Genomic DNA, 72089 nt, shown 5'->3' on the forward strand with positions numbered 1-72089 from the left:
AATAGGGGTGTCGAGGTCTCTCTGGCTACTTCCTGATGAAGGGGCATTGGGCCTCCCCCTCTTGCTAGTCTCAAGACTCAGTAAAAGATTTTTTAATGTGCCCCAGTTTTTAAAGTCCTCATTGAATCTGTTACAGCATTGCCCCTGTTTTATGTCTTGGTTTTCTGGCTGTGAGGTCTGTGGGATCCCAGCTCTCCAACCAGGAGCTGAACTCCCACTTCCTGTGCTGGAAGGTGGAGCCTTAACCACGGACTGCCGAGGACGTCCCTGGAGAGAGCTTTCAAGTTACTTGAACTTCATGTGAAACGTATTGAATCTAACACCAGAGGAGTCCCAGCACCTCTCCTCGGCTGGTCCCCTGGAGCAATCTGAGACAGCTCATGGATAGTTATACTCGGGCAGAAACTTGGGACTTCAGGCTTGGTTTCCTGAGACAAGCTGTTGCCTCTTGTCTCTGCCTCTCCTTTCAAAAGTGAATGTCATACGCTGTGTGTCCTTCTCTGTCTGATATCACTCATATACGGAATCTAGAAAAATGATACAAATGAACTTATTTACGAAACAGAAGTAGACTGACGGATATGGAAAACAACCTTCTGGTTATCAAAGTGGAAACTGAAAGTCGCTCAGTCGTGTCCGACTCTGCGACGCCATGGATGTAGCCCTCCAGGCTCCTCTGTCCATGGGATTCTCCAGACAAGACTACTGGAGCAAGTTGCCATGCCCTTCTCCAGGGATCTTCCCAACCTGGGGATGGAACCCATGTCTCCTGCACTGCAGGTGGATTCTTTACTGTTTGAGCCACCAGAGAAGCTCACAAAGTGGAAAGTTTGGGGTTCAGTTAGGAACTTGGGATTAACAGATACACGCAACTGTATGGAAAACAGGTCAACAGCCTGGAAAAGAATAGACATACATATATATGCATGACTGAATCACTTTGCTGTACACCTGAAACACTGTAAATCAACTATAGTTCAATTTTTAAAAAAGAACGTCCCCTGTAAATGCCCACTGACAGACGAATGGGTAAAGAAGAAGTAGCGAAGGTGTGGCACGCACATACAATGGAACATTGGTGGCGGTGGTTAACCACCAAGTCGTGACCGGCCTTGTGGCAGCATGGCTGTAGCCCGCCAGGCTCCTCTGTCCATGGGATTTCTCAGACAAGGATACTGGAGGGGGTTCCCATTTCTCTCTTCAGGGGAATCTTCCAGACCCAGGGGTCAAACCTGTGTCTCCTGCATCGGCAGGTGGATTCTTTACCACCAAGCCACCTCGGACGCTGGGGAAGCGGGTGAGACCCAGCAGGGAAAACTCCAGACCCCTTTTGCAGGCCCACACAGAGGACTCTGGCTGCATGAAAGCGCCTGCCTCCTTCTGAAAAAGGATTAGGTGCGACAAAGTGCTTGAGCCCTCAGCTCTTTTGAAAAGAAACTCAGTCTTAAGTGTTAAGCTCGGATTCCGGGAAACCAGGCCCATGTCTTCCGCAGCTGCTCGCGGCTCCCGCGGGTGGATTTGCACCGGCTCTTGGGGTGGGGGTGGGGGCAGACCAGATGTTTTAAGGGGATTAGTGCCTGAAAGAAAAGTCCAGTCTTCCTGTGTGTCACCCACTGCTCAGGGGCAATTTTTCCATCTAGTGCCACCAGAATTGGAGGGAATGGAAAGCAAGAGTTTGCAACTCCTGATTGCATCCAACACCCCAAGCATCAAGTGTCCTATCTGATTGTCCTCACGATGACCACATTACCTCTGTTAACAGCTGAACTGTGTCCCCCCCCAAATTCCTGGGTTGAAGTCCTAACCCCCAGGACCTCAGAATGTGACTGTATTTGGACATAGGGCCTTCAATGGGTCCCTAATCCAGTGTGGCTGGTGTCCTTGTAGGAAAGGGAATCCGGTGGACAAGGATGTATGCAAAGGTAAGACGACAGGACACAAGGAAAAGGCAGGCGGCTATAAGCCAAGGTGTGAGGCCTCGGAAGAAGCCAGCCCTGCTGACACCTTCATCTTGGACTTCTAGCTTTCATGACTGTGAGGCAATGAATTTCTGTGGTTTAAGTCATTCAGTTCACAGTTTTCATAACGTAGCCTTAGAAAACTAATACAACTCCCATTTTACAGATGGGCAAAGCAAGGCTTAGCCAGGTTAAATAACTGGCCCAAAGATAGATTGCTCCTAAGTAACCCATCTTGGGTCTAGGTTTGGTTTCCAAACTTATTTGCAAATTAAAATTGTGGGAGCCGTTTTGAAAAAACAAAAATCAAGAACCACTTTTTTGGGCCTAACTAAGAGCTACTTGGGGTGGGCACCTGAAATCTGCATTTCGGACAGATGATTCTAATGCAGAGTCTAATTTGAGAATCAGTTCAGCAGAGAAAGTGCTCACAGGGCATAGCTCCTGATGGAGAACGATTTTCATATGTGAAACATCATTTTTGTGAAGTCACTTGACAGCCCTCTCCCTCCTCCACGACTGGTGTGGTCTGGAGTCTGTGAAGGGACCTCAGGAACTCAAGAGGGCCTCTGCTGGCCTTCAGAGCCTCCTGCCAGAGTCAAGTTCATCTCTTCACAGGGGAGGAGCCACCACAGGCCTGAGAATGGGCTCCCGGTGAGCGGGAACCCGCAGCTGGCTTGCGTGCTTGCGGGTGGCATTGCAGATGACATTCCGTTGCCTGCCAGCCCCTTCTCGCCCTGCCTCTGGCCACCCACCTCCACCTGCATGGGTTCACATCCCTGCCGGAGTCAACCCTAGCTTCTAGCCGGATCTGTGCTGCCCACCTTCCAGGCAGCATATACATCTTCCTCGAAAACCACTGTCCTCCCTTGGAGAACCTCAGTGTAAGTGCTGCCTACCCTGGTCACGACCCTCCCAACGTGCGTCTGAATCATTAACAAGATTACCAGGCGGTAGGCCAAGCTCCGCAGATGGGCCTGGGCACAGCTTCTTCGGCTCAGAGCTTGCAGCTGGCTACTTACTTAGGATTTAGAAAATTACCTGTTGCTCGGGGCCCTGACTGACTAAACCTCACCGCTTCATGGTAAAGGGGTTCTGCTCTGCTGAAGTCCTTTAGATCGGAAAGGACCCTTTTCGTTCTAATTTCAACCCTGAGGGGTATTTTCTCAACAGTAAATGCTGTCCTACATGTCTTATGGCATTGTGAGTAACTATTAGTGACCCACGCCTTTGTAACAAAACACCCTAAAACTTAGCTGCTTCACACAATGACAAACGCTTCTCACCTCGAAGTGCCCCTGGGCCAGGAATTCCGGAGCAGCTTAGCAGGGTGGGTCTGGCTCAGAGTTTCTCACCTGATTGCAGCAAGATGTCAGCTGGGGCTGCAGAGTCATCTGAAGACTAGACTGGGGCTCGAGGACCTGCTTCCAAGGGCACACCTCACATGCCTGGCAAATGATGCTGGGGGTTGGTGGGACATCTCAGTTCCTCCCTTTTGGGCTGCCCACAAGCTACCTGAATGTCCTCGGAGTGTGGCAGCTGGCTCCGGCCAGAGATGGTGAAGGGAGAAGCCTCAAGAACTTTTATGACCCGGGCTCAGATATCACACTGAACTATTCTGGATACACATTGGGGCTTCCCCAAAGGCTCAGAGGTAAAGAACCCACTTGCCAATGCAGGAGACACAGGTTCGATCCCTGGATCAGGAAGATCCCCGGGAGAAGGAAATGGCACCTGGTCCAGGAGTCCTGCCTGGAAAATCCTATGGACAGAGAAGCCTGGTGGGCTACAGTCCATGGGGTCACAAAGAGTTGTACATGACTGAGCATACAGGCACGCACGTCAACCTGATTCATATGGGAGGCCAACACAAGAGTGTGAACACTAGGAGGTGAGAGGCCCTGGCAGCAACCACACCACTGAGATGGGCGGGTGAGAGAATTTGCCATCAGGCAGTATAGTCAAGTGATGACGGTGCGGCTGCCAAAGGCTGTGCTGGGTGGTGAATGCTTCTGGCCCAGCGGTGAAGAGCCTTACTTCCTCCAGTTTGCAATCAGCATTGGTGACTGTCTGCGTCTGGTGAGAATCCAGGAGAGCAGTGGGTCTCTGACAGGAACAGCCAGACAGTGCAGAGAAGGCACAGTGTGTCCATCTTGTATCCAGCTACCAGAAAAGAAATCTGTAACCATGTACCTGGCTCTAGCCCCAACTGGGTCAAATTGCCTAGGTGTGTGCCATTCCTGCAACATTTATGCCCATTTGCTCACCAAACAAACCTGCCTCTATCTTTCGCAGAGGGATGGGGAGCAAGGGATATTTTCTGTTAATTTCTACTTCTTCTTGAATGTTTATGGAAACAGGCCAATGTCTCGCATGCATCCTCACCCCCAGTTCAGTTCAATCACTCAGTCGTGTCTGACTCTATGTGACCCCATGGACTGCAGCACGCCAGGCCTCCCTGTCCATCACCAACTCCTGGAGTTTACCCAAACTCATGTCCATTGAGTCTGTGATGCCATACAATCATCTCATCCTCTGTCATCCCCTTCTCCTCCTGCCTCCAATCCCTCCCAGCATCAGGGTCTTTTCAAATGAGTCAGCTCTTCACATCAGGTGGCCAAGGTATTGGAGTTTCAGCTTCAACATCAGTCCTTCCAATGAAAACCGAGGGCTGATCTCCTTTAGGATGGATTGATTGGATCTCCTTGCAGTCCAAGGGACTCTCAAGAGTCTTCTCCAACACTACAGTTCAAAAGCATCAATTCTTCAGCACTCAGCTTTCTTTATAGTCCAACTCTCACATCCATACATGACCACTGGGAAAACCATAGCCTTGACTAGATGGACCTTTGTTGGCAAAGTAATATCTCTGCTTTTCAATATGCTGTCTAGGTTGGTCATAACTTTCCTTCCAAGGAGTAAGCGTCTTTTAATTTCATGGCTGCAATCACCATCTGCAGTGATTTTGGAGTAAAAAAAAATAAAGTCAGCCACTGTTTTCACTGTTTCCCCATCTATTTGCCATGAAATGGGACCGGATGCCGTGATCTTAGTCTTCTGAATGTTGAGCTTTAAGCCAACTTTTTCACTCTCCACTTTCACTTTCACCAAGAAGCTCTTTAGTTTTTCACTTTCTGCCATAAGGGTGGTGTCATCTGCATATCTGAGGTGACTGATATTTCTCCCGGCAATCTTGATTCCAGCTTGTGCTTCTTCCAGCCCAGTATTTCTCATGATGTACTCTGCATATAAGTTAGATAAGCAGGGTGACAATATACAGCCTTGACACACTCCTTTTCCTATTTGGAACCAGTCTGTTGTTCCATGTCCAGTTCTAACTGTTGCTTCCTGACCTGCATATAGGTTTCTCAGAGGCAGGTCAGGTGGTCTGATATTCCCATCTCTTTCAGAATTTTCCACAGTTTGTTGTGATCCACACAGTCAAAGGCTTTGGCATAGTCAATAAAGCAGAAATAGATGTTTTTCTGGAACTCTCTTGCTTTTTCCATGATCCAGCGGATGTTGGCAGTTTGATCTCTGGTTCCTCTACCTTTTCTAAAACCAGCTTGAACATCTTGAAGTTCACGGTTCACGTATTGCTGAAGCCTGGCTTGGAGAATTTTGAGCATTACTTTATTAGTGTGTGAGATGAGTGCAATTGTGTGGTAGTTTGAACATTCTTTGGCATTGCCTTTCTTTGAGATTGGAATGAAAACTGACCTTTTCCAGTCCTGTGGCCACTGCTGAGTTTTCCAAATTTACTGGCATATTGAGTGCAGCACTTTCACAGCATCATCTTTTAGGACTTGAAATAGCTCAGCTATTCCATCACCTCCACTAGCTTTGTTCATAGTGATGCTTCCTAAGGCCCACTTGACTTCACCTTCCAGAATGTCTGGCTCTAGGTGAGTGATCATACCATTGTGATTGTCTGGGTCATGAAGATCTTTTTTGTACAGTTCTTCTATGTATTCTTGCCACCTCTTCTTAATATCTTCTGCTTCTGTTAGGTCCATACCATTTCTGTCCTTTATCGAGCCCATCTTTGTGTGAAATGTTCCCTTGGTATCTCTAATTTTCTTGAAGAGATCTCTAGTCTTTCCCATTCCATTGTTTTCCTCTATTTCTTTGCATTGATCGCTGAGGAAGGCTTTCTTATCTCTCCTTGCTATTCTTTGGAACTCTGCATTCAAATGGGAATATCTTTCCTTTCTCCTTTGCTTTTGGCTTCTCTTCTTTTCACAGCTATTTGTAAGGCCTCCTTGGCCTTACAAAGGCCTTTCCTTTTTTGCATTTCTTTTCCATGGGGATGGTCTTGATCCCTGTCTCCTGTACAATGTCACAAACCTCCGTCTATAGTTCATCAGGCACTCTGTCTATCAGATCTAGTTCCTTAAATCTATTTCTCACTTCCACTGTATAATAAGGGATTTGATTTAGGTCATACCTGAATGGTCTAGTGGTTTTCCCCACTTTCTTCAATATGTCTGAATTTGGCAATAAGGAGTTCATGATCTGAGCCACGGTCAGCTCCTGGTCTTTAATTATCCCCAGACATGCCAAATACTGCAAGGTTGCAGGCATAATATGTTAGATTTGGAGATAAGCCCCAATACTTCCTGCTCGCAGTGAATTTTATGTCCCACTCAAAAAGACCTGTTGAATTCCTAACTCTCAGTATCTCAGAAAGTGACCTTATTTGGAACTAGAGTCATTGCAGATGGAATTAGTTGAGCTGAGGTCATCCTAGAGTAGGGTGGAATCTTAATCTAACTGGTGTCCTTATAAGAAGACAATCAAAAAGAAAAAAAAGAATAAAGCAACAGTGAAAAAAAGAAGACACAAAGACTGACACGGGGAAGGGAGACTGCGTGAAGACGGAGACAGAGCTTGGAGTGATGCAGCACAGGCCAGGGAGTGTCTGCGTCTACCGGAAAAGGCAAGGAAGAGTCCTCCAGTAGAGGCTTTTGAGGGACTACGACCCTGCATGCGTGCTCAGTCACAGCCGGCTCTTTGTGACCCCATGGACTGTAGCCTGCCAGATTTCTCTGCTCGTGGGGATTCTCCAGGCAAGAATACTGGATTGGGTTGCCATTCCCCTCTCCAGAGGATCTTCCCCACTCAGGGATTGAACCCAAGTCTCCCGCATTGCAGGCAAACTCTTTACCATCTGAGCCACCAGGGAAGCCTCTACTATGACCCTGCCAATACCTTAATTCCAGATTTCTAGCCTCCAGAACTTTCAGATAATAGATTTTTTTTATTGTTTTAACTCACTCATTTTGTCGCACTCTGTTACAAGATCTCTAGGAGACCAATACTCCATCATTACAGTAAAATTGCTCCCTCCATTTTTAATAAAAAGAACTTGAGTTTCCTGATTATGATGGTTAGCTTTTCTGCTATTGCTGCTCCTGTGATTACTATCATTACTGCTATGATAAAACACTGATCAGACGAGATTGGGCGTGTTCAGAGTGATATGGGTGTAGACGATAAGTTACTTATCAATCAGGGAAATGAAACAATTATTGCAGCCCCCAGAGTGGGTTTTCACACTAATAATATAATGTAACTGCTTAGGAGAAAGCATGCAAGATCTGTACAGATAGAAAACAACTATGGGAACTTCCCTGGTGGTCCAGTGGCTAAGACTCTGTGTTCCCTAGGCAGCAGGCTCAGGTTCGATCCTTGGTCGTAGGATTAGATACCACATGCAGCAGCAAAGAGTTAGCCTGCAGAAACTGAGAAAAGAGATCCCGAATGCTGCAACGAAGACCCAAGTAAATAAATAAATATAAAGAAAGCTGAGCGCCGAAGAATTGATGCTTTTGAACTGCGGTGTTGGAGAAGACTCCTCAGAGTCCCCTGGACTGCAAGGAGATCCAACCTGTCCATCCTAAAGGAGACCAGTCCTGGGTGTTCATTGGAAGGACTGATGTTGAAGCTGAAACTCCAATACTTTGGCCATGTGATGTGAAGAACTGACTCAATGGAAGAGACTCTGATGCTGGGAAAGATTGAGGGTGGGAGGAGAAGGGGACAACAGAGGATGAGATGGCTGGATGGCATCACTGACGTGATGGACATGAGTTTGGGGTAAACTCCGGGAGTTGGTGATGGACAGGGAGGCCTGGCGTGCTGCAGTCCATTCGGTCGAAAAGAGTCTGAGCGACTGAACTGAACTGAAAAAAAAAAAACCAATTATGTGACATTTTGAGGAACTAGAACAACTGTGGAAACAGCCTCTTCCAAGGATGTGTGGCTATTAGCTAGGGAGCTGGCGGTTGCATCTGGCAGTCAAGAATTACAGACAGAGCCTGGGAGGAGAGCCAGGAGGCACCTTCACGGGAGGGAGGCCTGGTTCCTGGCCCAGCAGTGGCCCCGAGCCTGGCTAAGTTGCTCAGCCTTTGGTGTCTGCATCTCCTAAGCCACAAAATAGTGATAATGATTTATCCCTCGTGAGGCTGTTGTAAGGCTGACGTGAGACAGGGCCTTAGCTCCTTGCCACGTACAGAGTAAGCTCTCAAGTTATGTTGGCTGCTGCCGCCACTCACTAAAACCACTAGCTATTAGTCACAGCAATCTTCAGTGGTCGCCCAGGGTCGCAGCGCAAGACGACAAGACGCACGGCTGCCAGCCAAGCTCAGGGGCGTGAAGGGTGAAGGGTCACGTACTTAGCATTGAGTTGTGGAAACGGACACCATCACTAACTAGTTCCTCCCTTCGGTGACTCTGATCAGGACATTCAGTCCCTCTAAAGTCAAAATATGGAGAAAACAATCAAGGAGGGTAATGTCTAGCCTGTAGGACTATTTTGAGAATTTAATAAGAAACTATATGAAAAAGTGCATCCTTGCTCCGTTGTGTCCTACTTTTTGTGACCCCATGGACTGTAGCCTGCCAGGATCCATGGGATTATTCTGCAAGAATACTGGAGTGGGTTGCTATTTCCTACTCTGGAATAAAATAAAGACCCTGGAAATAATTTTTGAGTATAAACAATAAACTTGTGGCATTAAATATATGTGTAATATGTCAGTAAAATATATATTATGATGTATGTATACACACACATATATGTATATTTATAATACATCTTTATATTCATACATACATATTTATATAAACTGTATATATTTATACAAATATAATACATCTGTTATATTTATACATATGTATTTAATATATGTATATTGAATATGAATATATGTATATACACATGTGTTTGACACATGTCATAGAGGCTTATATTGTAACAATAGATTGGAAAATTGTGTTCTGTTAATTTGACCAATGGTATCATAATAAGTTAGAATATGATTAATTAAAAATGCAAAAATAGATTAAGTATGGCAGCCAAAATAAAAGAACTTTATGATCGATGACTTCATTTTCATGGAGTGAAAGATACTTTTTTTTTTTTTTTAATGTAAGGAGCACTGTGTTATCAACGGGGAGATTTTTACCCCTAATGTACATTTGACAATACCTGAGAACACCTTTGATTGTCACAGCTTGGGGAGAAAATGCTACTGGCATCTAGAGGGCAGAGGCCAGGGGTGCTACAAAATGTTGCCACACGAGGACACCCTCACCCAAGGGTGAGCTGCCGTGAGCATTCTCATCAGGTCTGACTCTGCAACCACATGGACTGTAGCACGCAGGTTCCTCTGTCTATGGAACTTTCCTGCAAGAATCCTGGAGTGCACTGCCATTTCCTACTCCAGGGGATCATCCCACACCTCTTGCATCTCCTGCCCTGGCAGGTGTATTCTTTACCTCCACGCCACCTGGTAAGCCCGCACCAAGAATGACCAGGACCAAATGTCAATGTCAGCCCAGGACCAGGATTGAGAAACTGGCTGTAGAGACTAACCCAGCTCTCACAATGGGCCCAGAAACTGGAGTCAGAGTTGCATTTATTTGTGTGTGTCTGTGTGTGTAGCATGGCTTGATGTGAGGGTGTGGGAAAAGTTTGCAGAATATGGACAGGCTTCGTATATACAGTAGCAAGATTCGAGGCTAGAAACAGTGCTGGGAGCAGCTGGGAAAGTAAACTAAGATCTGAGTGCAGAACTGCTACCTCTGTGTCCTTGGAGAGTTGGAAGATTCTTAGCAGATGAGTTCCCCCAAAGAACTCCTCTAGCTTTCGAAAGGAAGAAACTATGAGTGACTTCAGACCTTTGGATGAAGTCAGACAGACAGACCTTTGGACTGTTGAATGAATTCTGTTGTCATGACTTCAGAACACCAGAGGGCGCTCAGAGTGGACAAGGTGGCCGGGCAGACCACCGAGGTGCTCTGGTGTTTGTCTTTAGATGGCGCATCCCAGGGCTGGGGGAGAAGCTACAGATTCCACCCTGCCCTTTCATCTCAGCTGCTTCCCTTACCAACATCGGGTCCTCCCATACTTCTGCCCAATTGGGTTCATCTAACCTTCCTGAATGAATGAATGTAGTTGCTCAGTTGTGTCTGACTCTTTGGGACCCCATGGATTGTAGCCTGCCAGGCACCTCTGTGCATGGAATTCTCCAGGCAAGAATACTGGAGTGGATTGCCGTTCCCTTCTCCAGGGGATCTTCTCGACCCAAGAATCGAACCTGGGTCTCCTGCATTGCAGGCAGATTCTTTACCGATTGAACTACCAGGACATCAAAGCTAAACAAGGCTTTGCCGCAGAGAAATCTCCTGGCTGAGGGGCTGAATCTCGGTCACCTTCATGTTCTCAGCACTTTGGTGCTAGAGAAAGAGACTAATTTAAAAAGAAGCCTTGGGGAGTGATGCTGCAATGACCGGTCTCTCAAGGCAAGGCTTAGGTTATTTCCTTTGCCAGTGAGATGATGGTACAATAATGGAAAGAGAGTTGACTGCAATTCATGTTCTAAGAAGGCTCAGTTTTTCCCTAACTGCTTATTTCTCTGGAACCCTCAGGACTCAGAGGCTCATCTGTAGACTTGAATGGATGTGTGTATTAATTCCCCAGAGTTGCTGTAACAAAGCACCACACACCGGATAGCTTAAACAGCAGAAACATAGTCTCTCACAGTTCTGGAGGCTGGAAGTCCAAGATCAAGGTGTTGGCAGGGCTGGTTCCTTCCGAGCCTGTGAGGTACACGCTGTCCCTAGCCTCTCCTCCAGCTTCAGGTGGTTTGCTAGTTGCCTTTGGTGTCCCATGGCTTGTAGGAACATCACCTTGGTCTCTGCCTTCATCTTCAGATGATATCTCTCTGTGTGCCTGTTTGTCCAGCACCCAAATTTCCCCTTTTTATAAGGACATCAGTCACGCTGAATCTCATCTTAACTTGATCATCTACAGAGACCCTATTTCCAAGTAAGATCACATTCCCAGGTGCTGGGGGTTAGACTTTGGCATCTTTTGGAGGTATGTAATTCAATCCATAACAGATGGCTTCTAAAGACTCTTCCGGTTTCCTGCCATTATGGCTGTGGAGTCCCGAGCCTAGGACGGATTCCACGCGTTGCTATCTGTGTGTCCAGAGAATGCTTCCCAGGAGGAAGATCTAGTGGTTTCAGGCAGGGAAACCCAATTCCAGCTCAGCGGCCACTGGAATCTTCAAGTTGATTGGTGACGATCCTTCCCAAGGGGTTGTTATCACTGTTTATTGACACCCTCAGTGTTTCAGAATCACTTTGGTACCAGTTGGAATGAATGGAAAACGTGTTAAACTTAAAAAGCAAAGCGCACAATGCTATCAGATTGCATAAGCAAGCGTGCAGCGGGCCAGGGGGCAACTACTGTTTCAAGATGATTGAAGAATTTGATCCAAGGACTGGTTGCACAACCGCCTGCTTTGAAAGGCACCTCACAGATGGGTTTCATCATTGAGAAATGCATTTGTTCTTTGTTGGTGTGTGAAAAATAATGTGATTCAAAGCTTAGGGTTGGATGTCTTTCTGAAAGTGATTGCCTTCTATCATGCACACAAACTAGTATGTTTTTGCAGGAATGACATGCAGGTGGAAAGGTGGGGATCTTACTGCAGTCTTTGGGAAGGAGTACACATCCATCAAAAAAATAAAAAATAAAAATTAAAGCGTTTGTAAGCAGACACCGCAAAAGGAAAACAATAGCCAAATAGAGCATCTTGGAAGCCTTGCTTTGTGTTTAGAAAACTAGCCACAGAGAATCAAAGGTGTGGCATACTCTTGATGCTGAGGGCACCCCAGAGACTGGAAAGCCACAGGCTTGACGAATTTTCAGATTCCGAGACATTCAGTCTAGAGCAACCTTTTTTTTAAAAAAATTAATTAATTTACTTAGTGAGTTATTTATTTTGGGGGCCCGTCTGTGTCTTCGTCGCCACAAGGGCTTGTCTCCAGCTGCAGGGACCGAGGGCTACTCTCCAGCTGTGATGTGCAGGCTCCTTACTGCAGTGGCTTCTCTTGTTGCGGAGCACAGGCTCTAGGGAGCACGAGCTTCAGCACTTACAGCACGTGGGCTCAGCAGCTGTCGCTCCCGGCTCTAGAGTACAGGCTCAGTAGTTGTGGCGCATGGGCCTAGTTGCTCCACGGCACGTGGGATCACCCCCGGGCAGGGATTAAACCCATGTCCCCTGCCTTGGCAGGTGGGCTCTTTACCACTGAGCCACCAGCGAAGCCCAGAGAAAGCTTTTATTGTAATTAGTCATTCCACACTCACCATTTTCCAAAGCCTGTAGTGCATGACCCGCTTCACACAATATTTCAGTGTCTCCATCAGCCAGTTGAATCATAAAGAAAACTGAGTGCTGAAGAATTGATGCTTTTGAACTGTGGTGTTGGAGAAGACTTGTAAGAGCCCCTTGGCCTGCAAGGAGATCCAACCAGTCCATCCTAAAGGAAATCAGTCCTAAATATTCATTGGAAGGACTGATGCTGAAGCTAAAACTTCAATACTTTGGCCATCTGATGTGAAGAACTGACTCCTTAGAAAAGACCCTGATGCTTGGAAAGATTGAAGATAGGAGGAAAAGGGGACAACAGAGGATAAGATGGTTGGATGGCATCATCGACTCAGACATGAGTTTGAGCAAGCTCTGGGAGTTGGTGATGGACAGGGAAGCCTGGTGTCCTGCAGTCCATGGAGTCTCAAAGAGTCGTGACTGAGCGACTGAACTGAACTGAACTGAACAGATCATCCAGTGAAAACAAATGCTTTACTTTAGAAAGGAAGAAGTAAACTTGTCCAAGAATCACACAATTAGGACTTCCTACTGATACCTGGAAAGTAGGACATTTTCCAAAGCCCAGTGACTCTTAATTTCATCCTGTTTGGCTGGTTTTGGATCCCAAGATATCACATGGGTTTTCAATGTTCCCAGGATTACTGACTTTTTCATAGAACTAAAAGGAAACTTGTGTGATGTTTTCTCTCTTGAAAGACCTACATACAAGAAGGTTCTGTGGGTTTTTCTGGGATGGGAAACACACGGGTTCTGGTTTTCGAACACCTTCCTTTGATCTAAACAAGTTCCTCAAATCACAATTTGTGACTAAATGTGTTCACAGGGGGCCTCGCCTGAATCCCTGTCAGCTCCAAGACATAAGATCCACTGGGTTACTGACTCACAGCGGATACGAGAGCTGAAAGAGTGCTGGTGATTCAGTTACCCGGAGCAGAGGTCCTCCAAAGCCAGCGAGCAGGGGAATGACTGGCAGGGCTATGAAGCAGACTGCTGGGCCTCGCTCTGGACTTTCCATTTCCATAGGACTTGGGCGGGTCCGAGATTTTGCTTCTATAACAAGTCCCCAGGCGATGCTACTCTGCTGCCTGGGACCTTGGTCCCCAGTGACAAAGAGCCCAGGGAAGGGTGCTGGCCTAATTCCTCCTAAGGATCTCGCACCAAAGGTCTCACCAGAGTCACCAAGCCCACTCCAAGACTGCCGGCCCAGGTTTCCCATTTCTGCCTGGGAGCCAGGCTAGTGTGAGGGATGCCGGAAAATGATGCCGTGACAGGCTACCTTACCTGGATGATTAAAAACAGACACGCTCACCTGTGGTTAATTGCCATCTGGCTCAGCATCTGATTCGGTCAGCTCAGTTCAGTCGCTCAGTCTTGTCTGACTCTGTTACCCCATGGACTGCAGCACACCAGGCTTCCCTGTCCTTCACTATCTCCCAGAGTTTACTCAAACTCATGTCCATTGAGTCAATATGCCATCCAACCATCTTATCCTCTGTCTTCCCCTTCTTCTCCTGCCCTCAATCTTTCCCAGCATCAGGGTCTTTCCCAATGAGTCAGTTCTTCGCATCAGGTGGCCAAAGTGTTGGAGTTTCAGCTTCACCATTAGTTCTTCTAATGAATATTTAGGACTGATTTCCTTTAGGATGAACTGGTTGGATCTCCTTGCAGGCCAAGGGACTCTCAAAAGTCTTCTCCAATGCCACAGTTCAAAAGCATCAATTCTTTGCTGCTCAACTTTCTTTATAGTCCAATTCTCACACCCATACATGACCACTGGAAAAACCATAGCTTTGACTAGATAGAAGTTTGTTGGCAAAGGAACATTTCTGCTTTTTAATATGCTATCTAGGTTGATGATAGCTTTTCTTCCAAGGAGCAAGTGTCTTTTAATTTCATCACTGAAGTCACCATCTGCAGTGATTTTTGGAGCCCCCCAAAAATAAAGTCTCTCACTGTTTCCACTGTTTCCCCATCTATTTGCCATGAAGTGATGGGACCAGATGCCATGATCTTCGTTTTCAGCATCTGATTAAGAGAGTGTAATAGAGACAGACCCTCCAGGGGGAGCCATGACTATCAGAGGTCATCAGAGGGTAGGATATAAGGTGGGATGTCTGTGGCTGAGTCAGGTCACCTGCTACAGGGAGAGGACTCCTCTAACTTCTTGAAAACAGAGTTTCAAATACTGTTTGAGCAGCAGATTACTTAAAGACATGCAAAACGTGAAGCCAGAGCTTCTCTGGTTGAAGTAGGAAGAGGGTGAGTGAGGACCCTGGAGGCAGGAGAAGGTTACAAGAAAGACACCCCACCACTCCCAGCAACTTGGCATTGCCCTTCTCTCGATCCGCCAGTGCTGAGCCTTGCAGTACCCTTAGGGACCACCCGAATTCCTCAGAACACAGTTTGGAAACCACTTAGTGGTTCTTTCCCTTCTCCTTCATCCATGGATCTTCCAAAAATCCTCCTCGCTTGGAGGGATATTCAAGGTGCTATGAGACATGAAAATGCCCACATCATCCTTTCCATCTTCAGTAGAGCAGAGGCGCTCTATCTAGAAAAGGCTGGATCAGAGCTTTGTTGGAGAATTGCTGAACGATGCAATGAAATGAGTATGTCTGGTGGGGCAACAGCAGGAAGTAGTTGTTCTGTGTGGGTTTGAGAAACAGCAGCTCTCAGAGATGGAGACGCTTAACCAGAGAGGAGTAACTCTGGGCCCTGGGAGCTACCTACATGAGTGAGTGTGTACGTGTGCACACACAGGGGAGGGGCGACCTTTCAGACCACCGGACTTCTGCACGTAGCAGACCCTCAGGAATAAGGCTGGGACTGCCCCCTTGGCCTGCTCATAAGACCACCCCCTCTGCTATATTATAAGGAGGTGGGAGAGCCTCACAGTTGACAGTAGAGACTCCAGGCTGCACTAACCAAGTTCAAACCCCAGCTCCACTCTTTCTGCCTGGGTGAACTTGGACAAGTTACTCAGCATCTCTGACCTTGTCTGTTCATCCATCCATGCAAATGAGACTGACGATGTTGACAGCGCTGGCTTCATAGGTTTATTGAGAAGATTCAATGAATTAATATGTTTCAAGTCCTTTGAGAAGACCTTAGTGTGTGACAAGGACTATTATAAATATTTGATATTTTTATTTTACTACAAAAGGTTTTTTATACTTATACATTAAACTCTCAATAAATATGTTATTTTTACTTTTAGGGGGCAGGGCAGAGAAAGCATTGGAAGCTGGCTTCTTAGAGGTCTGAATGTAACTTTTCTCAAAATCTTAAAAATCTTTTCTCAAAATCTTTTCTTAAAAATCTTTTGTAACGGCAGGTGGCACCTTCAAGGCTAGATGTGAGCACTGCTGGATGGTATAAGAGCAGGTTAGCTCTGAAGAGAAGCAGACAGGGGTAGGGCCCAAGACTGATCCCTGATGTCTAGTTTTCTGCTCTCTCCACCTCTTTCTCATAATTCAAGAATTGGTGCTTGAGATGGGGACCTCCGGGAAGGTGGTACTGGGGGAGCGGCAGCAGGCAGCCCTGCCTGGCTGGGTGCTGGGAGTCCCCGCTCGGTCCCCATCCTCAGGACTGACCTGGCCATCATGGGCTCCATGGAGGATGTAGAGAGCACGGGGTGGGCCGCGGCTCGGCCCTGAGCATTCAGGTGACACGGGGGTGGCAATGCTTGTAAATTCAAGCAATCAGAGGAGAGAGTTCTGGAAGTTTCCAGCCCAAGCTAGAAGCCACTGTGGCTTCTGGCTGCTAGACATCCAGACCCAGGTGGTGGGGTGATTTGGGGATGGCAGCCTGCCTGTCCTATGGAGTGTCATATGCATGAATGGGTGGTGGGGGTGGGGGACTCAGGGCTGGACCAGCGTCCTGGTGGACCTGATGTGAAATTTTTGTCCAATAACAAAGCTTTTGAATGGTTTGCTGGGATTATTTCTGTATTGAAAGTTTCTAATTACACTTAAAAAAAAACCTGAAAATAAAGTTTAAAAAACAAAGTTGTTTTTCAGTCACTCAGTCATGTCCAATGCTTTGCAACCCCATGGACTGCAGCACGCCAGGCTTCCACGTCCTTCACTATCTCCAGGAGTTTGCTCAAACTCATGTCCATTGAGTCGATGATGCCATCCAGCCATCTCACCCTCTTTTGCCCCCTTCTTCTCCTGCCCTCAATCTTTCCCAGCATCAGATCTTTTCCAATGAGTCAGAAAAGAATTAGTGCTAAAACTGAGGGTCAAGTGGGAGACGAGGAGGCTGCCTTCAGAATCTCTAGTCACTAGGACGGCAGAGCTAGTGTCAGGCTGCCGAATGCACATGCGATGGGCTCGGGGCTGTGCTCAGGGCTTCACTTGTGTCTGCCCCAAGCTAGCCTTCCCAGACCAGAAACAAAGGCTCACGGGCCAGCAGTCTAGCAAGGATAAGCTCCCAAAGGAAATGGGTAAGGAGGTGAGAAAGCAGGACAAGGCAGGAGAGGAAACCAAGCAAGGATATGATCTCACGAAAGACTGTTCAGAGGCTGCTTCCACCCGATCCTATAGGGGGCTGCAAGGTGTCAGTTACAGCTCAGAGTTGTCCCCAGTGGAGGCAGGGAAGCTGGGTCTTGCTTAATCACACATCATCAAGTGAGAGGATAAAAGCCACCTTGAAGTCAAAGTGTCAATCGCTCAGTCGTGTCCAACTCTTTTGCAACCCTATGGACTGCAGCCCACCAGGCTCCTCCGTCCATGGAATTTTCCAGGCAAGAATCCTGGAGTGGGTTAGCCATTCCCTTCTCTAGAGGATCTTCCCGACCCAGGGATTGAACCCAGGTGTCCTGCACTGCAGGCAGATTCTTTACTGTCTGAGCCCAAGAGCCACCTTGGGGGAATAGCAATTCCCAGACACTTCAGCACTCCAGTTTCGAGCAAAGTGGGCCTCCAGTAGCCACAGGAGGCCACAGGCACTGGCTGTGGGAAGCCACACAATCTTTAGGGGGAAGACTGGGAAAATGGGAGAAAAAGGACCCAAGGAGATCCCAGAGGGAAGGGCTCAAACAGCCCAGTCCTTCTGCCATGGTGGGACTTTGCCCCAGAAGGTAAGACCTAGACATCGTGATCTTGGCCTCCACCAACCCTCTGTCAACAAGTGCCAGCTGAGGCCAAGTGGTACCTGGTTGTCCCTTGAGTTAGATAGATTTGACACTTGCTTCTCCATTTACTTCCCATGTGAGCCTGTTCATCTCTCTGACCTCGTTTTCCATGTCTGTCAAACTGAGATCATTACAGACAGCATGACAACTCTCACTATGCAGGTGTGATGTAGGCACACCAGGATAGGCACAGTGAGAGAGGGGCTGGCCAGGGGACAGACAGGGGCTGACAGAATGAACAGGACACTAGTGCAGGGAGTCAATCCAGGCAGGAAGGCTTAGGCACCAAATGCAGAAGGGGGAAAGGCTTTTGGACCCATAGCTGGGAGATGAGGCAGTTAGCATCAAGAGTCCTGGGAGAAAAAACCCAGATGGTGGCTCCAGGCTCTTTGCTCTTGGGCCCATTTCATTTTGGTTGTTGGGTCAACCCCACTTCCCTTTTAAAAAAACATCTTTATGCTTTTTCCCAAAAGTATTCTATTAATTTATTTTGTAAATGTTTTGATCATTGGATTAAAAGGAAATAACATAACACTGAAAATATTTTGCTAATGAAAACTCACAAATAAATATCACATGTCAGGTAAATGTCAAATGAAAAACATCTTTATTGAGATGTTTAATTTGCACACCATAAAATTCCTGCATTTAAAGTAGACAAGTCAATGGTTTTAGTGTATTGGCAGGGTTGGATAACCATCACTTCAAACTTGCTCAGGTGCTCAGTCATGTCCAACTCTTTGTGACCCCATGACCTGCAGCATGTCAGGCTTCCCTGTCCTTCACTATCTCCAGGAGTTTACTCAAATTCACATCCATTGAGTTGGTGATGCCATCCAACCATCTCATCCTCTATCGCCCAGTTCTCCTCCTGCCTTCAATCCTTACCAGCATCAGGATCTTTTCCAGTGAGTCAGCTCTTCGCATTAGGTGGCCAAATTATTGGAGCTTCAGCTTCAGCATCAGTGCTTCCAATGAATATTCAGGGTTGATTTCCTTTAAAATTGATTGGCTTGATCTCCTTGCAGTCCAAGGGACTCTCAAGAGTCTTCTCCAGCACCACAGTTTGAAAGCATCAGTTCTTTGGTGCTCAGCCTTCTTTATGCTCCAACTCCCACATCCATACATGACTACTGGAAAAACCATAGCTTTGACTACACAGACCTTTGTCAGCAAAATAATGTCTCTGCTTGCCACTTCAAACTAAGTTTAGAATATCTGCATCATTCCCCCTAAAGAAACCCCATGGCAGGCACTTCCCATTCCTGTTGCCCACTAACACCTGGCAAGCACTAATCTATTTTCTTTTGTACAGCTTTGCCTGTTCCGGACAGCTCATATCGATAGAATCACACAACGTGTTGTCTGTTGTGAGTAGCTTCTTACACTTCATGTGTGTGCTCAGTCATGTCTGACGCTGTGGCCCACCAGTCTCCTCTGTCCACGGAATTTTCCAAGCAAGAGCACTGGAGTGAGTCACCATTTCCTATCCCATTCTTACACTTAGCATAATGCTTTCAAGGTTCTCCCATGTTGGAGTGTGTATCAGTACCATATTCTTTTTTCTTGCTGAATAATATTCTTCTGTATGTATTGTATATGTTACTTTTATTTATCCATTCTTTAGTTGATGGATATTTGGGTTGTTTCCACTTTTTAGCTAATATGAACAATGCTGCCAGAAACATTCATGGATATGTTTTGTTTGGATATAAATTTTCATTTCTTTTAGATATATACCAAGGAGTGGAGTTATTGGATCATATAGACCATTGTGTTTAAGCTTTTGAGGAACTGTCAAACTTCTTTCCAAAGCAACTTCATCATTTTACATCCTCACCTGCAGTGTAGAAAGGTTCCAATTTCTCCAAATCTTCAAGAACCCTTGTATTTAGATATCTTTTTTATTCTAAGCCATTCTAGTAGGTGCAAGGCAGGACCTCACTGTGGTTTTGATTTGCATTTCCTTCATGGATAATAATAATGAGCATCTTTTTGTGTGCTTATTGGCCACTTGTACATGTTCTCTGAAGCCATATCTATTCAAATCCCTTGTCCACTTTTAACTGGATTGTCTTTTTATTATTGAGTTATAAATGCTCAAACTACCGCACAATTGCACTCATCTCACACACTAATAAAGTAAAGCTCAAAATTCTCCAAGCCAGGCTTCAGCAATACACAAACTGTGAACTCCCAGGTGTTCAAGCTGGTTTTAGAAAAGGCAGAGGAACCAGAGATCAAATTGCCAACATCCGTTGGATCATGGAAAAAGCAAGAGAGTTCCAGAAAAACATCTACTTCTGCTTTATTGACTATGCCAAAGCCTTTGACTGTGTGGATCACAACAAACTGTGGAAAATTCTTCAACATATGGGAATACTAGACCACCTGATCTGCCTCTTGAGAAACCTGTATGCAGGTCAGGAAGCAACAGTTAGAACTGGACATGGAACAACAGACTGGTTCCAAATAGGAAAAGGAGTACGTCAAGGCTGGGTATTGTCACCCTGCTTATTTAACATCTATGCAGAGTACATCATGAGAAATGTTGGGCTGGAGGAAGCACAGGCTGGAATCAAGATTGCCTGGAGAAATATCAATAACCTCAGATATGCAGATGACACCACTCTTATGGCAGAAAGTGAAGAAGAACTAAAAAGCCTCTTGATGAAAGGGAAAGAGGAGAGCAAAAAAGGTGGCTTAAAGCTCAACATTCAGAAAACTAAGACCATGGCATCCAGTCCCATCACTTCATGGCAAATAGATAGGGAAACAGTGGCTGACTTTATTTGGGGGGGGCTCCAAAATCACTGCAGATGGTGATTGCAGCCATGAAATTAAAAGACGCTTACTCCTTGGAAGGAAAGACCAACTTAGACAGCATATTAAAAAGCAGAGACATTATTTTGCCAACAAAGGTCCGTCTAGTCAAGGCTATGGCTTTTCCAGTGGTCATGTATCGATGTGAGAGTTGGACTATAAAGAAAGCTGAGTGCCAAAGAATTGATGGCTTTTGAACTGTAGTGTTGGGGAAGATTCTTGAGAGTCCTTTAGACTGCAAGGAGATCCAACCAGTCCATCCTAAAGGAAATCAGTCCTGAATATTCATTGGAAGGACTGATGTTGAAGCTGAAACTCCAATGCTTTGGCCACCTGATGTGAAGAACTGACTCATTTGAAAAGACCCTGATGCTCGAAAGATTGAGGGTGGGAGGAGAAGAGGGCAACAGAGGATGAGATGGCTGGATGGCATCACCAACTCGATAGATGTGAGTTTGGGTAAACTCTGGGAGTTGGTGATGGACAGGGAGGCCTGGCGTGCTGCAATTCATGGAGTCGCAAAAAGTCGGACACGACTGAGTGACTGAACTGAGCTGAAGAGTTCTTTACACCTTCTGGATACTTCTCTTATCAGATAAATGATTTGCAAATATTCTCTCCCAATCTGGGGGCTGTCTCTTCACTTTCTTAAAGGCAACATCTGTAGAACAAAACTTTTAAGTTTTGCTGTAGTCCAACATGGCTATTTTTTCCTTCTGTTGTTTGTGCTTTGGCGTCACGTCTAAGAAGTTGTTGTCTAATCCGAGGCCACAAGGATTTACCCCTATATTTTCTTCTAAGAGTTCTCTATTTTATCTCATATTTAGGTTTATAAATCCGTTTTGAACTGAATGTTATGTATGGTGTGAGGCGGGGTCCAGCTTCATTCTTTTGCACGTAGATGTCCATTGTTTTTGCGTTTAGGTGTGCTCATTGATTCAGTGGTTTATACATGTTCTTTTCACCAGTGAAAGCCTTGCTTTTATTGTGGTAGGAAACATGACATTGGAAGCAAAACTCTTGAATGTATGTCCTTTCCATTTCACAAAAGAAAATTAATGAAGTTGAAAATATTCACCATTTGGCATTTGCCTTTGGAGACCTCTACCCTTTATTACTTATTACTTATTTTTGTCCAAAGGTGTTTGAAGCATCTCCCTTCTTAGTATCTCTAGGGCTGGTGTAACCAGATAAAGAAGTAGCACAAAGCTACGAAAATAGCAGAAAATAAAAAAACAATTGAGAATCAATTTTCTTTATCTATACAACTATCCACCTGAAAGACCAGTGTTCCTGGGTGATTTGGCTTCTTGTAGGGACAACTCTGGGCTTCCCAGGTGGCTCAGTGGTAAAGAATTCGCCTGCCAAATATCAATCTCTGGGATGGGAAGAAAGGAAATGGCAACCCACTGCTGTATTCTTGCCTGGGAAATCCCATGGGCAGAGGAACCTGGTGGGCTGCAGTCCATGGGGTCACAAAGAGTCGGACACTGAAACAACAATAAGTTCATCTGTGTGAGACCAAGGCCTCCAAATTAAAGTGGCTTGAAAAAGACCTGAGATTACCTCTCTCATGTGTACAGAGGCGGTGGGATGTCTCTGTTTTCTTGGTCATGGGGGGCTGCTCTGCTTCCTTATCACAGATTCATACAGTGTGAGGCATCCAGCCATTTCATCTGTCTTCCAGTCAGCAGGAAATAAAGGAGAGCAAAGAAGGGAATTTTCTTTCCTTTAAGGACTCTTCCTGGAAGTTGTACACTATTTCTACCTTCAGCCTTTAGCTGGAACTTAGTCACAAGATCACACTTGGCTGTGAGCAATTCTGTTAAATATGGTGGTGTTTTTCCAGGCTGACATGTACCCAGCTTTGAATTGCCGTCTCCATTGCAAAGGGAGGGCTTCCATGGTGGCTCAGACGGTAAAGTGTCTGCCTGCAATGTGGAAGACCAGGTTCGATCCCTGGGTTGGGACGATCCCCTGGAGAAGGAAATGGCAACCCACTCTAGTCCTCTTGCCTGGAAAATTCCATGCATGGAGGAGCCTGGTAAGCTACAGTCCATGGGGTTGCAGAGTCGGACACAACTGAACGACTTCACTTTTTTTCCATTTGCAAAGGGACCAGAATAGAAGGGACATCACATGGTGTCTAGACTTCTCTATCAGAACCCAAGGGTAATCCTTCCCAAGACTCAAGGAATCTGCTCCCAATTGCAATTCTGCAAATGATCTGCCAGCCCTGTTGGGGAGCTGGCTGGGGCAGTGTGTGCTGCTGCTGTCTTGCTTGATTCAACCCTCCTTCATTCCTGCATTTTCATTTCATATAGTTGGATTTAGTACAGAGAGGGAGACTAGAGTTCTAGACACTGAAGGAAAGGAAACCTTCCTTTTTCAAGCAGCGATTTTGCTGCTTGAAATAGGGTTGTACTCTCCACTTTCAAACGAAAATGCTGACATTGTTTTCCAGAACAATTGCACCGTCCAGGCCAAGGGACCCACAAAAGTGTCAATTCACTGCGTGTTAGCTTTTTCTTTTTTTAAAATATATGAAACTAATCATAACAAGTGGTTGCTGTGAAAACAGCAGGCTCCCTAAGGCTGCCCTTCCAATGATCCATACCCTGACCTGGACAGACCACCTTCTTTCCAAGAGAGGAAAAGTTTTGTTCCTAGATCAGATGAAACTCTGGCTTTACCCCTGGTGACCAGTAGGATTAATCAGACACCAGTAAAACAGCCGACAGACACACTAAACCAACAGACAATAATGAGCACACACACCAGGCAACATCCGTCCAAGAGGTTCACGTGGTCCCTGTCTTTGCCCTAAGATGTAATACCTGCTCTGTGGCTTGGCCCTCCATACTCCATATAGGGAGCTCTTGTAAGCTAAGACACTGCCCGTTTTTAGGATCAATATGGTACTCACAGGAGCTGGTTAGGAAACACAATGCCAGGGACAGAATTTGCAGTGGGGGCTTGTGTGGGATTAGGCTGTTTCCTCAAGATCTATGTCCCGGTGCACAGCCGGCGCTGAAACCTGCATGGCCCGCCCTGTGGCTCCAGCTGAGGCAAATGGCGGTCTCTTTGGGTTTTGGTTTTTTTCAAAGTAAAATCTTCCCAGTGTGCAAAAAGGAACCACTAACACTGAACCACATGCAGATGCAGAGAAAAGTGAAAGTCAGCAAAAGGAAAACAAACTTCTGACATTTTACTTGGGAGGCTCTTGTAAGAGTCTCAGAGAAGCCGCCAAGCTTAGGATGTCTGCAGCAGTGTAAGGGTCAGAACTTAACTTTCCAAAGCCAATTTCTTCTTCACCTTCCTGTCTTCTTCACTCAGCAACTGTTTGGGTTCTGTTTTCTCTTTTCTTCTTTCATTCTGTTCTCTAGGGCAAAGCAGAAAGCAAATGAAATCTCATCTGTGCTGAGAACTTACATCAAATTGGTTTTATTTCCAGTGATTCCCATCCAGTTTTATTTTAAAACATGTTTGAAAAGAAACTTAGATTTTATTTGTGGTCCAAAATATGGCTATCTCAGATATTGTTATGGAAATCTTGGGGGTATCACAGAAGGATGAGCCTGAAGCTTAAAAATATGGTGACTTTAACAGACAGGGAAAGACAAGGATCACATAGTATTGCTTATACTTGAAATCTTTAAAAAAAAAAAAAAAAACCACAGAAAGAAATTTAATTATCCTTATAAAATAAATGAACAAACTTAGTTACAAAGCAGAAATCAAGCCACAGATGTACAAAACAAACTTATGGTTACCAAGGGGAAAGGGAGGGAGGGATAAACTGGGAGACTGATATTGACATATACACGCTGCTGCTAGGTATAAAATAGATAGCTAATAAGGACCTACTGTATAGCACAGGGAACTCTGCTCAGTACTCTGTAATGGCCTATATGGGAAAAGAGTCTAAAAAGAGTGGATATATGTATACATACAACTGATTCGCTTTGCTGTACAGCAGAAACTAACACAAAGTAGATCACCTATACTCCAATTTAAAAAAAAAAAGATGAAATTCTTTAGTTCAGGAAACACAAACAAAATAAAGTGACTTAGAAGGGAGGGCAAAATATCACTCAGTGACTGTTTTTGAAAGCGTTACTGAGGACAGGAGAGACAGTAAAAAACAGCGGTATCTCAGACTTAAAGATGAGAGGTGCGGAAACATGGTTCTATGGGGGAAACAATTTAGTGAATTTAAATCAGGTACCTAAAAAATTCGTTCTGGGGAAATAAAATCCATTTTTCTGATGTGTGCTTCAGAGGAAATGATTCAAAGCAAGACAATCTCTATTTCCAAATGCCTTCTGGAAATAGGTTCTCCCCTAAGGAAACACCACCAGTGCTATTAATCTTGACTTAGTGAATGAAAGTATTGTACGGACTTCAATCCAGACCTTCAAGCCCTAAAGAGCTCTGAAGAGCCTGGATAAAGCAAGCCCGTTTTTCACTTTGGCAATTCCACAGAGGTAACTCACTCTAATTTCCCTTTCATCTCTATGGGAGGGACTCGAGACTTGAAAAGCAAACAGGTTTCCTTTTCTAATTCCTGGAGAGAAGTCTTCTGTTGCTTTCTTAGGCTGCAAGGCTGAAGGTGGGTGACCCATCTTCATCTGTTACCCTGGAAGACGTAGAGAAGCAGAAGTAAGTCCGGAATAATAGGTGACCGGTAGATTCCTCCCATGTTCGAGAAAAGTTATTGCCCTTCCGAATGCCAGTTTGTTTTTTGATTTTCCACGGTCCAGCCCTTTATTTAGCACAGAAAGCCACGACACTGATAATAACCCCTCAACATACATGAGGACAAAGCCAGAAGGCCTGGCTGTTTTGTTCTGTCAGGCAAATTATGATCTAAGTTTTCTGCCAACAGCAGTTTTCCCGGATTGTTTATGGCAACCCCAGCATGTGTGTGGAGATTCTAAAATGCAATAGAATTTTCTGAGATTAGAAAAAGAGACTGCGTGCTTATTATGTAGAAGTAAACTGTTTTATATGGAAACACTTCCCATTGTGGAAAAAAAAAGAAAAAGTGTTGTGGAAAAGCTAACCAGATAACCTCTAAGCTGAAGGAAAGATCTGAAGCTTCCCTGGGTGTCTTTCTATGGACCAGAAAGAAAGGATATAACAGGAATTGTATGAAAATGAACAACTAAATGCAGGAACAAGGTTTTAGTCCTGTTTGTCCCCTGGATCCATGTAAGGTCCTTACTTTGCAAACAAATGCCCAGGAGGAAAATAGCTCCAGTAGGTCAAGTTGTACATAAAATTAGAAAACACACATCAGCATTTTCCCCTCTAAGGCATTACTGAAAGACACCAACTTATCTAAAGATGGTATGAAAGTGGAATGATATTTTTAATTGATGCCACGTGTTTTGTTTTTCATTGTGTCCAAATCCTGGGCTAGGCAAAGAAAAATAGAACTTGGAGCCTCAGATAATTTTTTTCTTTTTTTGCTTTGACGATAGTTGTCACATGTGTGTGAAAATATGGTAGGAAAGGGGGAAAAATTGGGAAAATCTGGCATTTTTAGTTATGAAAAGAAACTCTGAAACTGTTAACATTTCTATGACAGTAATATAAACCAGATAGCTAAATCACTAAATGCTGATCACATCATGGGGAAAAATGAAAATGAAGTCAATTTTAATGAAAAGTCATTTAAATTAAAAGATGCTACTTCTCATTCGTTAAATGTGGTTTGGCCCTGTGTATATTTTTTCACCCAAATAAAGGAATTTCTCAAATATCTGGCCTACAATCATGCAAGGAATACCAAAACATAGAGATTGTACAACAACACAAAAAATAGCTTTTGTCTGATTTCGTTAAACTCTAAAAGGCATATTTCTTACGTGAATTAATCAAAGGGCCTACAGTACTCTGTCCACCCACCAAAAATATCTGTGAATTAAATTCTTTAAAAAGGAGGTCCTCAAAAGCTGAAGTGTTGCTACACTCCCCTCCTCCACAGGAAACAGTCACGTATGAGTTTCCAGAAGAGCCTGTGTGTGCATTTTTCAGCAAGCAGAGTCTTCTCTGGGTGGACTCGGAAAACAGCCCCTTCCCAGCGACTTTATGAGATGTGCCAGAGGCCAACACATGTGACCAAGAGGTCTCTGAAGTTGTAGCCTTTTGTATTTACACTTTTGAAATATCTCTATTGTGATGCAAATCTTGATTTTCAATCAAAATTGGCCGGAGCAAAAAAAAAAATCTTTCTCTGGAAAGCATGGTAGGAAGTAAGTAAGCCTAAATCTCAATTTTCTCCCTCCTGGCTTCCTATTAAGCCAAAAAACAATGATACAAAACACAGGCATCTTTTGCAAATGCTGATGGAAAACTCTACTGTGTCAACCAAGGCTTCTAACTGACTAGTGTTAGTCTCCAAAGACACCAAGTTTATGCATTTTAAATGACTAAAGTCTTTTTCTCCCCCACCCCTTTTTCTGCTTTAGGTGCCGACGTAAATAGAACCTAAGAACATTTTTTGCATTTGTTGACTGTTCAAAATCAAATCCATTTTAGAGAGTTGGCCTTTCTGGGCCTGGATCCTTTCTTTCAGTCTAAACAAAATAAAATGGAAACAAAAGGATAAGCGTCATCATTACCAAGAAGGCCTCCCCCTTTAATTTGTTTTTAAAGCTGAATGTTGAAATATCGAATCCTGTACTTCACAGAAAGTCGGAAGACTTTTAGGACCAAGGGCCTGGTCTCCTCATGGAACCTGTTCATCCGCTCAGGTTAAAGTGGTTTGTGTCTGTGTGTGCGCACGCCTGTGCTTCTTACTGTACCCTTCGAGATGGAGTTCTGAGGAAGCATTTCTCCTGCCAAAATACACACACAGCCTGGGATTAAAAGGGCTGAAACCTACCAGCAAGTTCTTACCGCCCTCCCACAATCATTAGACCAAATCCACCATCATTCTAGGTTCATTTTCCCCTTATTCATCTGTCCAACTAATTCCTGCCGCATTCACCAGGCTTATATCTTAATCTTTTCTGTTACATAGAGAATACATAATGAAAAGCTGCATTTTCTGGGTACATGCACACATTTGGAGCGGATGAACCATATGTGAAGTGACATACAATGCTGAATGCAGGCTGAATGGTGTCCAGCGCTAAAAACACTGCGAAGGCAGGAACAAAAAGCAGCGAACAAGAGCCAGAGCGGGGCCGGTCTCCACTAGAACACCAGGGGATTCGCCGCTAAAACATGGGTATAATTTCACTGTTTTCACTCACACAAGCTGTGGGAAAGGAGTCACCATCTGATGTTTGATTGTGTGGGATATGTTTTTGGCAGTGGCCTTGTATTCCGCATTGACAAAAAAAGAAAAAAGAAAGAAAGGAAAAAAGGGGCAAAAGAGGGGGTGGGAAGTGTGGGTGGGGTGGGGGGGAGGAAAAGAAATAAAGAATAGAGCTACATTTGCTGTTTTTAATTTGCCGTCTGGGGGCCAGGCACAGCTGACGGAGCTCTGACCAGTGGTCACCTGCAAAGTAGGGCCGCGGCCTGGCTAGTGGCCCCACCGCCTGCACCCTCCCTGGGCCCCTTTATGCTGATGCTAACCACCAGGGGACTTTTATCTGCCCACCCCTGTCGTCTGGTTAACTTATTCCTGAGCAGTGGGATTGACGTTTGCCTGATTTAATAAAGCCTTTTATCTGAGATAGTGACTGGGAAAACACGCCCAGGAAAGTGGGCTCCTGCCCACCGACCCTGACATGCCGGTGGAAGCGGAGAGGCCCAGGCTTCACAAGGAAGCACTTCCTGGAGTCTCAAAGGGCACTGGGAAGTGCTTCCGGGTTGCCAGCTCAACCACCAGGTGGCTACAGGGATCTCTCAGGAGGATCTCAGCTTCAAGGTTTCCCCTGTGGGGTTTGTGGCTGGAGACAGGCAGGGTCCCCTAACCCCAAACAGAGAATTTAGGAAGAAAGGCATGACTTTGTCCTCTCCTCCGTCCTCTTCTCATCCAGGAAATGCCAGGCGGAGCAAATAAAGAAGGATGTCCAGTTGAATCTGGACTGCATGTAAAGAAAGGATACTAAAAAGTGGTGTGAGGTTTGTCAGCAACGACCTGGATGTCCTGTATTTTATCTGGCAACCCTATCCCTTCCCCTCTGGGGCCCCGGAGCTGGCCAGTCCCTCCTACTCCCCCACCCCCACCCCCTCACCTGTCAGGGAGGCAGCCTCCTCAGCCTGCAGCCCAGAGTGTTAAGAGGATAATGAGAAAATAGATGGATAGCTGCTTTCCAGAAAGATGGCTAATTAGCCTTGCTGGTGAACATGTGGTTCCCATGCCCCAGCTGTGCAAAAAGACTCTCCTGTAACTTCCAGCTTAAACTAGGAGACAACACTAGGGCTGCTGGACAGAGAGAGGTTGTCGTTACTTCCTGCTCTCCATGGCGTCTCCTCCAGTGGATTTGGGCATCATTTTATTGGGACCATGTTTTTAAACCGAACTCCCCAGAGCCAGATCCCACGCTTAATGGGAGATTTGGGGATAAAGCCACTTCATCCCCAGTTGAGAATATGCATCCTCTTCACCTGTCCTGCCCCCACCCCTGTCAAGTCCCCCACCTGCAGCAGAAATCATGGCTACAGCTCCTGTTCGCCCAGGTATTAGATTGCTATTTTGGTCACTGGTGTTTGTTTGTTTCTTATTTATTTATTCGGCTGTGGTGTGCAGTATGTGTGACCTAGGACCAAACCTGTGTCCTCTGTATTGGATGCTTGAAGTCCTAACCACTAGATCACCAGGGAAGTCCCTGGTGTCTGTTAATAGGCTCCTTCCAGGATTTGCCCCGAGATGAGCACTCTGCTCTGAGGCTCCCCTTTGCCGGACTGTGATGCATATCTGAATAAGGATAGTGGGAAGGAGGAGCTCTCCTCTGCAAGTGGTGGGTGGGCAGGACGGGGAAGGCAAATCTCTTGGCTGGCCACGGCCTGGGTCCACGTTGTACTTTGTCTGCCGGTGGGCAGGTGGAAGCAGGTACAGGCTCCCTGTGGTAACCTGGTCCAAGCTCTGATCCTCAGAAGTGCAGCTGGAAAGATTTCCAAAGGAGCGCCGTTCTTTTGAATCCTTCAGGGGCTGGAGGCAGGAATGGCTGCGTGTATTGGCCAAGACGAGAAGTGTGGTTTCCCCCATGTGGCGGAATCACTCTCATTTCTAAACATGATACAGGGCATAATGGCCATTGGTAATGACCACATTAGCATTATGGAGCAATATATCTACAATAAATTAAGACTGCTTTGCAATTAGTACCGATGATCACAGCTGTGGAGACAAATGGCATATGTGCTAATTAAATAATTTGTCACTTAACTGGTAAACAAATAATTCAGGCTCTTTACATTACAAATTGCCATCTCCAGAGCACCACCATGGGCCATTAACCCCGGAATGGTGTGCCATGCCCACAATGATGGGGGAACCCGGCCTCGATGGCAGGATAAAAAGGGACAGAGGAAAACTCAAGTGGACTAAAACTCCTGGGAAGAAGAAGAAAACTTTGGAAGTTTTCTTGGAAAACGTGTCCCAGGGGGACAGAACGCTCCCTGCCACTCAGGAAACGTTTGGAAAAGAGCCCATCCCAGTGTTAAGATTTCTCGGCTCTGTCAGATGCCTCCTGCTGAACTAAGTCATTGGCTTGGTGGGAGCCAGTAAACACGTGTCGCATCATGCCTAGACTTGGTCTTGGTCTTTAGCCACAACCCCCTCCCCAATGGCAACACATTTTTCATGGTTCCTTTTTCCCCATCAGCCTTCCTTCCCCCACCTCCAACCCATATGCTAATCCATAAAACTGAATTGTGGAATATGCCTTTAATGGGGACCACTGCTAGCCCATAAAATGGCTATATGGGAACTTTGGGGGATTCAGCCCCGTGCAGGGGGCTTGCCTAATTAGCCTGGCTGGTGAACATGTGGTAGGCAAGCAAGGTGCAGACTGGATTTCAATCTCTGCTTACCTCCTTGGTCCAGGACTCTCGTGCAATGAACAACCTGCCCAACCATATACACAATCCTATTCTCTGCTGCCTCTGAAAGCAGGAGAAGTTTTGGGTAATTTCAAGCCCCAGAAAATCCCCAAACCAATGGTCATTATTATTCTTTCTTCCTTGTTCTTTTGTCAGAGTTGTTAACTAGGAGAACTTGATTATGCCTTCTTATTCCTAACTTTGCTCTTATACAAGCAGCAGTTTGGTCAGACAAGAGGAGAAAGAAAGCAGTGAGGGTTTTGTGTCATCATTCATTGATCAAATCTTTCCTCAGGTGCCACATTTCCAAGGAGCATTCAGCACTAGGGTGGTACTGAGTGTAAGGAATCATGTGATGTAACCATTTGGGGCAAAATACTCTGGTAGGTAAGTTTCTTGCAAAGTGACGCCATTGGAGTACATTTCTACAAGGCAGGAAAGAAACTCAAATGAAGCTGGAAAATTGAGTCTTTTGGCAGGAAGTTGAGTCCTTGAATAATTTCAGGTTAGGGCTTAATAGCTACTTTGGGGTAGAATATGGGAGGAACAGAGAGGAACCCACACTGTGTTCAATTGTTTTAAGAATCTATTTGGACAAAAAAGACTGTAATAGAGCCAAGTTTGTCCGCAGATGATGACTTATGTACCAAAAAGCCATTCCATTTCTTTGATAAGGTGAAATCTAGCTTTATCCCAAAAGGGTTTGGGCACAGAGAATCTCAGCTAGCATCACATACGAGAAAGCTGGGCACATGGAAAGTGCTCAGTAAAAACTAGCTCTTGTGAATGGATAAAAGATGTGGTACACGTATGCGATGGAGTACCACTCAGCCATTAAAAAGAGTGAAATAATGCCATTCGCAGCAACATGCATGGACCTAGAGACTGTCACACTCAGTGAAATAAGTCAGAGAAAGAGAAATGTTGAATGACATCGCTTATATGTGGAACCTAAAAAGAAATGATACAAATGAGCTTACAAAACAACAGAAAGAGAGCCACAGGTTTAGAGAACACACTTACGGTTGCCAGGGAGGAGGATGCGGGGAAGGGATAGTTAGGGAGTTTGGGATGGACACACTGCTATATTTAAAAGGGATAACCAACAAGGACCTACTGTATAGGACATGGAATGCTGCTCAGTGTTATGGGGCAGCCTAGATGGGAGGAGAGTTTGGGAGAGAATGGATATATGTATATGTGTGGCTGAGTCCCTTTTCTGTCCACCTGAAACTATCACAATATTGTTAATTGGCTATTCCCCAGTACAAAATAAAGTTTTAGAAATAACTAGCTCTTGTTATTGTCATTATTATAATTGCTGTTATCAATTATAACTGAATTTTGTATCATTGAGTGTCTTCTCCAGCATTTGTTAACATTGCATATCAGGCATGTGCAGAGTGGGGGAGGCAGATTCCCATGAAGCAATGTTGTTTATTTTTTTAATAAATTTTTTCAAAAAAATTTTTGTTAATGTATAGTTGCTTTAGAATGTTGTGTCAGTTTCTGTGGTACAGCAAAATGAATCAGCCATATGTATCCCCCTTTTTGGGTTTCCTTCCCATTTAGGTCTCCACAGAGTGCTGACTAGAGGTTCCTGTGCTGTACAGCAGGTTCTCAGTAGTTATCTATTTTATACAGGGTAGTGCATATGTGTTAATCCCAATCTCCCAGTCCATCCCACCCTCACCACCTCCCCCCTTGGTATCCATAAGTTTGTTCTCCACATCTGTGTCTCCAGTTCTGCTTTGCAAATAGGTTCATCTGTACTGTTTCTCTCAATGGATATGAGTTTGAGTAAACTCTGAGAATTGGTGATGGACAGGGAGGCCTGGTGTGCTGCAGTCCATGGGGTCGCAAAGAGTCAGACATGACTGAGTGACTGAACTGAACTGTACCGTCTTTCTAGATGCCACGTATTATGTGTTACTATACGATATTTGTTTTTCTCTTCCTGACTGACTTCACTCTGTACGGCAGTGTCTGGGTCTATCTGTGTCTCTGCAGATGGCACAGTTGTGTTCCTTTCTGTGGCTGAGTAGTATTCCATTGTGTGTATGTGCTGCTGCTGCTGCTGCTGCTGAGTCACTGCAGTCGTGTCCGACTCTGTGCGACCCCATAGACGGCAGCCCGCCAGGCTCCCCCATCCCTGGGATTCTTCAGGCGGGAACACTGGAGTGGGTTGCCATTTCCTTCTCCAGTGCATGAAAGTGAAAAGGGAAAGAGAAGTTGCTCAGTCGTGTCTGACTCTGTGCGACCCCATAGACGGCAGCCCGCCAGGCTCCCCGCCCCTGGGATTCTCCAGGCAGGAACACTGGAGTGGGGTGCCATTTCCTTCTCCAGTGTATGCGCTACCTCTTGGTCATCTGTTCCTCTGTTGATGGACCATAGCCTTAAAAGAACTGTTTCCCAAAGACTGTTCACACATCAGGAAATGTAGGGGAGTTCAGGGAAACGCAAGAGGCCTTTGAAGCATCACCAGGACACAAGCTGCTTTTCCTGCAGCCACAAGACACGTTATTCTCTGCATTGTTTGCTTGGCAGCCTCCCACTTTCTGGGACTTTCATCTGCCCAAATGGGACTGAGATGTGAGTAGCGAAGCACCCAAACCAGCCAGCACCCTGCAAGTGGTGGCGAATCCTTAGAGACAACCCAGAGACTAACTCATTCAGCCTCGTACTTCTCCAGAGAGAAGAAATGGAAGAGAGTGTGAGAAAACAGCGACCCTAAGCCATGCTGCTCTGACCTCTTCTGTGTGCTGTGCCTCTTCCTCCCACCCCCATTCCATTTGCTGACATAGATGAAGAAGTCCAAAGAGTGTCCTTTCCTCCTGACACTAATCAGGACTCAGATATTTCACCAACCATTGACTTCTTTCTGGTATAAGGTATTTTGGGTCATGTAATCTTTGCGTCTCTTAAAGGAGATCTGTGGTGAGAAACCTATTGGGGCAGGGTCTTGTGTAACCCCAGTGAGAACAATGCAGGAGTCTGAAAAGGTCATTAGGAAATAAAAGCTTAGATTCCTGAACAGATTCTTGACTGTCCAAGGCCATGCAGTCCGGGACACAGAGGGCACCAGCTAGCCCCTCACCCACTGGCCAAACCAATTAGACTACATTCTATTTTTTATGACAAGTTACTAAATTTTGTATCATTCTAGACTCTTATTCACTTTGAGAATCAAATTAAAATTTTTCATCTTCAATGTCACTTAGTCATAGTGAGTCCTTAAAGCATATATATACAGTAAGTGTATGTTTAACTTAAGGATATATTAATTTTTTTATCATACATTTCTAGAACCTTGAAAAATATTGTCAGCACTGTAAAAAGATAACTCATTTTTACCAATATATATTCTCTCATTTGAAAATCAAATACCACTTAAATGGATTATAAGGAATGAACACAATGTTCTGTTCCCACTTCTGGAATCTCACTTTCATGCCCCTGCAAGGAATTTCAACTATTGGTCTGGGGTTTTCTTCTTCTGGAATTTATCTCCATATTTCCAGATGGTATGCTTCTAGGAGATTTCCTTGGTTATATTTTTCAACACTTTCTTAAATTATATTTTTAATTCAGTTATCCTATTTTAATTTTCAAGAACTCTCATTCTCTGACTGATCTATTTTTATATCTTCCTGTTCTTGTTTCATGAATGAATATCTTCTTTTGTATTCTGGAAAAGTCACAGTTTTATTACAACAATGTCTACTTAGAAAAGTTTACTGAATTGTCTCTTTTTCCTCTGGGCTTATCTTTGTTCATTTTGTCTTCATTTTTCCCTTTGGAGCTTTCCTCAGATTTAAGAGGGATGCCCTAGACAGCCCTCTGGATCTCTGGGTACATGATGAGGCAGCAGCCAGCTTTTATATCAAGAGCAGTTGTTAAAGTTTTCCAGCAAGGGTCACCACCTGACAGCGCTATGTAATTATTTCTTTGTTTGGCATTTCCTCCTAGTCTTGAGCAAGTGCCATGAAAACAGAAGTTGGTCTGGAAAAAGAGTGGAGAAGACTCTTGAGAGTTCCTTGGGCTGCAAGGAGATCAAACCAGTCCATCCTCGAGGAAATCAACCCTGAGTATTCATTGGAAGGATTGATGCTGAAGCTCCGATACTTTGACCACCTGATGCGAAGAGCTGACTCACTGGAAAAGATCTTGACGCTGGGAAAGACAAAGGGTGGGAGGAGAAGGGTACAACAGAGGATGAGATGGTTGGATGACATCACCAACTCAATGGACATGACTTTGAGCAAACTCTGGGAGATGGTGAAGGACAGGGAAGCCTGGCGTGCTGTAGTCCATTCGGTGGCAAAGAGTTGGACGTGAGAATTGAATGACAATCTGCTCTCTGGTGGTCTTATCTGGAATGAAAAATCCTCCCCCCTCCCTTTTTTGGGGGGGGGGGGTTCATCCTTTAAAGAGCTGGAAGATACATTGCTGTGCGTGTGCCTTGAGAAGGAACCAGAACCTTGCCCCAAGTTTGCACTATTGTTTCTTGGCTGCTCTTCCCTTGTCTCAGCATCACCCCACACCCCTCTTCTCTGATCAGCAACTGTTCAAACCTGACCTTTGGAATTCAGGGAAGATCATGGAGATTGAAAACTATTCCCTGCAAACAAGAAACGGAGTGCTTGGAAAGGCTTCTGTGCCCAGGAGCCCCACACATTGCTTCTTATTTCCAATTGGACCAGAAACATGAAGAATGGGTAGATAAATGTCAGGCAGGGGTAGGAGGGGAGAGGAGAGAAAGTCTGAAAAGAGGCACAGAGAAGTTGCCCTCCCAGTGCCTTAAAGATGATCCATCTGATACTCTTCAAATTGGGCATCACTAACTACTCACATATCATGAGATCAGTTTAATGGGTCTTGACTAGCATTTTAAAAAATTGAAATAGACTGCATCATAGATAGCTAGGTGAGTTTGGTGAAATTTTATTTCAGGAGCAAATGTATATATGTGTGAATATAAATTTCAGTCCAGTTCAGTCGCTCAGTCATGTCTGATTCTTTGCGACGCCATGGACTGCAGCACGCCAGGCCTCCCTGTCCATCACCAACTCCCAGAGTTTACCCAAACTCATGTCCATTGAGTAGGTGGACATGACCATCTCATTGTCTGTCGACCTTCTCCTCCTGCCTTCAATCTTTCCCAGCATCAGGGTCTTTTCAAATGAGTCGGCTCTTCGCATCAAGTGGCCAAAATATTGGAGTTTCAGCTTCAAAATCAGTCCTTCCAATGAACACCCAGGACTGATTTCCTTTAAGATGGACTGGTTGGATCTCCTTGCAGTCCAAGGGACTCTCAAGAGTCTTCTCCAACACCACAGTTCAAAACATCAATTCTTCTGCACTCAGCTTTCCTTATAGTCCAACTCTCACATCCATACCTGACTACTGGTAAAACCATAGCCTTGACTAGACGGACCTTTGTTGACAAAGTAATGTCTCTGTTTTTTAATATACCGTCTAGGTTGGTCATAATTTTTCTTCCAAGGAGTAAGCATCTTTTAATTTCATGGCTTAATCTAAACTAAAATTTAAAAAGTTTGAAAAGCACTGCTCTAGAATGGACCTTCCTCCAAATCTAGGATCTTCCTCTTTGGAGTATATACCTCCCTGCCACATATCACCCACCTCCTCTTCTCTAGGACTGCTATTGAGTACATACTGCTTCACTGGGAGGCCACTGATAGCATCAGCTGCTAAAATCCAGCTTAGGTCCTTTGTTCAGTCTGGGAAATGATGTAAATCAGCCCACGTTGTCTTTTTTATTTTGAAAAGTTTAAAGACACCAAAAAGTCCACAGAATAACATCTAAACATCCAGAATTCACAACAGTTAACATATTTTCAAATTTGGTTTCAGTGTGTGTGTGTTTTTTTAAAGGTAGACTCTATTCTCACTGTCCCCATCCCATTTCTCTTCCAGCTTTCATATTTGCTTGTATATTTCCTGGTCATTTTTTTTTAACTGGGGTATAGTGGCTTTACAATATTGCATTCGTCTCTGCTGTACAATGAAGTGAATCAGCTATATTTATACATATATCCCGTCCCTCCTGACCTCCCTCCCACCTCCCCCATCCCATCTCTCTAGGTCATCACAGACACATCTCCAAAGAAGACACACAGATGGACAAGAGGCACATGAAAAGATGCTCAAAAGTGTTAATTATTAGAGAAATGCAAATCAAAATTACAATAAGGTGTCACCTCACACAGGTCAGAATGGCCATCATCAAAAAAATCTGCAATAAATACGGCAAAGGATGTGGCGAAAAGGGAACCCTCTGTTGGTGGGAATATAAACTGATGTAGTCCCCGTGGAGAACAGTATGGAGGAGAACAGTATGGAAGTTCCTTAAAAATCTTGTTTAGTTTTAATGCTTTCATATGCATCTAGGAACACAAGGTGTTATTTGGCTGGGGGCTTTGAGTTTTTATCAGTGTGTGAATGTATCAGTCTGGGTCTTGTTTTCTTTTCTGAGAACTGAAGTCTTGAGATCACAGGCGAAGTTCTCAATCCAAAGGAACGGCACCCAGACTTCAAGAAAATAATCTGCCCACTGACTGTGCTTAAGGGAGCCATCTTCTGTTTCTGAAACTTGCTGATGAAGCATCTGCTTGCGTCTGCAGAATATTTCCTTCTTATTCCCTTTGATTTCAAGGTTGCTCCCAGTAACACAGGTAGGGAAAGGAACGGTTGAATTGTGCTCAACTCCACCTGAGGGAATGTGGGCATCCTCCAAGCCTGGGGGTTTGCACCGCCCCAGTCCTTACCCTGAGCATCTCACTGGGAAAATCTGGAGCCTGAAAGGCTAAAGACCAGTTTTGGCAAAGAAGGAAGGGTAGCTTTAGGATGAGATCATCTAAATCTGAGTTTTTTTCATAACCTAGACTGAGAACTCTCCTATAATGCCAAAACAACTGCACAGGTGTTTTTCAGGCATTCTTTTATTCAGCCTGCCAACATCTGTTGAGCACCTACTTTGCGCTCTGAAGCAGTGTGACCGGTGGTTAAGGTAACAGGATTTGACCTCAAGACTGGAACTCTAGCTCTGGCTGTGTGTCTTTGGGCAAGTGACATACCTCTCTGAACCTCAGTTCCTTTATCGCTATAAGGAGAGTTATCACAATACCTACTTAAGAACGTCTTTAAGGACCAAGTGAGTTGATGAGTGTAAAGAGGGCTGGGCACAGAGGGAGAACTATTAGCTGTTTTTGTTTTACAATTGTTGCTTTTAATCAGACATTGTACTGGCCACCTGCCGTCCCCAAGCTTTTTGGCTCCAAGGAGCAGTTTCATGGAAGACAATTTGTCATGGAAGAGGGGGATGGTTTGGGGATAATTCAAATGCATTACATTTATTGTGCACTTTATTTCCAATCTAATGCCGCTGCTGATTTGATCAGGAGGTACTAGTCCCTGGCCGGGAGGTTGGGGACCCCTGCACTACGCTATGGAGAGACGGAAATGAATAAAACCCATTCCTGCCCTTGAGCTTCATAGACAAGTAGGCTGCCTCTAGACTCCTTTCTTCCTTAATATCTCATGATGTTTTTTTAAAAAAGCAGGAAGTACAGACTACCTCCATAGGCTGCCAAAATGATTCTTGGAGTTTTTTTGGAGGAAGGGGGTGGGAGCAGACAAGGATTCATATTAAAGTGGCTGACCATCACCTTGGGCAGAGTCAAGGACCAGCAGAGGAAAAGTCTACAACCTCTTCCTTAGAGACTGGCTGTGCTGGGGATCTAAACAGCAGAGACTTGCTCAGGATCTAAGACAACATTTCAATCCCAAATCTGGGCAACTGTGATTTTCCTTAGTGACAAACTATTTCTCCTGGTGGGAAAAGGGGGTAAAAAGACAATTGCCACTTACTCCTACATTTGATTAGAACTTTGGCAAGATTGAGAAGAACATTACATTTTCTCCAGACTTCTACTTGCTCCCACTCTGACTTTGTCTAAATATTGCATTATTATTCTTTAAAAGGATATTTTTTCAAAGATAGAATTGCTGACTTTAAAACAATAAAAAAGTCTTTTTTCTTGGTTATTGTAGTAATCTCTACATTTTAAAATGCATTTTCATTTGCATCCTCACCTAACCTCAAAATCTACAGCATATATGTCCATCCAGGAAGGCAGCACAGCAATTGCCAGACAAGGAGAACGGCGAAGCGTCAATTACAATACATAGCTATGCAAATAAAATGTACGGTATTATGTCTTTTTTATGAGTTTTATACTTAATTTTACAACTTACTATTTTAAATAAATCAGTGCCAGAATTTGCCTGTTGGGAAGTCTGTTTTGTAAATAAAATTGGCCCAGATATTTATGTCAATGGTAGAGAAACTGAATCAAACCAAAAAAGGTTCAGGTGCAGGGGTTGGTGAGGTGGGGGGCAGGTGGGAACATCTTCCCCAAATTTTGAATCAAATCTTTGGTCCAGATCCCAGCTGTACACACAGGTTCCTTGGGAGTCAGACACCTTCCTGCAAGGTTACTGGGAGGGGAGGGATCTTTGAATGACACTCATGGGTCACTTTCAGATGGGATCAGAACCCAGGGCACAGAAGGAAGGGAGAGAGCCAAAAAAAAAAGTTAGAATATTCTGATGGAAGTAGCCACTAAATTCTTGATTTCCTAGTGTTATTTTACTTACAAGGTTTTCATTTTTGAAAAGAAAAGGTAAAAAAATCATTATAAAAAGCTGAAAGGGGCTTTCCTGGTGGCTCCATGGTAAAGAATCCACCTGCCAGCACAGGAGACGCGGGTTCCAACCCTGATCGGAGAAGACCCCACATGCTGCAGAACAACTAAGTCTGTGCCCCGCAGTTATTGAGCCTGTGCTCTAGAGCCTGAGGACTAACTACTGAGACCATAAGCCTCAACTATTGACGCCTAGGTGCCCTAGAGCCCTGCTCCCCGGCAGGAGAAGCCACCGCAGTGAGAAGTCCTGGCAAGGCAACTAGAGAGTAGCCCTCATTTGCCGCAACTAGAGAAATGCCCTCACAGCAACAAAGACCCAGCACAGGCAAAATTAAGTGAATGAGTACATAAAATCATTTTTAAAAAGCTGGAAAATAGAGGCCATTTTAATGCAATCGAAATACGGCCATTTTAATGTTTCTGTATTCCAATTGGTTGGCCCACATGCATTTATAATTTTATAGTTATAATTATATGGTGCATAACAACTTGTGCTCTCCTTTCCCCCTGAACATTGCCAGGCAGCTCCAGAGTCTTCCAAGCGGTTATTTTAATGGTGCATAATACTTCATGGAATGGTTTTATCATCACTGAGCCACTTCCTTATCGATGGGCATTCTAAAGGAGGAAAAATGATTCCCTTCTACCTTTCTGAGTTGTTAGCTGAGGCTTCTGTGAGGAAAGACAGAATGACAAGAGAAAAGCAAACAGAAGTTCATTCATGAGTCTACCTCTTGATTCTTGAGAGATACGAGGGAAAAATGAGTCACTCCCCGGGTGCTTAGAATTCAGGGTTAAATGACACCTTAATAAGGATAAAGGAGGAGGGAGAGCAGCCTTTTAGGAGACAGTAAGTGGTTTTTAGGAAAGATGAAGGGGCTCTTAAAAGACAGGGTAGAGAGTCGGATATTTTTGACAGAGTTTGTCTGGGTGTGGTCCTGACTTCCGGTCTCTCCTGTGGTGAGTCAGTTACTCTGGTTGATGAAAACCCAAAGGAAGAGAGTGATATGTTGTGTTCCTTTTGGAGGATCTGTCCAGATAAAAAGAGTGAGTTCAGAGAAACCTCTTCCTGCATTTGCTGTTTATCGAGTGCTTCTAAAACAAAGTCCCCCTCAAATCCAATCCCCTTACTCCAATTATGATTTATCTCTCTCCAAACCTGTATTCCCTTTCTGGTCCTCTCTGACCTCAATAGTGTGCTTGCGTGCATGGGTGCCTAGTCACGTCAGTCGTGTCCGACTCTGTGCAAACCTGTGGACTGTCAGGCTCCTGTGTCCATGGGACTGTCCAGGCAAGGATACTGGAGTGGGGTGCCATTTCCTCCTCCAGGGATCTTCCCGACTCAGGGATCAAACCTGCGTCTCTTATGTCTCCTGCACTGGCAGGCAGGTTCTTTACCACAAGCGCCACCTGCAATCATGTACTAACTGAACACTAATCAACCAGAGCCTGGTGCCTAAAATTGCTCTTGCCAATAACATGGTTAATGTACTAAAACTGTTAGTGTAGATCTCATCATGAAAGTACACACTCAGGTTGTTTCTCCAGGACAAGAAGAGCTTGCAGACCCCCAAGCCGTGGGCCACCTGACCTGAGAATTCTAAACTGGGGACAACCCGACTCCCAAACTACGATTAAAAAATGTCACAGGTAATGACTAATCCCAGCTTTTGTGCTTCTCCTTTGGTAAAAGAAAAAAGAAAAAAACTCAGAGACCAGGTGGGGGTGGCTCTGAAGCTCGTCCCCCTCTCCGTTGCTGAGTGCCTGGCAATAAACACTGTACTTTCCTTCACCACAGCCCTGCCTCAGTAGATGGGCTTTGCTGTACGTGGGGTGAGCAGAACCAACTTTGGTTCAGTAACACCTACAGCTCAAAATAATCAGTATACCAAAGCGGTGTATTTTAGGGTAACATGTCCTGAACTCTTAGTCTCCTTTTGAGGTAGCACATTCTGCTCTCATGCGGCACTGAGATTTCTTCTAGTTTTCCCCGATTATAAATAAATACACTGAAGGTTATGCATGTCTGTACATATATATGTAGCTACATAGGGTTGGCCAAAGTGTTTGAGCTTTCCCTAACATCATATGGAAAAACCCGAACGAAAATTTTGGCCAATCCAAAATCTACATACACATATATGTTTGTGTGTATTCATGTATGATTTGCATATATTTATATATATGCACACACTTTTCAACTAATGGGAGGTTTCTTAGCTTTCAGTGTTGTTGCTCAACTAACAACTCTTTGTGACCCCATGACTGTAGTCGGCCAGGCTTCTCTGTCCATGGGATTTCCCATCACAAGAATGCTGGAGTGTGTGCCATTTCTTTCTCTGGAGGATATTCCTGACCCAGGGATCGGACCCATGTCCCCTGCATATCTCCTGCATCACAGGCAGATTCTTTACTGTTGAGCCACTAGGGAAGCCCAGGTTTCAACAGTCATCCTTCCACAATTAGCTCTTACATGGATTTGCTCGTTTACCTTTTTTTTTTTTTAATTTTATTTTTATTTTTGCCTCCCTGGGCCTGCCTTGCTGTGCTCAGGCCTTCTCTCTCTGTGATGCACAAGCTTCTCTTGGAGGAGGCTTCTCTTATTGGGGGGCACAGGCTTCAGTAGTTGCGGCTGGTGGGCTCCAGGGCGCAGGCTCGGTAGTTGCATCACACAGGCTTACTTGCTCCACAATGTGTGGAGTCTTCCTGCACCAGGGACTGAACTCATATCCCCTGCCCTGGCAGGAAGATTCTTTACCACTGGCCCACCTGGGAAGTCCTGCTTATTTAATTTTGACAACCACCATAAAGATAGGTATAACCAGCATACTCTTCAGAGCTAGGAGGACAGAGTTTTAAGTAACACGCTGATGGTCAGCAGCAGGGACACGATGCCTCAAACCCCAGTCTGACTGCTGAGCCCTCTCTCCTTGACCTCAGCGCTATACAGCCTCTCACTCTCCATTGTGTGAGATTCTGTACTTAGTGCAGTCAAACAGAAGTGTGGCAGAAAATTCACACCTTCCTCCTGCCGTCGTCACACACACACACACACACACAGTGTTTATACTCATACTCCTGAATTTCTTCCCTACAGCTGGGCTGTGACAGGATTTTAAAGTCAGCCAAATGCAGGGGGAGGAAGCCGGGTCTGTATTTTCATTTTTTGTTCCAATCTATGAATTATAAGTCCCCATTTTCCCACCCTGGTCACGGAGTAGTCCCAAATGGTCCCTGAGCAGAAGGGAGAGATTTACCGGGCTGAATCCTGGTCCAAGTCAGAGAGAAAAGTATTCTTTAGAAAGACATCTTCTGATGATTATTTTGAGAGACTTTCTGGTAATCCCCAGCAAATCTGCATGTTAATAGGAATCATTTACTCAAAGCAGGGGTCCAAGAAAATAGCTTTACATAATAACAGTAGCTTGATTTGATTACTTCAATTTGGTTCTTGCTATAGAATTAAAGGTAAAGCCAAGCTTTTGGAAGTTTTACAGGACAATAAACAAAGCGGGAATAGTAAATTAAGAAGAACTCTGGTTTCAACCTGCACATCTTTCTTACTTCTAATGAGCAGGGATATGTATACAGGCTCAGAGAGTAAAACCCATTGATAATCTCCTTAGCATTCTGGATAATTTATCAGTTTCTTTCCCACACTGAGGGCTCTAAGCCCGTCTAATATTCGTTAAGATTTCTTGGCAGCTTCTCCATAAAAGAAGCAATTTACTTTCTCATAAAAGCAATGTAGTTTTGTTCACTTGCTTCCCAAAATACCGATCGACATTTCCAGTAGTACTTGGCCATTTTGAGTCACAGCAGCATTTTTTTTTAAATGATGTTATACTCAGAAGAGTGGGCTTCCCAGGTGGCCCTAGTGATAAAGAACCTGCCTGCCAATGCAGGAGATGGAAGAGAAGCAAGTTCTGTCCCTGGGTTGGGAAGATCCCCTGGAGGAGGGCATGGCAACCCACTGCAGTATTCTTGCCTGGAGAACTCCATGGACAGAGGAGCCTGGAGGGCTATAGTCCATAGGGTCGCAAAGAGTCGGACACGACTGAAGCGACTTAGCATGCAAGAATGCACAGAAGATTTGCAAAAATAGTCCAGAGGGTCCTGTATGCTTCATACTCAGTTTCCCTTTAACATTTGACATAATCTTAGAACAATTATCAAAATTAAAAAAAATTAATCTCCACATGATATTATTCTCTAAGGTACAGAACTTATCACATCATCTGTTTTTCACTTACGTCCTTCTTCACTTCCAAGGTCTGGTTCAGGGTACCACGTTACATTTACTCATCATGTCTTCCTAGCTTTCTCCAGTCTATAACAGTTCCATACTCTTTCCTTGATTTCATGACCTCAACCCTTTTGAAGAGTACCAGTCAGTTAATTTATAGAATGCTCCTATTTTAGTTTGGGCAGCTCTAACAAAGTACTATAAATTTGGTGGTTGACACAACAGACCTCTATTTCTCACACAGATCTGAAGGCTAGAAGTTCTTGATAAGGACCCACTTCTGGTTAACAGTTACCCACCTTCTTCTTATATCCTCATATGTTGAGAGGGATATCGTCTCTTTCATAGCACTTCTTAGAGGGCACAAATCTCATTCATGAGGGCACCACCCTCATGACCTAATCACCTCAAAGGTCCCACCTCCAAATGCCATCACATGGGGGACTAGGGCTGCAACGTATCACCATCAGTTCAGTTCAGTCACTCGGTTGTGTCCGACTCTTTGCAACCCCATGGACTGCAGCACGCCAGGCCTCCCTGTCCATCACCAACTCCTGGAGTTTGCTCAAACTCAGGTCCACTGAGTCAGTGATGCCATCCAACCATCTCATCCTCTGTCGTCCCCTTCTCCAGCCTTCAATCTTTCCCAGCATCAGGGTCTTTTCCTGATGAGTCAGTTCTTCACATCAGGTGGACAAAGTATTGGAGTTTTAGCTTCAGCATCAGTCTATATTCAGGACTGATCTCCTTTAGGATGGACTGGTTGGATCTCCTTGCAGTCCAAGGGACTCTCAAGTGTCTTCTCCAACACCACAGTTCAAAAGCATCAATTCTTCAGTGCGCAGCTTTCTTTATAGTCCAACTCTCACATCCCTACATGACCACTGGAAAAACCATAGCTCTGACTAGACAGACATTTATTGGCAAAGTAATGTGTCTGCTTTTTAATATGCTTTGTAGGTTGGTCATAACTTTTCTTCCAAGCAGCAAGCGTCTTTTAATTTCATGGCTGCAGTTACCATCTGCAGTGATTTTGGAGCTGAGAAAAATAAAGTCAGCCACTGTTTCCCCATCTACATCACCATCAGGGACACACAAACATGCAGTCCGTAGCATGCCTCCATTTGGGTCTGTATGATGTGCTCTCACGATTAGGTTGGGGTTACACATCTTTGGGAAGGAAACTCAAGGTGACTGATGTGTCCTTCTCAGCTCGCCACGTCCACCCCAATGACCTGGCGAAGGTGCTATCTGTCAGGTTCTTCACTGTAAACTTACTACTTCTTCCTTTGTGATTATTAAATACTTTGAGACTATGTAAATAACCCATTTCTGCTTAAACATTCACAGCAGTACTTTCTGTCCTCCAAAGCAATAGATTAAACTCAGCTAAAGATCAAAATGATGTCAGTGGGAACTTTGGGCTCTGTGGAGGGCGCAGGAGCCTCATAGCCATTCACTCCTCCTGGAATCCCAACATTCCAGGAAAGGGCTAATAGAGTTCACGACTTCCTCCACCAGTTGTCTGGTAACTGGACATTGCGATTTGGGGTTTTCCGAGCTAGGAGTGGAAACTTGCTTCCTGTTGTAGCATGACTTAGTTTTCTCCCCAGAGTCACAGCTGTGTTTGATGTGAGTTAAGAATAAAATATGATTAAATAATACAAATGAACTTATTTACAAAACAGAAGCAGACTCACAGACTTAGAGAACGAACTTCTGCTTGGCTGGGGGAAGGTTGGGAGGAAGGGATAATTAGGGTGTTTGGGATAGACTCGTACACACTGCTGTATTTAAAATGGAAAATCAACAAGTATCTACTGTATGGCATAGGGAACTCTGCTCTATGTTATGTGGCAGCCTGGATGGGAGGTGAGTTTGAGGGAGAATGGATACATGTATATGTATGGCTGAGTCCTTTTGCTGTTCACCTGAAACTATCATAACATTGTTAACTGGATAAACTATAATATAAAATAAAAAGAACTTAAGAAAATAATAACATACAATTGCTAGGGGAGAGAAAGATGTGAGCCTAAGTAACGAAATAAAGTGTGTTCAAAGACTGATTGATTAATGCTATGCTTTGGCAGTCACAGATACTGATGTCGTCAGATGTCCTAAAGAATGTAACTGGAAAATCAATCAGAAAAATGGTGTTTGGGAATTTCTCCTCTGTGAGGAGAGCTTTCTCCTTTTTTTGGTTGTCTTTTGTTCAGTTCAGTCGCTCAGTCATGTCCAACTCTTTGCAACCCCATGGACTGCAGCACACCAGGCTTCCCTGTCCATCACCAACTCCTGGAGCTTGCTCAAATTCATGTCCATAGAGTCAGTGGTGCTGTCCAACCATCTCATCCTCTCTCGCCCTCTTCTCCTTCTGTCTTCAATCTTTTCCATCATCAGGATCTTTTCCTATGAGCCAGTTCTTCACATCAGGTGGCCAAGGTATTGGAGTTTCAGCTTCAGCATCAGTCCTTCCAATGAATATTCAGGACTGATTTCCTTTAGGATGGACTGGTTGGATCTCCTTGCAGTCCAAGGGACTCTCAAGGGTCTTCTCCAGCACCACAGTTCAAAAGCATCAATTCTTCAGCGCTCAGCTTTCTTCATAGTCCAACTCTCACATCCACACATGACCACTGGAAAAAACATAGCTTTGACTAGATACCTTTGTCAGCAAAGCAATGTCTCTGCTTTTTAATACGCAGTCTACGTTTATAATAGCTTTTCTTCCAAAAAGCAAGCATCTTTTAATTTCACGTCTGCAGGCACCATCTGCAGTGATGGTGCCCAAGAAAATAAAGTCTGTCACTGTTTCCATTGTTTTCCTATCTATTTGCCATGAAGTGATGAGACTGGATGCCATGATCTTAGTTTTTCTAATGTTGAGCTTTAAGCCAGCTTTTGCAGTCTCCTCTTTCACTCTCATCAAGAGGCTCTTTAGTTGTTCTTCACTTTCTGCCATAAGGGTGGTGCCATCTGCATATCTGAGGTTATTGATATTTCTCCTGGCAGTCTTGATTCCAGCTTGTGCTTCATCCAGCCTGGCATTTTGCATGATGTACTCTGCATATAAGTTAAATAAGCAGGGTGACAATATACAGCCTTGATGTACTCCTTTCCCAATTTGGAACTAGTCCGTTGTTCCATGTCTGGTTCTAACTTTGCTTCTTGACCTGCATATAGATTTCTCAAGAGGCAGGTCAGGTGGTCTGGTATTCTCATACTTGAAGAATTTTCCACAGTCTGTTGTGATCCACACAGTCAAAGGCTAGGTGTAGTCAATAAAGCAGAAATAGATGTTTTTCTGGAACCCTCTTGCTTTTTCAATGATCCAAAGGAGGTTGGCAATTTGATCTCAGGTTCCTCTGCCTTTTCTAAATCCAGCTTGAACATCTAGAAGTTCATGTACTGTTGAAGCCTGGCTTGGAGAATTTTGAGCATTACTTTGCTAGCATGTGAGCTGAGTGCAATTGTGTGGTAGTCTGAACAATATTTGGCATTGTCCTTCTTTGGGATTGGAAAGAAAACTGATTTTTTCCAGTCTTTTGGCCAGTGCTGAGTTTTCCAAATTTGCTGTGAGTATTGAGTGCAGCACTTTCACAGCATCATCTTTTAGGATTTGAAATAGCTCAACTGGAATTCCATCACCTACACCAGCTTTGTTTATAGAGATTCTTCCTAAGGCCCACTTGACTTCATATTTGAAGGTGTCTGATTCTAGGTGAGTGATCCCACCATCATGGTTATCTGGGTCATAAAGATTTTTTTTGCATAGTTCTTCTGTGTACTCTTGCCACCTCTTCTTAATATTTTCTGCTTCTGTAAAAGTATGTCTTTTGTAAAATAAGGATATCCTCACTGGATTAGAATTAGAAATGAAGGATGAGGAAAATTATTAGAGAACGAACAAACAGATGGGAAAAACAGGAGCCTGGTGCCCCAGTGGAGATCCAACTGGTGGCTGATGGGGCCAGGCCTGGGAAGCTCCTTGTTTGAAATGCAGATAAAGAAAGAAGGAAATAAGAAAAATGTCTTCCCTCTCTCTGTGTCCTTTTTGTTTCTATTTTGTGATAATAAAATGGTCTTTCTCAGGGTTCTGCAAAAGGAGGATACTGGTATTTTGTTGTTTAGTCCCAGAATTGATTCTTGCACATCTGTTTATATGGCCTTATCCTTATTTACCAGGGGTACCCAACTAGAATCATGATGAGGTGAAGAAGGAAGAAGAGGAAAAAAGGGAGGGCCCAGTCTAGAAAAATAAATAGATATTTGTACAGAAGGTAGCAATACACACACACACACACATACACACACACACATATATACTCACACACCATACCATATGCCATGGACTCTTCCAGGCAAGAAAATTGGAAAGAGTTGTCATTTCCTTCTCCAGGTATCTTCCCGACCCAGGGATTGAACCCATGTCTCTTGTGTTCTGCACTGGCAGGTGAATTCTTTACCACTAGCACCACCTGGGAAGCCCCATGTACATATATTGGGTCGGCCAAAAAGTTCATTCAGGTTTTTCTGTACCATTTCACGGGAAAAATCTAAACAAACTTTTCAGCCAACCTTATGTATACATTGTATATACATCCTTATCTTGCTAGAAACTTTTTACATTCTCTTTCTCTGATAGCTACCTTTCATTTGTACCAGACCAGACCAGTGATACAGCACATAAAGTATCTGTTTCTCTATCTGGATACAAAACATACAGTCCAGGAGATCTGGGTGAGGCCCATGGTATTGAGCATGTTGCTAGCCGGCCAGTTAGATCTATACTACCTTCAAGACCAGCAAAGATCTGAGCAGTGAGGTCCATCTGTGACCTCCCAGCCATGTGGCCGAAGTCAAATAAATATTTGATTTCTATGTGTTGTCTTCATGGTGAAGATCTCATATTAGGCCTAAGTCCTTGACTGATGGGTTTAATAAATGTGGCTGCTTTTGAATAAATAAAAGGTATGGTTTTTCTTCTGAAAACATGAAAGAATAGATCCAGGTGCTATACAGAGGAATAGATGATAATGAGAGTCAACAGCATAAAAACAGAACAACAACAACACCAAAAAATAGAAAAACCATCCCATAAGACAAAAATCTGGCTATTCACATATGAATAAATTAGTTTAAAATTCTAATGAAAGGCCATCAGCTAAAGTTGAACCTGTGTTTATAAAACTGATTAAGAAGGCAGGGACAGGAACTTCCCTGGTAGTCCAGTGGTCAAGACTTTACCTTTCAACGCAGGCAGTGTGGGTTCCACCCTTGGTTGGGGAGCTAGGATCCCACATACCTTGCAGCCAGAACTCCAAACGGGAAGCAGAAACAATATTGTAACTAATTCATTGAAGTCGCTAAAAGAGGTTCATAAAAAAAAAAAAAAAAACTTAAAACAAAGGGCAGGACATGTACAAACTTTTTAAAGTTGTCCTTTTAAAAGTTGTTTTTGCCTAAAATTGTTAGTCTTCAAACAAATTTTAGCACCATCTGAAGTTAAGTGTTGGAGAAGGAAATGACAACCCACCCCAATGTTCTTGCCTGGGAAATCCCAAGGACAAAGGAGTGTTAGTAATTTAGAAATGTAATTAATGTGAAACTCCTTTAGCTTTTATTATGCAGATAATCAGGTATTGTTTGGGGTTCCCCACAAAGCCCATGTAAATATCCCTGCTAACCAAAAGGCAGTAGGAACTCTCTTCTTATTGGAGCAAAGCTGTGGATGATATTTTTTTCCCCCCAGATAGGCTGGCTGGGAGCGCATGGCTAGATGAGGTCCCCAGCAGCATCTGGCCCTGTTCCCCATCACACACACACATCTGTGTCCCCCACTTTGCAGGCACCGACACAGACATCACAGCAGCTGGTGGGCTGGACCCAACCGGCCAGTGTGGGACAAACAGAACGTGTGATTGATGAGAACAGACCCTGGGTCTGCGAGGCAAGCAGTTCCTTGCACAGAGCAAAGGATAAGGGTGGACAGTCAGTTTGGGGGCAAGAAGCCATATCCCACCAACATGCAACGCCTTTTCTTTTCCTACACAGACTGGTACTGTCTGTGTTATAAAGCTGCTCAGTGTCCTTCACTGCAATTGTACAAGGCCCAGTCCTGTCCTCTGAGAACAACTCGAATATGAATTTTGAGAGCAGTGGGCATTATTCACCCACCGACTCTAAACAGATTCCCAGTTGATGAGGGGAGGAAGGAACAGAGAGAGATTTTGATGCTTTTTGTTTGTTTGCTTTGAATTTGGTAGCTGGGTCTTCTTACTTTTAAAATAAGCTTATCCAGGAATATTGAAAACCGAGACCCAGTCTCTCCTGGGTGAAGGCCACATGGTCCAAGAAGTCACGTGGGTCAGGCGGCCAGGATGTACTGTGATTTGGGTGTAGAAGAAGCAGGGCTGGAGAAGGAATGCATTTCACTCATTTCACCCATGTTTATGGTCTTTCATGAGCTATACGGGCTTCCCTGCTGGCTCGGATGGCAAAGAATCTACCTGCAGTGCAGGAGACCTGGGTTCGATCCCTGGGATGGGAAGATCCCCTGGAGAAGTGAATGGCTACCCACTCCAGTATTCTTGCCCGGAAGACCCCATGGACAGAGGAGCCTGGCAGGCTATAGTTCATGGAATCACAGAGTGACATCACTGAGCAACTGAGCACACACGAGCTATTTGAGGGGACTTCCCTGGTGGTTCAGGAATTAAGATCTGCCTTCCAGTGCAGGGGACTCGGGTGTGATCCTTGGCAGGGAACTAAGATCCTGCAACTAGAGAAAGCCTGCATGTGGCAACGGAGGCCCAGCCGAGACCAAAAAAAAAATCCAAGATGAGCTTTTTTTGCACAAAGGCCAACCCTACTTTGTTTTGATTAGAGTCTCTTTATTAAAGTAATCATTTAATTTCCAACTAGGAACCCAAGTTACTTCACAAGGTATAAAGATTAAGATAAACAGATCGGTAGGTGAGCAAGGTTAACAGAAATGCTTAATTGAAGCTGTGCCAAAGAAAGTGTCTCCGAAAATAATACTTACGTTTCTTGTTAGACAAAAGTGAAGATGCAAAAAAAAGCCACTTTCAATTTAAATGAATATTTGGCCCATATTTCTGCTATCCTATGTGACAACTGTTCCATTTACTCATGTCTGCATGCACCTTCCCAGGTGGTGCAGTGGTAAAGAATCTGTCTGCAGTGCAGGAGACGCAGGAGATGTGGGCTCGATCTCTGGGTTGGGCAGATCCCCTGGAGGAGGAAATGGCACCTCACTCCATTACTCTTGCCTGGAGAATCTCATGGACAGAGGAGACTGGTGGGCTACAGTCCATGGGGTCGCAAAAAATCAGACAAGACTGAGCAACTAAACACAATGTAAAAAAACACACACAATATTTTCATTGGATTTTTACTTACAAAACTAATATTGTAACATCATTTCTGTCATTTGGTAGATATGATATTGTTCTTTTCCATGGCCCAAAAAACTTAGCAACTTTATCATTCTCAGTAGAAGATAATATTCCATCATATCAACATTTCATGTTTTGTTTATCCATTGCCTATTGCTAAATTTTTAGATTATTATATTCAGTTTTTCACTGTCATAAATAAAACTGCTATAAATTATCAATACATACATCATTTCTTCTTTTAACTTACTTCATTGAAATAAATTCCAAAGAATGAGATGACAGGGTCAAAGAGTACAAGCATTTTTATGACCTTTGACCTGCATTGATTGCCAAATGCCCTCCAAAGGCATTGTACTAGTTTCTAAAGAATGAAATATCTGCTTCCCCCATGGTCTTATTAGCATTGAGTTATAGGATTTTCCTGTAGTTTATTTCTCCTGTCTCAATGGATTGAGATTAAATACTATACTCACGAGAGTATTATTATAAGTATTAATAGCTGCAAAATTTATTGATTACTTAATAACACTTAGGATATAAAGAAAGGAAAAGAAAACAGAAAAAGCAAGCCAAATCAAATACTTGCTTAGTAGTGCTAAATGCCTTTGCACATTAAGCATCTGTGAACACTCCAAGCTTCAATACTGAGAACAAAGGAATCGGCCCTGAAAGAGTTAGAATCATTTAGGTACCCCAGAGTCAGATAACTCAAATTTAATTTTATGAATACCTTCATACACTCACAAAGCTTGAAACTTTGTTAAAAGATTAAGACTAAGGGAAATGAACGCTAACTTATTTTATCAATGCCTAACGTACTAATTTTAAGCAGCAAAGAGTTTTACTCTCTGTGACCGCTTGCAAAGACTTCCAATTATTTCACAGTGGCTTTTCTGTTTGGTTTTGTTTTTCCACTATGTCTCCAGTGATCTTGAATAGGGAGAGGAAAGATAAACGGGTGAAAATCAAACAACAGGAGCAAGAGTCTCTGGTTCCTTTTATAAATTTTGCATCAGCTCTGGCCCTGTTTTATGAAATACTGTGCAAACACAGAAAGGGGTAACTCATCTGTCAATGCACTTTGCAGATGCCACAGTTAAAAGAAAACCCCCTAAACATTTAATTCTTTGTGACCAGCCCAACTCAAAGACAGTTCCTTCTTAAAAGTGTGCCTTAGGATTTCCGTGGCAGAGTGGCTTAGAGTATTGTGCGCGCGCTCAGTCCCTTCAGTTGTGTCCGACTCTCTGTGACGCTCTGGTCTGCAGCCCGCCAGACTCCTCTGTCTACGGGATTCTCCAGGCAAGAATACTGGAGTGGGTTGCCATGCCCACCTCCAGGCAATCTTCCCGACCCCAGGGATCGAACCCGTGTCTCTTACATTTACCTGCATTGACAGGCAGGTTCTTTACCTCTGGTGGCTCAGAGTAGACATACTATTAAATGTACTGTTGTTATCATAGAGAGAAATCTGCTTCAGCTGGGTGGGCATCCCTTCCTAGCCCCACCATATCACAGCCAGGGTACTTGGTGTTTGTAGCTAGGAGGAAGGAGAACAAGAACACTAGACTCAATACTTTAAGGCCCCACCCATACTAGTCATGGAAAGGTATAAAGCAGGAAGCACAGAGGGTAACTCAGATCCACCCCTACCTTCCATCAGGGCTACCCAGGAGGAGGGGCTGGAACTGAGCCCAGGGCCATCAGAACAGGAAGGGACTGGCGTTTGTATTAGATCTCAGGGTGGACACCTCAGCACAAGCTCACGGCTGGACCTGGATGTGCTGAGTCCAGTGTGGCTGTGAATTTCCACCCCCATCCTCCCGCCCCCCGTCTTGCTTGCTGCTGAACTGTGCCATGGGTGGTGACCCCTCAGTGAGAGAAAGTCTTTCCAGGCACCCTGGGGCTGGGTTAGGGGACAAGTGGGAAGGTCAAGTATGGAGAAGGGTGAACTAGAGAGGCGTGGTCATTTGCCAGAGTGGACCCTTCACTTGGAGAGAGGAATTGTGTGAGCGGGGCCCCTCGGTCTGGGAAAGAGCTTGTTCAAGGAGAGGGTCCATCAGTGTTGGGGGCCGATTCAGAACATGGCAGCCCACTGATTTCCGTACCTTAAATTACACACAGTGGCTCATCGCTGAGAACCCTGCCTTACCAGGGTAATGAACATTAAGCTGGAGTACCTTTATTTAGCTCTCAAGAAACCTCCTGACCAGGTCCGCCTGTGAATGGCCACAGGGAGGAAGAAATGAACACAGCCCCTCTGGAGGCTGATGGGAACAAGTAAGTGTCTGACCTCATTCCATCCCCTTTTAGTATAAGTTGAACCTGAATTCTAACTCAGGCAAGATGGTTCTCTGGGGCATGAGCCCACTGTCTTCTTGCTGGCTAGCTGGTTTCTTGCTTCTAGCTGGCTTTCTGAATAGAGTTGTTATTCCTTGCCCCAGGGATTCGTCTCTTGATTACTGGCTCTAGCTTAATCACCCTCATTTGCATAGTCCTTTCCAAGGCTTGGAAAAGGCCCGACCACCGACTCGTTCACATGGTTGTGATTTTGTAAAATTTGCATCTTTTCGATGTTTTCACCACAATCCACAGGAATCACTGTCTTTTTCTTCTCTGCCCCTTTCCCACCCCCCTGTGTCTGTTGGTGTTGGAGTGGCTGAGAACGTTTGGGGGAGATGGCTAAGGGGCCCTTGAGTTAGAGGGTAGGTGTAGTTCAGTGGGATTGACTCGTGTGCTTGGCAGTCACACCTCTACAGTGAAGTTACCAGCCCCCGGGATATGGAAATGCCTTCTAGGGCAATCCCTGCTGCCAAGTGCCCAGGTGTGGAGTCCCCAAGCAGAGTGACAAGAGAGGGCAGAGCCAGAGATCTCTTCATGACACAGATGCAGTTTTGATCCCCAGAATCTCGCTGGCGGTGGAGGGGAGGCAAGGTTTTTTTGGTTTCTTTAAATTCTTATTTATTTATTTGTTGTTTGGCTGGGCTGGGTCTTTGTTGCTGCACACCGGCTTTCTCTAGTTGTGGCGAGTGGGGTCTACTCTCTAGGTGCGGTATGCAAGCTTCGTGTTGCGGTGGCTTCTATTGCTGTGGGGCACGGGCTCCAGAGCATGGGCTCAGTAGTTGCAGCACACGTGGGATCTTAGTTCCTGGACCAGGGATGGAATCCATGTCCAGGTGTACTTTTAACCACTGGACCACTGGGGGACATCCCAAGACAAGATCTAAAATGTATCAAGCTAGAAGGAGTCCATGGAAAAGCATCACCGAGGGGTGCCCTAACTTTGCATTCGTGTTTTACCCAGTCTTCTAATCTGTACAAGCTAGACTGGCTTAGCCTGCTCAGGGCTTATCCTGGAGGGTCCGAGAGGGAAGCCTGCATCCAGAATGCCATCTTTGTGCTTCATCCCAAAGTGCTGTCATGGAGACACATCCCTGGGCCGTGGGGACGCTGGCTCTGGTCTCCTAGCAGGAGACGTTCCTAGGGGAGCAGCAGCTGCTTGGTCCCTTAGGGACATTGGGATCCAAGACCCTGCTACCTGTGAGCTGTGGTCTGCCTGGTCGCCTTCCTTCCTGGCCACATGGCAGCTTTGGGCCAACAGCTGCCCGTGCGCGGCCCTCTCCCAAGAATCTGTGTGGCCATTCACAACAGGCCTCCTCTTGGAAAGGCAAAGAAGGTTGCATTATATTAGGTAAAGCTTATCTTTCGCATCTGCCAAGGTCCACGAGTTTCCCCTCTCTCCGCCCCCAGCTCCCAGCCCCTCTCTCCTCCCTTCTTCCTTTACCCTCTCTGGTGGGTTTTCAATAGTGTGTGCTTTTTTTTTTTTTTTTTTTGTCTTTCTCCTTTCTTTCTAGTCAAGACAGGGTTGTCTCTCTGGGTGGAAAAAGGCAGTGTGTTTGTGGAGTGCAGCTGCATTTCAAAGGTACTTTGTTGGCCAGTTATGAATTTGCCTTTGCTAATGTGGGGAAACAGGAAAATGCTTTAGCTTCTCTCCTCCTCCCCCCAAACTGAAATTGATGTTATTTCTTTGCCAGTGGTACCCAAGGAAATGTTTTGTTTCATTTCCTCCCCTTTCAGGCTGAGCCCTATTTATGTTCGGAGCTGGGGCCCTGCCACTAAGAATCATTGTCGTTACCACCAGGGTCTGAGGCTGGCCAAATTCAGCAGCTGTGGTTTCATGCCTACCCTCACCAAGGTTTATTTCCTTGACAACATGTTCTTGTTTGGACCAACTTTCTTAGTCTTTCTCTCGCTGCTTTTTTTTCCTCCTTCTTTGCGAAACCTCCCTTACAGTTTTGTGGGGCTTAAAATTAGAAAAGAAAAAGCGCGTATGTGTGTGCCTCTGTGTGTGCCTCTGTGTGTGTATCTGTGTGTGCCTGTGTGTGTGTGTGTGTGTGTGTGTGTGCTTTAGGGGCAATGGGCAGAGGACTGGAAAGGAGATAAAGACCCTGAGATTTGAAGAAAGGGTACAGGGGGCCGGAGCAAGGGGCGAGCGGTGGGAAGTTTTCACCATACATACAGCATTAAATTTGTGATCAATCTGACGGTCACCACTCTCCTCCAACCCCCACCCCTGACGAAACTGAGACTCACCCTCGGCCACCTCACCCACCCTAGCCTTTCAAATGGAATACCTAGGTGGCCCATGGGACCCCTGACCCCTGTATCCTGTTCCTTTCTTCCTGCCCTGCTACTTTTTCCCTCCGATAAAAGGAGAGAGTGAGAGATAATTAACAAAAAACATGGCCCCCGGACAATGAAACAACTGGCCTTGGCCGGCCAGAAATTTATCCTGGTTTTCTAGGTGAACTTTCTTCCATCAATCTTTCCTTTAACTTCCATGTTAGTGGAAGCAATAGGAACAGCCCTCCCTCCCCTGAGCAAATGCTTTCTTTTGACGGGAAACAAAAAAGGGGGCTCAGCGAAAGCCGAGGTGAAATCTGGGTGGTATGGGGCGCTGCACAATGGGGCCGCTGTGTTTTACAACAGGGGAGGGGCAGGCGTGACTGGTCTGATGATGGAAACAGTCCCCCCGCTCCCCGATTCAGGCCTGCAAACGCATCTTCTGTTCTACACGGACCCGGACAGAAAAGAGAAAAGCTACAAAGAAAAGGGGAGGGGGCAGAATTCAAACAAAACGTGTGAGGCTGAAAAATCTCCCTGCTCCTACATGCCCCGAGAAAGGAAATGCATCAGAGAGGCTTCGGGGCTCCTCAGGGCCACGTCTGAATAGCTCTGGCTGGACTCTGATTTATCGACAGAGCTTGAGCGACACGTTAGAGAAAGGCTTGGGGCCCTTTGTCTTTGGCAGAGAGGACAATGGGCCACAAGGGCCCGAATCTCTCGGGACGCTCTCGGGGCATGCCTTCCTCTTGCCCTCTCCTCTCTGCAGACGCCAGAGGCAGTAAAAGCGATTGGTGGTGTGTCCGGAAGAGCTGGTGACAAGGCCGGGCCACTTGAGGTCTCCTTAAGAGGGTATTATGGTCAGGGAAAATATTTGCACTGTGAAGATGGCACACTCCATTTTGTCAATGGCTCTTATCCGTGTGGGATAATCGCTACCCACCCCCTCGAACCCTGCTGCCTGGCTGTCAGGGGTGCAGCCGTGGCCAATTCACGGCGCCCTCGGAGAAAGCCCCTTCTCCGCTGCAACTAAGATGGAAACACTGTGTTCACCTCCTTGAGCCGAGGGGAAGGTGAGCACGAGGGCAGCCTGAGTTGTAAATTACCATTAAAACAAAACCGCACAGAGCCTTCTCTGCCTGGGGTAGGACCCTGTCCAATAAATGATGGCTGGACCAAGAGGGGGACCCCAAGAGAGACTGGGCGCTGGGGAGTCCCTTCCCCTCGGGGCTGGAGTGGAAGTGGCTGAAGGATCAGGAGTCTGGGAGGATAGGCTGGAGAGTCCATGAGGTTCATGGGTTGCCTTGGAGAGGTGAAACAGAGACCGTGCCATCTCACACGGTTGCTAGGCCAATTAAGTCGGGCCCTTTGTGGCCCAATACCTACCTCTTCCCGCACATCTTCATCTGCCGGGCTCCAGCCTTAGTCATCATCCAAGGGAAAGGGGAGAGGAAGGGAGAGGGGTAAAGGAAAGAAAAAGAGAGAGAGCCAGATAGAGGAGGGAGGAACACAGGGAGGGAGGAAGAAGGAAGGAAGGGAGGCAAAAGAGAGAGGCTTGGAGAGAAAAAAGAAGAGAGAGAATGAATGATCATGGAAAAGTGGCAAAATGCTAACAGTTGGTCAATCTGGGTGAAGGACAGAAAGTGATGAGAGAAATGTTCGCATACTGAGATGTAAGCAAGTCATCCTGCTTCAGCTCAGTTCAGTCGCTTAGTCACGTCCGACTCTTTGTGACTCCCTGGACTGCAGCACGCCAGGCCTCCCTGTCCATCACCAACTCCCAGAGTTTACCCAAACTCAGGTCCATTGAGTGGGTGATGCCATCCAACCATCTCATCCTCTGTCATCCCCTTCTCCTCCTGCCTTCAATCTTTCCCAGCATCGGGGTCTTTTCCAATGAGTCAGCTCTTCACATCAGGTGGCCAAAATATTGGAGTTTCACCTTCAACATCAGTCCTTCCATTGAACACCCAGGACTGATCTCCTTTAGGATGGACTGGTTGGATCTCCTTGCAGTCCAAGGGACTCTCAAGAGTCTTCTCCAACACCACAGTTCAAAAGCATCAATTCTTCGGTGCTCAGCTTTCTTTATAGTCCAACTCTCATATTCATACATGACATCCTAGTTTATACATGCATTAATTTGAATTTCATGCTAACTAAATCAGCCCCTTTGTGGTCTAATCAAACATACATTGTACATCTTCCCTAATTATTAAAGAAAAGGGCACACTGATCAGAGGTTTAAACAAAAATGTCCATGTTAAAAATAAAGATTAAATGCCTCCCTTCCTGGGACACCAAGGCTGATGCTCCTTCAGTGTTAAGACTCCTTTCCCAGGTGTCAAGGCCATGCTGACTCAATTGCATACATGCTGATCTGTTAATGTTTTTAAACCCTGAAGGAATGTATCCCCAACTTGTTTGATATTCCTTCTCTGACAAGATAGAAAATCAGACTTCTTGGAGCAGCTTCTCAGAGTTATCTAAGAGGCTGTCTTCTGGGTTATAGTCCTCTGTTTGCTCAAATAAAAGTCTTTTCTATCCGTATTATAGATTTTTAATTGATCATTTTTGTCGACAGAAGAAAAGAAGGAGGAGAGAGACAGAGACACAGAGACAGAGAATGGAGGGAGTGAGGGAAGGAAGGAAGAAAGGAAAGGCCACCATACTTAGCTAAAAATGACAGAGGACCGGTTTTACTAAAAATGGATTCCTCATCCTTGTTCTGAAGAGGTGAGCTCTGTGTCTATAACATGCTAATACCAAACGGACGCTGGCCATCAACAACTAATGGCATCACCACGTACATGTCAGACTCATTATAACCAACACCTGTACTATATTGTTTATCCAAATTAATTCCAGAGTAATGGATACCATTTTTTCCCCTGTTAAAGAAGCAAGTTCTGAAGATTGTCATTGCTCTTCCTCAATTACATTGCATACATCCTTGGTTTTAAACAGAAGATACCAAATTGAAATGAACTCTGTTTGCTGGCTCAGGGTCAAGTGAAATAGAGTGAAAATGTCCTGTGATCTATACAACACAAGGCAGGCACAGACCAGCTTTCCCTCTAGTTCCCTGGCGGCTCAGACGGTAAAGCGTCTGCCTGCAATGCAGGAGACCTGGGTTCAATCCCTGGGTCGGGAAGATCCCCTGGAGAAGGAAATGGCAACCCACTCCAGTACTATTGCCTGGAAAATCCCATGGACAGAGGATCCTGGTAGGCTACAGTCCATGGGGTCGCAAAGAGTCAGACACAACTGATCAACTTCATTTTCACTCCCTCACTGTGTCCTCAGGCCACGCTGGTTTGGAAGGTCTGGTGTCTGCCATCACTTTTGCAAGCTACCTTCACTTTGCTTTGCTGTCCCTGTTGGCTTGTGAAACCGGATTACCATGTCCGTTGACAAGATCTTTGAGTGACTGTCAAGACTCCGGCTTTGTGACCCTGGACAAATCATGTAACGTCTCTGTGCCTCAGTTTCCTCCCCTGCAACATGGAAATGGAAACAGTACTTACTTTGGGGCATTGTTGAGAAGATGAAATAAAATAACACATCGAGTGCTCAGAGCAGGGACTGAAGTATAGTAAATACACATTAAAATATTAGCTACTATTAAAGTGATGATCTAGCATAACTAGGAAGGAAGGAATTGTCTGATGAGTAACGGGCACGGATTTCAGCGCCTGCATTTTGCATAGTAAGAAGGTCTTTAGTATTTGCTGGCTTGCTTATGACTTCTTGGTGTGGTTCTCTTCCATATGGTTACCTAGGTAGCTGCCTTCAGAAAATGCAAAACCAGTGTCTCAGCCCTCTGGGGTTGGACTAGTCTCATCAGCTGAGGATATTTTCTAAAGTGCACCAGCTCAGACCTGTACCCACCCTGTGCTCCACCTGCACTCACCCCCACATTTGTGTTTCTCCATGAGCAGTAGGAATAACAACCATGAAAACGACTGTCCCTCCTTTAGCACCCGCCCTGCACCAGGCACGACGCTCAATGCATCATCTACATCCTGACTTCTGGAGCTGCACCGGTGGGTTTTCTCTGAGAGTCCATAGATACTGGAGACACATTCATTTCCCCTGGGAGGTCGCGGCATGCTCAGGATCACCCAGCCGGTTCTGAGCGCCCGTGTCTCCTGACTCTCGTTAGGTGCTGAGTCATATTCTCGGTCAGCCTCCTGGTTTCGCTTGTAGTCTCACTTGTGCTGTGTGCTAAATTGCCTCAGTCACGTTTGATTCTTTGCAACCCCTGCCAGGCTCCTCTGTTCATAGGATCCTCCAGGCAAGAATACTGGAGTGGGTAGCCATTTCCTCCTCCAGGGTATCTTCCTGACCCGGGGATCGAACCTGTGGTTCTCACGTCTCCTGCACTGGCAGGCAGGTTCTTTACCACCAGTGCCACTTGGGGAAAGTCTCTTCAGTCTTTTCCAGCAGTCTCACTTAAGGTATGTCTTTTCTGAGCACTTTGGTAAAGCAAAGCAGAAGGCACATGGGGATGGCTCAGGGTTGGGAGGGGCTGGCTGGAGAGCTGGAGCTCAAAAGTAAGGGGATCATTATCCCAACACAGAACACAGACTCCCCTGTCTTGGGGCACCCAGAAGGCTAATTCTCAGAGGAGCAGAGGAGGGTGACCCCAGTGACCTTCACTCTTCCTCAAGCTTATTTTTTAATTGACTAAATAATTTGGTTTTACTGGTAATGCAAGATTGCTCTAAGTTAATCTCAAGTGCCAGAAGGAACCGCCAGTAAAAGCTTCATAGATGCATTCATTTCTTTCTAGCTGGTAGTCTGGCTTTTGACTTTGTTTTCTGCTCCTTCTGCCATCTAAAAGCAAGGGTGGTGGAAATGTCCTGGAGACAGCATCACTTCAGCAGTGATAAATAAGCTTAGTCTTGATTCATGAGTATGCATCTTCTGAGCAGAGAGCATGGAGGGCAAGTGTCATTCTAAGCAAATAGAAGATCAGGTTGGGTTCCAAGTAGATTACAAAATAAACTGAAACTATTTTTTTCCTGTCGTTGAAAGTCAGATGAAATTTATCACTCGAGTCCTTGTACAGGGATGCTAGGTCCCCTCCCGTTCCCATCCTCTTCCCTACCCATCCCCTCTCCCATCCCACATGGAGATGGAAGCATCAACGTGCCTGGTGTCCAAGATGCTGGGCACCGTGGATGGGGTGGGGGGTGGGTGTGGTAAGCAGGGAAAGTTGCCCAAGTGGTGTAGAGACTGGTTACACTAAACCAGTATGTTAAATGAGCAAATAAGCAAATACATTGAGGATGGTGGGAAGCTGGTTTCTCACGGTCAGAGAATGGATTTACAAAGATGTTAATGGAGAAAGCTAGAAATAACTCTGGGGTATTGGAGGAGAATTAGAACTACATTTTAAAATAATTTGAGTATGTATATTTACATATTTTACTCATGTATATATAATACAAACATACTATATATGTATATTATATATATACACATATTGAAAGGGAAACAGTTAACAGATGTATATGTACCCTTGCACATGTATATACTTAATGATTCTTCCCCTGAGATAATGACACCTCAGTAACAATAAACCCACTGAGTACCCAGATCCTAGTTGGTAAATACTCCTACACCAAAAGGGAACAAAATCTCTTTGGGGAAGGAGTGATACGGGGCTGGGACAGAGAAGGTGTAAAGTGAACCTGGAATACCGTATTGTCCCACAAAGTAATGAAATGCTCAAAAAATGATGAAAACAGAAGTCAGCTTGAACCCAGCTCCCAGTTGGCCAAAGCTAGGATAGCTGAAGGTCAAAATGAACAATGAGATTATCACATTACTATCCACTGAATAAAATACATTCACTGATATAAATAAATGAGCAATAAACAAAAGAAGAAGAGAAAGATTTTTCTTTACAATAGAATGCCAACTAACAAATGTAGAATGAACAAATCATCTGTCTGGCAAGGGGATTATATCTAGAACATATAAAAAGTTATTGCAACTTAATAATCAAAAAGACAAATAACTCATTAAAAAATATTTGTAAACCATATGACCGAAAAGGGATTCATCTCCAAAATTTACAAACATCTCATGCAGCTTGATATTAAAAAAAAAAAAAACAATCAAAAATGGGCAGCAGACATACATTTCTCCAAAAAGCACACACAAATGACTAAGAAGCATGTGAAAAGACGCTGGACATTGCTAATTACTAGAGAAACACAAATCAAAACTTCAACGAGATATCACGTCATACCCCTCAGAATGGCCATCATCAAAACAAAAACAAAACTACAGACAAATGCTGGAGATGGTTTAGAGAAAAGGGAACTCTCCTATACTTTTGGTGGAATGTAAACTGGTACATCGACTACTTAGAACAGTATAGAGGATCCTTAAAAACTAAAAGCAGAGCTACCATATGACCTAGCAATCCCACTCCTGGACATATAAAAGAGAAAACTTTAATTCAAAAAGATGAATGCACCCAATGTTCCCTGCAGTGCTGTTTACAACAGCCAAGGCACTGGAAACAACTTAAGTGTCTGTCTTCAGATGAACAAATAAAGATTATGTGGTACATATATACAATGGACTATTACAGCCACTAAGAACAATAAAATAAAGCCATTTGCAGCAACATGGATGAACCTGGAGATTATCACACTAAGTGAGGAAAGTCAAAGACAAATATCATCATAGGATATCACTTAAATGTATCTAGAATCTAAAAAAAAAAAAAAAAAAAAAAAGATACCAATGACTTTATTTCCAAAACAGAAACAGACTCACAGACTTAGAGAACAAACTTTTGGTTACCAAGGAGAAGGGGAGGGGGAGGGATAGACTAGGAGCTTAGGACTGACATATACACACTACTATTTTTAAGACAGATAACCAACAAGGACCTAAGGTATAACACAGGGAACTCTGCTCAATGTTCTGAAATAACTAAAACAGAAAAGGAATGCATACGTGTAACTAACTCACTTTGCTGCACACGTGAACTGAGCACAACATTGTTAATCAACTATGCACCAATCAATATAAACTAAAAAAATAAAGGACCAGAGGAGATATTTGTTATGAGTTGAACTGTGACCCTCCAGAAATTAATTTTGAAATTCTACCCCCCAGGACCTCAAAAATGTGACCTCACTTGGCAACAGGGTTGTTACAGATGCAATCAGTTAAGATGAGGTCAAACAGGAGGAGGCGTCGTATGCATGCTCAGTTGCTCAGCCATGTCTGACTCTTTGTGACACCGTGGACTGTAGCCCACCAGGCTCCTCTGCTCCCATGGAATTACCCAGGCAAGAATACTGGAGTGGGTTACCATTTCCTCCTCCAGGGGACCTTCCTGACCCAGGGATTGACCTCTCATCTCCTGTGTCTCCAAACAGGAGTACGGTGGGTTTCAAGCCATCTGAGTGGCGTCCTTATAGGAAGATAGCCATACGAAGACACAGACACAGGGAGAAGGCCATGCGAAGACGGAGACAGAGATGAGAGTGACAAGCCAAGGGATGCCAGGAGTTGCCAGTCATCACCAGAGCTCATAGAAAGCTCAGACTCTCCGTCAGAGTCCTCAGCAGGAACCAAGCTTCCCAACTCCTGACTCAAGCCCACTGTTACTCTTGACTCTCACAAGCCCTCTACGGGATGGACACTCTTACTGTCTTTGCTTCATAGATACATAAAATGAGGCTCAGAGAAGCTAAGAAACTTGGCCAAGCTCGCACAGCTAATGAGTGAGGGAACTGAGATTCAAAGGCAAGTCAGCTTGGTCTGGAACCGAAGTTCATTACCACTACCACCCAGCTCTTGACGCAGCAGTTCAAGAAATTATTTGCTTCTGTGGAATAGTTTGCTGATTATTAACCAAGCACCCAGAGCCAGGCTAGGACCAAAGAATCCTATGATAGCCCCAGCCCTAAATAGAGACCTAACTCTCTAGTTGAGAGATTAGTCAAGGGCCCAGAGGATTCCAGTGCTCCCTTCCCACCATTTCCTGCAACTACGTCTCTGAAATAGTCTGGGCAGCTCTTCCCAGTTACATCTGTAGCCTTCCCCTTCTTCTTCGCCCCTTGTTGGAAGGTCTTTAGAGTTCTCAGGCTGGAAGGAGAGGGAATGGTAACTCCATGGTTTTCACAAAGTGGTTGATTCTGTGGCAATGATATGCCATGAAAGTGAAAGTGAATTCTCTCAGTCGTGTCCGACCCCGTGGACTGTAGCCTACCAGGCTCCTCCATCCATGACATTCTCCAGGCAAGAGTACTGGAGCGGGTTGCCATGCCCTCCTCCAGGGGATCTTCCCAACCTAGGGATCGAACTCAGGTCTCCCGCATTGGAGGCGGATTCTTTACCAGCTGAGCCACCAGGGAAGCCCAAAGTAGTATGAAGGCTGGACTCTTCCTGGAGTAGATGTATTCTTGGAAAAGGCTTCCTGGAGCTGCGGGAGTGGTTTGGCAGGATTAATAAAAGATATAGCCAAAGTGTGGATAAACAAAGAAGGCGTCAGAAGCCTTCTTGGGAAGGGAACAAGGAAAGAGGTGAGAATGCAAAAAAGAGGAGGGGCATGAGTTTGAGCAAGTTCCAGAAAATAGTAAAGGACAAGGAAGCCTGGCATGCTGCAGCCCATGGGGTCACAAAGAGTTGGACACAACTTACTGACTGAACACAACTGCCCCGGCAAGGGGACCCTGGCTTTTCCAATGAGCATGTAGATGCGACCCTCAGATTCCCTAAGTCAAAGACCAGGTCCGCTCCATATGTGCTTTTGATGCCTCACACCTGCCTCCGCTTTATCACACACATGGGCTTTTTGCTCTTTTATTCACTTCTTTCCATCTAATCTCCTCCCTGTTTTAGAATAATATATTCCAAACACAGGAGAAAAAAAAATCTCAGAAAATAAAATAACAAACATCTGTGGACTTGACATGGAAATGTAAAAAAATAGTTACATTTGGGGCTTCCCTGGTGGGTCAGTGGTTAAAGAATCAGCCTGCCAGTGCAAGAGACACAGGTTCCATCCCTGACCCGAGAAGATCCCACGTACTGTGGAGCAACTAAGCCCATGAGCCACGAAACTGAGCCTGGGGGCTGGAACTACCGAGCCCGTGTGCCGCAAGTCCTAAAGTCCTGTGCCCCAGAGCCTGTGCTCTGCAACAAGAGACGTCGCCACGGTGAGAAGCCTGAGCGCCCCGACTAGAGGCATCCCCCACTTGCCACTACAGAGGAAGGCCAGCGCAGCAATGAGGACCCAGCACAGCCAAACAGAAATGTACATAGATACCTAAAAGTATGTTTTAAATGGTCACATTTTGTCTCATTGCTGGAGATCCTTTCAAGATAGGGAAGATTCTAGGTCCTGTAGGTGCATCTTTGGAGCCCCTCCCCACCACTCCTCCAACCTGCAGGCTATTATGTGTCCTCACTACTTTGGAGACACTCTTCTGTTGCCTCCTGATATTCATTTCTGCTAATGTGATGTCTATTCTCAGCCTAAGGTTTTTGTCTTTGCTTTTTTTTTTTAAACTATTTTATTTACTTATTTATTTTTGGTTGTTCTGGGTCTTGGTTACTGTGCGAGCCTTTTTCTAGTTGCTGAGAGTGGGGGCTACTCTCTAGTTGCCGTGCATGGGTTTCTCAATGTGGTGACCTCTCTTGTTGCGGAGCACGGGCTCTGGCCTGTTTGGGCTTCAGTAGTTGCAGCGTGTGAGTTCAGTCACTGTGGCTCCCTGGCTCTGGAGCACAGACTCAATAGTTTTGACACACAGGCTTAGTTGCCCCTTTGCAGGTAGGATCTTCCTGGATCAGGGCTCAAACCTATGTGTCTCCTGCTTTGGCAGGCAGATTCTTTCTCACCAAGGCACCAGGGAAGCCCCATTCTCAGTCCAAGCTTTATTCCTATTCATCTTCTTTCTAAAATCTTGTAAGACTCTTCTCTTTCTCTCTGTCTCATTACACCTAAGCGGGGATTTACTGATGGATGGGCCTTGGTACAGCATTTTCTGCGCACTTGTAGCTGAGGATTTCCGTCTCTCTTTAGTTGTGAACATTCTCTCTTGTATTCTTCTGAAACACCCATGAGATACCTACTGGAGCCTCTCAATCCATTTTTCAGATGGCTGAATTGCTCTCACATGTTTGTATTATTTTTCTCTCTCTGAGATGCATTCTCCTCTGACTTCCTGCAATTTCAGTTTGAAGTTGTGGATTAAGAATAATATGGGAGGCTTTCCTTTTCCGGTAAGTGGCCTGAGGTGACCTCAAAAAATGACTGTGCTACTCACTTGACCCAGAAAATTCCACAAAATCATGCAAATCAAGAGGTTCAAATCTTCATGTTCACTTTAAGAACACTCATGAAACTGCCCAGGCCACTGAGTGTATGCATATCAGAAGACCCACCGAGTATCTGAAAGATGTCACCTTAAAAGCAAGGGGTGCCGTTCCACTGCTACAGTGGTAGAGTTGGTAGGTGTACACAGGCCACACAGTGGGGCTGCGCCCGGGGTCGGTGGCCCAAAAAGAGTGTTGAATTTTTACTGCACATGTTCAAAAATGCAAAGAGTAAGGTGGCTCAGAGGTTAAAGCGTCTGCCTGCAATGCAGGAGACCTGGGTTCGATCCCTGGGTTGGGAAGATACCCTGGAGAAGGAAATGGCAACCCACTCCAGTATTCTTGCCTGGAGAATCCCATGGACAGAGGAGCCTGGTGGGCTGCAGTCCACGGGGTCGCAAAGAGTCAGACACGACTGAGTGACTTCACTTTCACTTTCACTTTCAATGCTGAACTTAAGGGCTTAGATGTAGATTCTCTTGTCACTGGGCACATCCAGGTGAACAAAGCCCCCAAGGTGTGGTGCAGGACTTAACAGAGCTCACGGTTGGACCAACCAATACAGAGCTCTCCCTGCCACATTGGGATTATCCTTAGTGAAAAAGAACAGACTGTTCCAAAACCAGAAGAGGAGATTGCACACAAGAAAAAGATATCCCACAAGAAACTGAAGAAACAAAAACTTCTGGCCTGGGAATAAAGGCAGCAAAAAACACAAATGCAAGTAAAACTTAAAAAAAAAAAAAAAGAACACAGGAGATGGTTTAATCCACTTGAAGTGTTTGGCGGCAATTGTTATATAGCAATTGCTATAATTTATATTGGAGAAAGCAGTGGCACCCCACTCCAGTACTCTTGCCTGGAAAATCCCATGGACGGAGGAGCCTGGTAGGCTGCAGTCCATGGGGTCGCTAAGAGCCGGACATGACTGAGGATATAGTCCAATAAAGCATTTTTCACAGAAAACAAGGATAAATAATAATCACATCAGAGACCTAAGAATATTTCACTTATACTTAACCAAACAACATCTTAACAAGATGTATAAAAGTACAGTAAAGATAAGGAAAAACGTAAACTGAAATATATCTATACCTGAATGAAAATCCCAGAAAATAAAAAGAATTAGGCAAATAATGTTAGAAATCATCGAGAGAAAGACATGACGCATATCTTTGTGTCTGTGTGTTTAGTTGCTAAGTCATGCCCAACTCTTTGCAACTCCCCAGACTGTAGTCAACCAGGTTCCTCTGTCTATGGGATTTCCCAGGCAAGAATATTAGAGTGGGTAGCTATTCCCTTGTTCGGGGAACCTTCTCCACCCAGGGGTCAAATCCAGGTCTCCTGCATGATTCTCTACTATCTGAGCCACCAGGGAGGCCCCATGGCTTGCACAGTCGGCTCCTAGATCCTTTCTCTTTTTTTGATAGACCTGGTAAATCTCCCTGATTCTACTCTGTCGATGGATTCTGAAGAGTCACTTCCCTTCAGTTTGGAATTCGAAGGACCAGTTGGTATCTGATCATCTTGAGGGATGCTAGTCCTGGAAAGACACGTTTATTTGCCCAGCTTAGATAGCCACACTCTGGAGAGGTTTGGCATTCATAGGTCGGTAGGGAGAAAACAAGGGACAGAGAAGAGGGAAGTCTTAACTCATGTTCACATCCGAACAGATTTTTTTAAATTGCAAGTAACATCCATTCAGTTTCTCTAATCAGCTTCAAAGGCCTTGCAAGGCTCCCTCTACCATTGTGGGGCTGGTAATTCTGTGTCACAGCTAATTACAGCTTAATAGCCATCGTGGGTACAAAGTCTCCAGTTTAAAAGCCAAGTCGATTTCTTCCCTCATTCAGACCTCAGCTGCCCCTGAATGGTGGAGATTACAGGAGGTAATACTGGCGTTATTTCTACCTGCTGTAGTTCATCAGCTCCATCTCCAGCTGAGTGAGCCGCCCCCCTCCCCCTTGGACAAAGATTACTTGTCATTAAAATGCTCAGGCTCACGTCGGCTCTCTTTTTACAATCTGGATGTTGCCTACACTTTGAGAAAGGTTTTTGAAGGCAGATTAGCAGGATTAGGAAAGGTTCACATATGTTCAGCCTCACTCTTGGTATTCAAGACATCACAACCCTGCACCACCCAGGAAGCTCGAGAAAACGGAGTGAGCCCAGGCAGGCGAGGGGGAGGGGAAGAGAAAAGGAAGGGTGGGAGGAGGGAAGCAGGGCAACTCTCCCCCAACAATGCAGAGCTGGTGTCAGATGCAAACCTGGCAATATTGAATATTAGCGAATTCCCAGGCAGTTCACTAGAATTTTGGAATTTAGCTCTGTTTCCCCTTCACTTCTGGTGTAGGTTTTTTTTTTTTTTTTCTTTCCTGGAGAACCTGGCTAGTGGAGGGAAGGGGAGGTGTCAGAGGCAGAAGTCAGCATTGTGGGCTTTATGCAGGTTCTAAGAGCTATGCCTAAACTATTGCTGTTCCTTGGCATCCCCTGTCCACTTTTCCTCACCTTGTCTGCTTCCTGAAAACACTGAAAGAAACAGGAGTCATGGCTCCTGTGAGAAAGCCCATCCCTGAGCAGGGCTGTTTCACTGAGTTGTTGTTGCTGTTGTTCACTCACTCAGTCGTGTCTCTTTGTGACCCCATGGACTGCAGCACGCCCGGCTTTCCTGTCCTTCACTATTTCCAGGAATTCGCGCAAACTCATGTCCATTGAGTCGATGATGCCATCCAGCCATTTCATTCTCTGTGGATCCTTCTGCTTTCAATCTTTCCCAGCATCAGGGTCTTTTCCATTGAGTCGGCTCTTCACATGAGGTAGCCAAAGTAAGGAAGCTTCAGCTTCTGCATCAGTCCTTCCAATGAATATTCAGGGTCGATGTCCTTTAGGATTGACTGGTTTAATCTCCAAGGGACTCTTAAACTCTGTTTAACCTGAACTGATCACTCATCTACTCCCTTGGCATATCACACTGGGTACCAAGAGGAGGCAAAAAGGGTATGAGAAATAGCTGGGTGGTTTTAGAATCTCCCGAAATGTCCCCAGAAAGTAGAACTAATCTAGCAGAGCTAAAGAGCCATGGAGAGGATCTACAACAACGATGATGCGATGCCCCCAAACACCAAAAGTAACAGGTCTGGACAGAGCCGCCAAAGGTCAAGAACTGTGTGGTAAAAAAAAAAAAAAAAAAAGAACTGTGTGGTAGCAGTCAGGCAGGAGGTGGATAGGCCCCCCAGGGTAAAGCAATTGGAGATTCATTCCCTAAATCTGGGCCTCCCTGGTAGCTCGGTAAAAAGCCGTAAAAAGCCGCCTGCAATGCCGGAGACCTGGGTTCAACCCCTGGGTTGGGAAGATCCCCGGGAGAAGGGAAAGGCTATCTACTCCAGTATTCTGGCCTGGAGAATTCCAGGAACTGTACAGTCCATGGGGTTGGACATGGCTGAGCGACTTCCCTTTCCCTTTTCCTATGGACTGAAACAGAGAATAGCAGGACAATTAAGGGAGGAGGCTGGCCCTGCCCAGACCACCTATTTTTCCATTCCTAAGGTCAGGAGATCTCCCCAACCACACATACTCAGAAAAGCTCCATGGAGGTCAAAGGGGAGTGGTGCTAACTAAGGCCAGGCTACTCACATGCCCTTTTGGTAATATCCATGTTGGCTAAGAGATGCGTGCACACACGTGGGAGGATCCTGAGATATACCAAACACGGACTGCAAACCGGGCAAACCAAATGATAGACCAAAGAAACCCGGAATAAATGCCCAATAGAAGTGCTTCAAACTTCCACGAGGGCATGACCCAGGGACTCCCTCTCTCTCTCTAAGTCCACCCATGTGTCTACCCACATGTACGGTGCATTTTTTCTCTTGATGAATACTTGATTCACGACTTTCTGTCTTTGTGGAAATTCTTCTTTGCAAAGGCAGAAGCCAGGACCCTTGTTACTGATCACTGGTCTAGTGGCCAGGATCTGGTGCTCTCACCGCCGTAACCCAGCCCAATCTCTGGCTGGGAATCCAAGCCCGGCTCCAGGATTTCACAGGTCGAGACCCCCCAGGACCTGTAGCATCAGGGCTGGGAGAAAGAAGGGAAGAAAAGTGTGGTTCTGAAGATGAGGATGAAAAATTACAGAGTCACTAGTGTATTTACTGGAGGGCACAGCAAGCCAATCTGAATAGAGCGACTGAAACCAGGAGCGGGTTCTATAAACAAAACATTTAAGTCCGATGGGGCCCTGATCCAACAGCCCGATGGTGTTGGAGTGGGTTGGGCCCTCTTTACTCCCAAAGTGACAAACCTCCATCTCATACAAAGCCTTGCACTGAGGAACATCTGTGCAGAATCACAGAGGCAAGGAACAAAGATCCAGACGAATGGGCTGAAGTTGCAGGGCAGAGGAGGGAGCTCTGGAAAAGCTGGAAGATTTTTATTTTATTATTCATTTGGGAAAAACCAGAAGAGACAGCTGTAGAGCCTGAGAAGTAGAAAGGCTGTCCTGGCCCACCCTTCACTGCTGAAAGTAGAGGAAAATTCATTTCACTTAGAAAACCAACAACAGAGAAGCACTGTGAGAGAAATCCACAACAGTTAATGTAAGAGAAAGAAAAAGAAAATGTAAACATAAAAGTTCTACAGTGAAAGCCTACTAGGAAGAAATGGTCATGGAACTTTTCAAATATTCCAAAACAAGCTAAAGGAAATTTAAGAAAATGATAGACGATATGAAAAGACAACATACCTCAGTGTTAGAGGAAAAGAACTCAGAATTAAGGTGAATGACAGAAAAAGACAATTTCAAAAAAGAGGTGACAGAATTTAGAAAATAAGTAGGAATACAATAAAACGACTGGAGAGATATTGACATGCAAATTGGCAGAAATACAAGGGACAGAGGACATTCAATGACACAATAGGGATGAAATAAACAAAATCCACATGGTGAGAAACTCTAAAGGACAAATGGTTCAATTTCTTCAACAAAAACAATAAAAATTTTGGAAAAAAAAAATAAAAAGAAGGAAGAAATTGATATAGATAAACGAGATTCGGAAATTATTTCAGAAATTGCCAAGTAGCAAACTTGTTTGGATGATAATTCAAACATTTTTACCATTTAAAAAATGCAAGACAACTAGGAAAATATGAAGGCGGCAATATTTAATGATATTAAGAGATTAATGTTATTTTTAAGTATGACATGATGATATCGTGGTGATGTTTATTCAAATAACAATTATCTATTAAAGCCTATACTGAAATGTTCGCAAATAAAGGTACTTAATGTCACTATAAAATTATCCAGAAGGAGGGGGATGGGTGGAGGTGTAGATGCAACAAGGCTGGACTGGACTGATTTAAGTGAAGCTGGTTGATGAGTCCTTAGTAGTTTTTTATATTACACTCTCTATTTCTACAGTCTTATGTTACTGTAATACAAAGCTTAATAAAAAACAAACTGTAAAGGAAGCCTTAGAGCTTGGCACCCATCAAGCATGAACAGCCCATGATTCTCTTATGAGACAGCAGTGACATCTGGAGAGGATTTCAATAGGTAGAGATATACTGTGTAACCTGTCCCCTCAGCCTGTCTTCCCTTTTGAGTTTTGCAGTGTATCTGTCCCTAAACTTACCTGGAGGCGTTATTCCATCACTTACTAGAATGTAAGGTCTATGGGAGCAAGGATTTTGCTAATTTTATTGCTGCTATAATGATCTTAGAACAGTACCTAGCAGGTAGTAGGCTTTCAGGAAATATTTGTTGGTTAATTGAACAAATGCCCATATGTAATTCCAGTACATAATTTCAGACTCTAATGATCACTTCCGGTAATGAGGAAGTCAACTTCTTGGATAGAGGGTGAGAATTCTTCACTTCGTAACGACGTAAGCTTGGATTAGCCTCTGAATTGGCCTCCAAAGATAATCGATGTCTGATGCTGCCGCCACGGAGGCCTCTGGGCGGCTGCTGAGCCACTGACGATGCCACAGAGAGAGTGAAGTACTGAGGACCGTGAGTAGCGACTGCTTTCACTTTGCTGGGTGTCCAGAATCAAGTAATCAGCCAATGGGCATTACATAAAATGTAGCATTATATATGTTGGCA

Source organism: Oryx dammah, unplaced genomic scaffold (genome assembly GCF_014754425.2).
Source record: "Oryx dammah isolate SB20612 unplaced genomic scaffold, SCBI_Odam_1.1 HiC_scaffold_2, whole genome shotgun sequence".
In the NCBI taxonomy this organism is placed as follows: Eukaryota; Metazoa; Chordata; class Mammalia; order Artiodactyla; family Bovidae; genus Oryx; species Oryx dammah.